Source organism: Rousettus aegyptiacus, unplaced genomic scaffold (assembly GCF_014176215.1).
Source record: "Rousettus aegyptiacus isolate mRouAeg1 unplaced genomic scaffold, mRouAeg1.p scaffold_m13_p_2, whole genome shotgun sequence".
In the NCBI taxonomy this organism is placed as follows: Eukaryota; Metazoa; Chordata; class Mammalia; order Chiroptera; family Pteropodidae; genus Rousettus; species Rousettus aegyptiacus.
This window is the reverse complement of record NW_023416295.1, coordinates 82328839-82390429: the sequence shown is the minus strand read 5'-3', so window position 1 is coordinate 82390429 and position 61591 is coordinate 82328839. Positions and strand designations below refer to the sequence as shown.

Sequence of the window (61591 nt, the reverse complement as noted above, 5' to 3'; positions counted from 1 at the left end):
AATCCAGTGGCCATTTGTCTTTGCCCTACTTGACTCCACCACAGTATTCAAGTTTCAACTACTCAGTGCGTGCATGCATGTGCACACTCTCACTCTCTTATCTTTATCCCTTATTTTAAAATGTCAGTAATAAAGATATTTAGCTGAATATCATTGCATTTCTTAAAACCAACTCATTTATTGTATGATTACTTACCATAATAATTACCATTCATCTTTAGTGCTGTATATTTTCATGAGTTACTTTATGTCTACTTTATATTTCAATTAAGATCTTAAATTGATGTTTAAAAAATATACACACAGGTAGGTTATAATATTTTTGAATTTTGTTTTAGGTTAGTTTCAACATGTGAGGGAGTTTCAACATGTTTGCTAGAAAAGGTTGGTGCTGGTCTGTGGGACTGACTTTCTGCACTCTTTGTAAAGAGTTCAAAGAAGAGACCCAGTGTAAGAGAGCATCTGTACTTCCAAGGGCCCATTTCATTGCTTTTGGGAAAGGTTCAGCTTGTCAAATAGCTGAAAGATAATTCATCTCTTTAACTAATACGAGTTATTTTAGTTGTTCTTTAGTTTGTATGTGAGCTACCTGAATAATTATTTTTCATCTATTTTATCTCTTTTAAAACTTAACTCTCCCAGTGTTGTGTAGGAAGACACAGAGTCAAAAAACAAACTTCCAAGCACAATATATATATTTTTCCTGTTGACAATTATTTGTATCAAAGTTTTCTGGCTGTGGTTCTTTCTTTGGAAAACTGTAATCATGGGCTCAAAATGGCAAAGCCAGTTTTTGGTTACTTTTTTCAAGAAATGATTTTTAGCGATTAGACTGCTTTTTGCACATGGGTTTCTTTTTTTCCTCCCTGCACAGGAAGACAGTTCTGGTTGCTTCAGTGGAAAAGCTGGACTGCATGAATGGTGGGTAGTCTCTGAAGGGAGTTGTTTTCCTAATGAATCCAGGGCAGATGTGTGGAACCACCAGGGGGCATCCTGCACGGAGCGCAGAGTAGATGGCCTTGGCTATGGTAGAGTCTTTCCTTCCTCTGACCTTAAGAGAATGAGGGGGTTGCAACAAAAGGGTAGTATGGGGAAGCATGGCTTGCCAGGACAGCCAGGGCACCAGGGTCTTGGGGAAGATTCATGAGGCAGAGAAATCTGGGTGCACTGGTTTCTGGACTGTAGACTACAGCACAGGAGACACAAAGGCATCCATCTAAGCTCTTGTTACTCATCCATGTCACTTGGAAACTTATCAGAAATGCACAGTCTCAGGCCTCATTTCAGACCAAAGAATCAGAACCTGTATGTGAACAAGATTCCTATGTGACTCTCAAGCACATTATAGTTCCAGAAGCACTGCTGCTCTAACCTACATTCACGGCCGCAGCCTTCAGACCACAGTGCAGATGCTGCTTCCTCCAGGAAGCTTCCCCTGGCCCACTGCGGGCCTTGGATACTCCTTTCACATCCCCCTGCACTTTGTCATTTGGATCTCAGAGGTTTCCTTACTGGCCTGAGGCTGTAGGTCTGCAAGTCTGCCCTTCCTCAGAGTTGAGCTCTAGCCCAGATCATTCTGCGCCCACCTCGCACAATGCCTAACTCAGAGTAAGCTCCAGTCAGACAGAAGGCTCATCAAGCCAATGTTGGCAGGTGATCAACATGACAGAAATAAAAGCCTGAAATTCACAGGTTAGGTGTTTATTTTCATTGCTTCTTAGACAAGTTCTACAAGGTAAAAACAAAACAGAGACTCTTTCGATGGCATACATTTTAAATGTCAACCTCTGATAGTGGCATTTAGGATTCCCACAGAACGTTGGTGCAGGCACTTTTGTACCTGGAGGCACACAGAATTCCCCAGGCTCTAAAGGAGTGACACACTCTCTTGGAGGTGCTGTTGCCAGCTTCCTGGTGAGGTAGGGAAGAGCAGCAGCAGACACGAGGTCAAGGCCAAGACCATTGCCCACCCTGCCTTTCCTGAGCTGGTTATTCGGTTGGCAGATAGGCAAGCCCTCTGCTGTATCTGTTCCTTTCTGCCACCCACCTTGGCATCCTTTCCTTTCTGAAGAGCACCTGCAGCAGGAGGTAAGCAGGGAAGGGGAAGGAGCACACTAGACTTTGCTCTGTGTCAGCATCTTTGGTATAAGGACTCATCCCCGGAATCAGGGAGGATTGGACACGAAAGGCAGCCAATTCCAACTGGGGTTGGTGATCTTAGGCGGGTTCCAGTTGCCTGTGTTCTCCCTGTTATCTATGAGCAGGAAGCTGTTGGGTACTCATGTTGCCAAGTAAGTCCTGAAACCTTTGCTTTGTGTGCTTCCTTTGCAGCCAGCCTCTCTGAGAGCCATGCTGCTCCTTTGGGGCCAGTCTAGGGGACAAAGTCCTGCCTCTCAGCCTTGGAGCAGCAGATGGAAAACATCTGCAGGAAGGGACAGCTTTGCCTGTGCTGCCTTCCTCCATCAGTCACTGGCTTAATGAGATAGTCTTGCACTTGGCTTCTTTCCCTTTTTCACTAAAGGACCCTAATGTACTCCTCAGACAGGAGCTCATGAGCCTCCCTGGGAAGCAGGGGCATCCTCTCTCTCCCTGTAGCACTATCTGCTCAGTCTTTGACGTCTGGACTCTCTTTGTTCCATCCTAAGATGCCCTCAGGCCCAGGAGACCTAAGAAATATGAATGTCCCTTCCCCCCATTTAGAGATTGGTACCTGTCTTATTGATGTCTTTCATCAAGACCTCACCCCCTTTGTGTACAAAGGTACTTTTTTTTTATGACAAATCACCCTGGCTCTGAGAGAAGCTGGGTGGGGGTGTTCGGCAGAGAACAACTGTCCACAGGGGAAGTGAAAACAGTTTCAGTATGAATCAGTGAGAAATGGAAGATGATTCGAGGGCACATGTCCTGTATCCCTGGCTGCAGTCCAGACTTTTAGGCTTTGGGGCAGCTGCATTTCAAGTTTGTAGCTTTAGTGGAAAAGACCCTCCCAGCTCTTCTGAAACTTGACTTTCCATTAGGAGAAACTTGGAGCCAGTGGTTTTCTGGGTGCTTAGAAAGCAGCATCTTTGCCAGGCAGGCAGCAAAGGATATTTAAAGAGCTCCCCAGTGTTTTTCCACAGGACCAATTTAATGAAGACAATTAGTCCTCCAGCCCCCTGGGTGGGGTCCCCAGAAAGGTTCAGCTGTGACGCTGAGCCCTCTGCCTTGTGTTCCCCTCCCCCATAGATTGTCAGAGGGTTGGATTTAGGCCTTCCTGGAGATATTCAAACTAATGATCTAAAAGGTGAAAAGTCACAACAATCGAAAGGAAAGAACGGCTGGGTATCAGCAACTTAAAGGGGGGAAAGAGATTACACTTACTCTCAAGATGGGGTTCATTAGTGGCTCCAGGAAAAAGGTGATTTCACACTTCCGCAGGAAGATCAATTTGCAGTCCTCAGTGTTGACTTCTGATTTTAAGTGAAAAAAAAAAAAATCCCTCCAGCTTAGGGAGGATTAGGGGGAGCAGCTTCAGCCACAATCTCCCTCCCTGCCTGGCCCCCACCTGGGCACCGACACCAGGTTCCCCCACCCCTCCAGCTGAAGGCAGACAGGTGAGTGAGGAGCCTCACCTCCTGCCCATTGGCAACTCTTCAGCCTAGTGCAGCCAGCTGAAGTTGGACTCCAGGCAGAGCCCCCGTCCGCCCTGCCACTTTAGAGCCCCAGCTCTGCAAAAGCCTTGGAAAGTAGCAAAACAGGGGTGGGAGGCACAAGTGTATTGACTCCACCGAGGTACAAGCCCCTCACTGCCTTTTCCACACAAAAAGCTTGTGTATATCTGCAAATGTCACAATAATGTGAGTTGCTGTTCTCCTGGCACCTGACACTTGCTTTTAAATCTACATGTTGAAACTCAGGGATTCAACATTTTAGCTAAGTAAGTATAATTGCAAATCCTGTTATATGAAGTATATATGAACATATATCACACACATGTGTGTCATACTGAATATTACTGAATACATTTGTGTTCCAGGAATTCGGACCTCAAACCACCAATTTGTGCACAATTACACCATACTGCATGATCAAGAAAAGAAACCCTGACAGGTTCGGGGCACCGTCCTGCCTGCGTCTGGTTTCCGGAGCCAGGTACGAGTCCTCACACGTGGCTTGTCTTCTGAGCCAGGGCGTGGTCCATCGGCAGTGTGAACTTGACCGCGCTGTCCTTCTCCCACCCCCTCCGGATCTTAGAAAGTCTGTGGCGTAAGCAGGGCAGGAGGAAGAGACCTTTGACCAGGATGACAACGCAGGGCACCAGCAGCGTGAGCGTGAAGGTGGGGGGCAGGTAGAACTTGTAGCGGCTCTCCTCGAAGGCGCGGGTCCAGCCGTAGGTGAGTGTGTGCAGGGTGCTCAGCACCAGGGCCACAAAACCCAGAGTGGACTGTGGGGGAAAAGAAGGCTGGAGTGAGGGCCAAGGGACAATAGACACAGTGGTTCCCTCAGTGGCTCATTTGCTTGCCTGCAGAGGGGAAGGAAGGAGTGTGGCTTTAGCATTTAGGGCTCTGGGTTCCAGTCCCAACCCTATCACTCACTGTCTGCGTGATCTTATTAGTACCTAAATTCTTTGAGCCTCAATTTCCCCAACCAACCAACCAACCAACCAACCAAACAAAACCCAGGAATAATGCTTTTACCCTGAATGTGTATAAGGATTCATTGATTCATGAGGATTTGATAAAAATAACTGTTATTCATACCTTTGGTGGCAGCCAGAGGATTTTAGATGTTCAAAGGAGTTTAAACACCTTTTATTGATTTTGTGTATATTTTAATGTATATTAGAGTAACAAGTGTCTGTCTTCATACCACCATCATAATTTCACAGATAATCTTTGGCTTAAGGCCAGATAAAAAAGGTGAATTGATTGTAAGTTGATTTAAAGATAAACACAAAGTAAAAAAAAAATGTACTTGCCACATGGATTTGGCATCAATAAGCGGCTCACCAGGGCCTGCGGGTTGGGTGACCTGACGCTGTATATAAAGCCCAGAACACCAGGCAGATGCTGTCTATGGGTGCTGATCCCTCACCTCCTGCCCACGTACTGAGTCATGAACACCAGGCAGAGAGCTCACCAGGATTACTCTCCCACCTGGAAGAAGGTTAACGACCATGGGAAGATCAAGATCATCACAAATACAAATAGTAACAGTCCAGGCCATCTCACAATGGAGCACCCCACCCCTTAGGCCACGTACAGGTCACTTGCAGCCAAGATGACCTCCTTGTGCACTGCCCCCCCACACACACATGACTTTCTGTGGGGACTGTACAAGAGAATAGATGGGGAGTGCTGATCCATACCTCCAGCCTCGGGGAAGCTTTTGCATGTCAGGTTTCTTGTGGACTGCAAATGAGGCACTCTAGATTCTACTGTTAGTGCTGGTCTCAACTGGTCTTGACCCTGAGTGAGTCATTTAATCAGCTTCAGTGAGGATAAGTGAGTCCAAAAGCTAAAGTCAGAGATGTGGGTGCAGCGCTGTGTGGGCAGGGCATTCTCCAGCCCCCAGACAGAGAGCAGAAGACGCCAAAGGTTAGGCTTTATGGGGAACAGGGAGGAGAGGCACAGGGCAGGTCTGACTGATTCCATAAGCACTGAGGAACCGCTGAGAGACTTGGGGCAGGATAAAACTGTTTTATTACATAAGAAATGAAAACAGCAGTGACCCAACGAATAATGAACACATATGCATTTTCTCTGAGGACACAATGCAATGGTTTCATTGAAATGTGGCAGCATGGCGGTACTTCAGGGTGCTCTTTCACAGGCTGGTTTTGAGCTTTCCAAAGAAGCTGAAATTGAGCCTCCTGAATTTCCTTCCAGCCCAGCTTGTCGGCACCGATACACGGCTGGGTAAGAGAAGCTGTCTTGTTTGCATTCCCCTGACGCTTTTCTAATTGGGTCTGATTCTGCTACTGTGCCTAGTATTGGGGGAGCTTTGCTTGTACCTGTTCCAGTACAAACATTAGGACAGTGAACCTCAGTAAGTAGGAGAACATGGTTTGGAAGAATTGCTTGTAATGCTTTTATGAAAAATAATACTAGACATTTTCCCATTCACTATTAGTTCATAGGCAGGTTCCCAAATACAACATTTTTGACCCCAAATAAAATACTAGCTGTCAAAGATCCCCAGTCTCTACCCTTCTTAGCCATCCCTGGCTGTTCTTGGTTTTGTGACCACATCAAGGATCTTTTTATTCCATCCTCAACAACTTCCTGGTTTAACACAGCCCACTGGGAAAGGCCATGATTGGCTCTGCACCATTACCCAGTTACTTCGTATAGCATATTAAAATGGTCAGCCCCCAAATGGGGATCTCCTTGACTGTGAGTCACATGTAACCAAATTTTCGTCCCTTCCAGATGTGTCTATCAAGAATTCCAAATCTCCCAGCAAGTTCTGAACCACATCAACATTCTCTAAGTTCTGATCTAGTGATGCTGAAGACTGAGGTTAAATATGTTCCCAGCACTGAGAAAATACTTGCAAATAATATATCAGGTAAGGGATTAATATCCAGAATGTATAGAAATCTCCTAAACTGAATGAGAAAAACAAACAAACAGAAAAACAAAAACAACCCAATTCAAAAGGCAAAGGACTTGAATAGAAACTTCTCCAAAGAAGAGAGATGAACGGCCAATAAGCACATGAATAGACAGATGTTCAACATCACTAATCATCAGAGAGATACAAATCAAAACCAGTGGGATAGTAGACTATCAAAAGCACAGACAATAACAAGTGTTGGTGAGGATGTGGACAAATTGGAAATGTGCAGTCAGTTAAATGGTGCAGCCACTATGGAAAACGATATGGAAGTTCCTCAAATGATTAAAAATAGAACTACCATAGGATCCAGCAATTCCACTTCTGGGTAGTTACTCAAAATAATTGAAATCAGGGTCTTGAAGAGATATGTGTACACCCATGTTTATAGCAGCATTATTCATAGTAGCTAAAATGTAGAAGCAACCCAAGTGTCCAGTAACAAATGAAGAGATTAAAAAAAAAAAAAACTGGCATATATGTGTGTGGGTATACACATAAATATATATATATATATATATATATATATATGTATGTGTGTGTGTGTATATATATATATATAATGAAATATATTTAAGCCTTAAAAAGGAAGGAAATTCTGACACATGCTATGACACGGGTAAACCCTGTGGACATTATGTTAAGTGAAATAAACAGTCACAAAAAGACAAATACTGTATGATTCCACTCTTATGAGGCATCTGTGCAGACAAATTCAGAGACAGAAAGCAGAAAGGTGGTTGCCAGGGGTAGGAAGATGGGTAATGGAGATTTATTATTTAATGGGCACAGGGTTTCAGTTTTGCAAGAGCTCTGGAGAAGGATGATGGTGATAGTTGTACATTATGATTGTACTCGATGCAACTGAACTGTATACTTAGAAATGGTTAAGATGGTATATTTTATGTTTTATGTATTTTACCTCACATGCACGCCAACACACACACACACACACACACACACACACACAAACCCCGAAAGTGGGGGCAGAATAAGGTACCAGCACTGACCATCAGAAATAAATCTTGAACAAGCCTGATGACCATCCTGATGTTCCCCAGCCAGCTGCCCGGCCACAGACCCTTGCTCGGCCTATTTTCGTGGATTTATGGAGTTTGCTAAGATGGCTACAAAGTTCCTTTTACCTCTGAGAGCTTATCAGTTTGAGAATGTTGTTTTCAAATCTAGCTACATATTAAAATAACCTGAGGAGCTGGGAAAAAATATTAATGCCTAAATTCCAATCCCAGAAATATGGATTAAATTGGTTTGGATTAGGGCTCAGATATCAGTAGCTTCTAGAAATTCAGCAATGATGAACTACAGTACAACCAGGACTAAGAATCGCTAATTTAAAGGCTATCACAACCTAAGAACTTCTGACTTCAGGTTAAGAAGTCCTCATGGCCCCTCCGCCCAGGCCATTTGTTGGGGACAGACTGTACTTTTCTGTTCCTTCGACAAATATCCACTGTGAGACTCAGTGTGCCCCCACTCTACATCATGGGACTTCCCATACGCTGTGGCAATGAGAACCCACCCAGGCTTAGGATCCTCACCCTGGTGTCCCTAGTGAGGCCTCAGTACCTCCCTCAGTGATATGTTCTGGGGCCACCATCCCCAACCCTGAATATGGAGAGTGATGGATCGTGCTGGGCATGTGGGACATACACTGGGAGTATGGAGATGCTGCTCGCATCGATACATCTTCATCCTTTTGCCACCCCAAATTCCATGGTGACAGGTGGCAGGAAGCCCCAGCCTGAGGCAGTGGTTCACAGAGTGCTGCCAGCCAAAGCCAGACAGTAACAAAGGGCCTTGTAACTTTCTAATCCCAGTGGGAGCCTGGAGGATTCCAGCAAGTTTATTGTCCTAAACTCTCTCCTTGAGAATAATTTTAAAATCCCAGAGCAGCCAAAGGGGGCCAAAAAGAAGGGAGGCATTGTCATAGGTCAATTAATATCCACCCAAGTTAGGGCCGTTTTTATTATACGTAACCTCGTTAGCAAAAAAGAAGCAGCCAAGTCCCTCATGCTCGATTAATGTGGCATGAAGAGGCTTTGGATAATTGCTCACGAGGCTGGGTCAGAGCTCTCATTATTTCAGGCCAGTGGTTGAGTGGGCAAGGTCATAGGAATTTCCTCTTACTTTGGGGCAGAACCGAGGTGCCACGAACTGAACCCTAATGTCTCTGTCCAGATGAGCTGTACAACCAACCTGGGTATTTCACAATCTAATGATGTTCATTGGCTTAATTAGGAGCAGTTACCTCAGCTAAAACCTAACCGAAATAATAACACCACTGCCCAAATAAACAAAAACCCAAATGAAAAACTTTGAAAACAGCCTCAGGAACAAAAGGATGAACATAAGTACAAGTCACCTCTATGGAACGGACACACTGTTTCTATAGCTCTTAGCTAAATAAATCTTTAAAGACCCAGGGGTCAGGCAAGACCCACTGCAAACCATGCATCTCCAAAGACAGTTTCCAAGACTTGCTGCAGTCCTGTGTGGTAGGGGAAAGAAATGGGATCCAGGTTGCTCCTTACTGGCAGTGCTAACTTTACAGAAGAAGACTTCAGCTTAGGTCAGAAACCACACTATTGGGTACACGTATTGTACATTTTACATGTCCTCAACTCGGATCCTTCCGATGACCACAGGAGGTGGACACAGATATAAGTGAGGACACAGATGCTCTGAGAGGCAAAAAAATCTGTCTGAAGGGCTGGAAAATGGTGGTCTTGGGACTGAAACCTATGTCTGCTGGCTCCAAACCCGGTCCCCTCCCCCAGAAGTTGCCACACTGCGTCATGTATACCCGAGTCACTCGAGGAGCTGGCAAAAACGGACTTTCAGAGCCATGCTGGGCCAACCCCCGGCATCTGACTCCGTGGGTTGGGAATGGGCCTGTGTATCTCTATTTCTCTGAGAGAGTTCTGTGACTTCAAACTTTTTTGATGGCGGCTCACAGTAAGAATCACATTTTACATCATTGCCCAGTACACAACCGGGAATACTACATATGTATATATCCCTACTGAATTAACACAGCTGAATTAATATCTATTCTTAAAACATACAGAGCGCTCTGATGTTTTCTTTGCCATTCTATCTTATTTCATGTTTTAAAAAGCTGGCTGTGACCCACTAAAATGATTTCATGACCCACCAATGAGTGTCAACCACAGTTTGCAAACACTGATCCAAACCATTCTCGTACCCAGGGTCAGACTCCCTTAGCCCCTCTCTCACTGCCTCCTGTGGAACTCAGAAGTGACTAAATGGTAGAGCTTAGTCAGGGATAATGGAAATGTGGCCACATACCCTAAAAATGATAGCAAAATGCCTTTTATCTTTCTTTCATACATAATCTCTCCCAGTGGCTCATAGCATCCTCGCAAGGCACTAACTCCATTTTACAAGAGGCTCCGGAAGCGGATGTGATCTACCCACAGGGGCAGAGCCAGGACTGGGCTCCTGGGCACTCACAGCTGGTCTTCTGCGTCAGTGCTCCTGGGGGAGACGGAACATTTGTTTTTGTGGACAGAATGAGGAAATTTGATTTCCACAAGTAAAACCCTGCCTTTCTCCTCATCTCTCAGCCTTCTAAAACCCCTGCTCTTGCAGTGGCAGGAGGACTTTCACGTTTGTCTTTCGACTCTTCAATATGTAAAGCAGGGTGCTGCCGGCTGCCGCTGAGGTCCCTGTCAGCTTGACTAACACAACCAAATCCTCTGGTTTTCCCAGGCAGCCGCAGCTCGGCTTGAAATCTGCGGCTGCTTAAGGGAGCAACTTTTTGGTGAGGGGAGCAACCTGCAGTCTGTTTTAATTGTGGATAAACCATGTACCCTGGGATACTCCAGGCAGGAACAGGAAAATCCTAGATTTGGATGTGTGACACATGAGGATTAGCAGCCAATACATAAAATTCTTTTTTCGCTCTCTAATCCCAGCATGTGTCGGCCCTGAGCACTTCTCCAGAGACCTTCTGAGATGAGCAGGGACAGTGAGATTCAGAAACAGACACACGCACACACACACACACACACACACACACACACACATACACACACACACATACACACACACACAAGCACAGCTCGGTTTTATTCTAGGGTATGGAAGCCGTCCCAATCAGGGACAATTAATTTGGATTACATAAGAGCATTGTACCATCAGTATCCCTCTTTGAATCCTGTGCTGTGTCCTTGCTGCTCAGAGAAGAGTTGCAACAGATTTTTGTTGACAGTGGAGGTGGATGTGATAGCTGTTCTCTGCCCTGACACAACAGTGGTGGCAGAATCCAGCATTAGTCAGCACCCATCTATGGGAGGGATGAGTTAATCCGCCAACACTGGGGAGCTGACCACATACTCCGTGTGGGGAACAGTAGCAGATGCCAAAGAAATGTAAACAATGTCCCTGTCCTGGTTGTCCTTATAATTGAAATGTGGCTATGCCTGTCTTGTCCCTATCGCATCCCAGGCCTAGCACGATGCCTGGCGTGCAGTAAGTCTCAATAAATAGCTACTGAATGAATAAATGCGCAAAGAACCTTATGTCTCCAGTAGCACTTCTCAAAGTATGTTTTGTGGCCTGTAGATAGCTGTTACCTGAAAGAGGCGGGTGGAGGATGTTAACGCTCAAATAAGCCTAGTTAACAAGGTCTGTTGTTATAGATGTTATTAGAATCTCTGATGTGCCAATGTGCATTATGACTCTCTTGGGGGAAACAAATCTTTACTCAGGTTCATTTGACTACAGACCTCCTTTTCTCTGAATTTTTTTTTTACAGCAACGATGTCCTTTGGGAAATGCTGTGTTTCATCCCCCATAAACTGATGATCTCCATGCTCACCTCCTTCCTGTCTGCCCTGCCTGAATCAACGGGTTAAAGGGACCAACAGGACCAGGATGAGAGTAGGGTGCTCGATGATGCACCAGGCTCACCTACCAGCTCATGGATCCCGGCTAGGACAGCAAGCTGTTTAATGACTGCATATCATGAGATTTTGTTTGGGAAGCTCAAGAATTGTAGGAACTGATAGATACTGTTTAATTCAGGATTCAGCATTCTATTGTCTAATATTTTCTCATGCTTATATCTGGCTTCCTCAGATGTCAGGAAGATGAGTTTATCCCAGGTAGCCCCTTTATCAGGAGATTTGGATGGGCTCTCAGGGCTTGGAAGTGGTCCTGCGATACAGATTATCAAACTGAAGGCAGTCTGCAAAGCGGAAGGCGCTTGCACGTGAGGCGAGGCCAGAGCCAAGCTGGGCTCATTAGCAGAGGCAGACTTGCTTTACCTGAACAAAGTTAAACTCCCTCCAGTTGAGCGAGTTGGCAATGGACGGCAGCGAGGTGACAGCCAGCAGGGACAGCACGCCCAGGGCCAGCACTCCCAGGGACAGATATATCTCCATTCGCCAGACGTTTTCTTCAACCCAGAGGTGACTCTTGTTGGTCAAGACCTGATGTGCAGAGGAGAAAAACCATGAACATTGTGGCAGTGGTTGGTGCCCTAGGCTGCGGGTGAGTGAATACCTTAGGATGCAAGACACAGAGACACGGCTAACATTTCCATCGCACATAACATCTGCCTAACTCCGTACTAAGCTCTTTAGGTGATCATCTAATCCTCACAACCACCCCACGAGGTAGAGGCTGCTCTTATCTCCATTTTACAGAACAAGGAAACAAGGCAAAAAGATCAAGTACCTTCCCTGTGGTCTCATTCAGCTAAGAGATGGTTAGAAGTGGGACCAGGACCCAGGCAGCCTGCCTCCAAAGGCATGGGCTCCCTCCTCATAGCTTTCACAGATATGCCTGGGGCCAATCAACCAGATGGTCACATGAGCCAGGTAAGAGTCAAAGAAGTCAACAAGACATACAGACCCTTCAAACATGAATATATCACTCAGTTTTCTGGTCCCCAAATCCCTAAAAGGAGGGGAGGGGATTTCTCTTAGCTCCGATTCCCTTCAGCCAGATGGGCTCATGCTTCTTTTGCCTGCTTTTTATCTCAGATCCTTTGCCCTCCTGATTCCCCCAGTTGCCCCCGTCACTTCCTCGCACTCAGGGCACGTGAAGACATACACAGACACTAAACCTGTTAATATTTCCTGACTCAAAGCTCCCAGCTTCCATCTTCCCACCCAGCTCCCCATTCCTGTCTGAAGCACGCAGCTTTGGCTTACCACTGCCACTCAACACACTGACATCCACTCAGCAAGCAGACTAGTGGGCACTTATAAAGCACCTACTGTGTGCTGGGACCATGCTGCAGAGAGCAAGGATACCTGTCCTCAGAGAGCTCCGGAATCCCCCACTGAGCTCTGAGGACACATTAAGAGGGATCCCCCTGGGTCCAGAGATTTCTGGAGTGTCCTTGCAGCTGAATTTCCTCCCAGCCCAGCCGACATTCACACGTACAGCGCACACACAAGAACTTTATCAAGATCCTTCCATTAGAACCATTTCCCAACTACACCAGGAAGCAGAGTTCCTGGATGTCAAGGTGTTCTCTGGGAAATGCCATGAAACGCTGGTGCTTTCATTCTACCGGTGAAACAAGGAAGAGTATTTCCATTAGGAAATGTGACAGTGCTTTAGCAGGCAGGCCTCTCTGCTTTGCAAAACAGAATGATGCATACAGGTTTTTGAGAAAGTATTTCCTCAGGGAAAAAAAACCCCAAGCCTGGTTAGCAGATATAATATTAAAAACGAATCTAGTGGGCTGAGCAAAAATGTTTGAAAAGCTTATGAGAGAAAGTTTAAAGAAACCGAGAAAATGCCGTCCATTGGGTACTTTTCCTGCAATTGGAGAAAAATGATCGCCTCTGTTCTATTTTAGGGCAGGCTGGCTCGCTTTGGTGTTTTCAAGCCTCAAAAGAACCAGGAGACTGGGGACGCGGAGTCTCAACCTGACCATGAGTCGTGTGTGACTCTGGGCTTCCATTTCTCTGCCTGAGAGAGCTGGGTGAGGTCATGTCTACCATCCCAAGACTCTGGTAGTGTACAAACGAATGTCAGTATTAGCTACAAGGCTGTGGTGGATGACACCCTGCAAAGGGCAGAGAGGGCTCCTGTGTAACCGAGCCCAAACAAGTCTTACACCTTCACAGTGTCAGCAGCTGCTGCTCACTACGTCACCTCCTCCCTGCAAGTCATTTGTTCTTCAAGTATACTTCATTAGTCACTGCTTTCTGCATTTCGGTAAGATCAGGCAGTTAATGTCACAAGTCAGAGTTTGGATTACACACATACCACATTTGCTTGCAGAATGTCTTGTTTTTTTCCTCTAACATTTCCACTCCACAGGGATGCTGGGGAGGGGTGGAGAGAGGAGGTGAGGGCATAATGGGTGGTGAGGAGCCTGTAGGAGGTTCTGGATCCAGCCGCCTTCAATAGCCTGTGAGGTTCTTACCCACCCTGAACCCCAGTGCTGTACGCAGGGCTCCCCAGTGACCAATGTCACACATGGCTGCCTGGAACATACATAACTCTCCACTCTCCTAGCAATTCTCCCATGTTTAAAGCTAGCCAAGGTGGCCATTCAGAATGACAAGGAGCGTTTGTCAACAGGGAAGAAACGAGGGCATTCATGTGGGATTTCCTGTCCCTGTAGGTTATAGGTTAGAAGCTGAAGGACCCAGGGCCAGGAGGACAGGGGGCCTGCAGCATTAGTCCTGCTCCATTTCCCAAGGGTGGATGGTGGGTGGGAAGAGGGTGGTACCTACTACCAGCCAGACCCAGAGAAAGGGAGGGCAGGATATGGATGAGGCAGCCTGTGGTGAGGGAGGGTAGAATGGCCTTGCAGTTCCAAGGTCTGGATTTCAATGCCAACGCTGCCCTGGGGACAGTCATGGGACTGTTCCCTGGCTAACAGCACCACTGTCTCTTGCTGTGTTATTGCCAGGACCAAGAAGAGGATGTTTGTGGAATGAGTAGCATGTGACTGGCAATTTGTAGGCGACTAATGTAAGTGGCTGAAGCTGTTGTTCCTAATGGCAACTGGACAGTTAGACTAGTCCTTGCCCCAATTTCTACACGTACTCCTTTTACGTGATGCCTGGTATTGGCTCCGTGGTGGCCAAGTTAACAACGAGCCACTCGGGGAACATGTGCTGGGAATCTGTATAGGAATCATGGGCCTCAAGCCGCAGAGGCTCCAGTCACAGAACCCTTGAGTCAGGCAGTAGATATGCAAATGAGTGATTACAAAGTGATGCAAAAGAAAAATCACAGAAGTGTGGACAAAATACATTTTACAGAGATGAGCATGGGGAATGAAGGAGATAGGTTGAGAGAGCTTAACAGAAGTAGGGTTTTCTTGAGGGAGAAATAGGAGTTTGTCAGGCTGTCAAGGTGTCCCAGCGTGGGGAGCCCAGGGCAGGAGGAATGAGCTTCGCCCGTTCAGAGGATAATATGGGACCAGAGTGTGATGTGTCACAGGAGCAGCGGGACACGAGGCTGGGAAGAGAGTGCTGCTGCACTGCCAATGGTCTGGTATTTCCCCGGGGCACTGGGGTGTCATGCAGCGACACGGTCAAACATGACTGTTAGACAATTCTCTGAGAGCCCAGACTAGATCTTGGACAAGGGGGAGAAGAAAACGGTGTGTGGGTTAAACATTTTCTTTGATCTTGATCTTGAAATGCTTTTCTTGTAAGAACAAGAAATTTAGCAAATCAGAAAGTGCTATACAAATGTTCGTTATTATCTCTGATAATGCCATAGGTAAACGTGGTCAGAAAAATTTTCTCTACAGCTGGTATATAGCTCTGCCTCCAAATCTGCAGACGCAGGGTCTTGAAGGAAATCTTGCAGAAAGTCTCCCGTGCCTTTGCTAACATGGTTGCTTTCCCCAAAGGTTAGGAGGCCCCGAGAGGGCAGTCCAGGGGACAGCTGGGAAAGTCACACATCAGACTTCCTGGAGGCCCTGCTATGAGCAGGTGACTGCATAACAGCCTCTGATGTACATTCTCAGAGCCTGAGAACATGGATGACCCACAGACTATCCAGTATCTGCTTGAACACCTCCAGGTTTAGGCAACTCACGACTTCTGGGCTGCTCTGCTCTGTGTTAACTACATCTTCCTCTAACCATCCCCCCTCCCTGACATGCCCACATCCACCCTCGCTCTGCCCTCCAGAATTCTGCAGAACAAGGTTAAGCCCTTTTGTGTGACGGGTCTTCACTATCTCTGAAAGTGATCCTGTCCTGCGGGAGTGATGATAACCTGGCAACCTCTACTAGAGGGAGGAGGGTGGAGCGGGAAGGGGGAGCCTACAGCCCTAAAGGACTTTGGAACTCCAGGAAACTACCTGGCATGCACCTCTCTGTGTCTGGTATTTGCATCATCACAAAACTTGGTTAACTTACTCTCAAAGAGAGCCTCATCAGGGCATAGAATTTAGTCAAAGGCTGGAGGAGGGTGGTGGTGTGGAGCAGGGTTTGCCTTGGACTCTAGGGGGAGGGGCGTTTCTTTCTTCCCCACCCACACCTAAACTACAAACCACCCAGCTCTGCCACCTCCTGGGCAACCAACACTGTGCCGGTCCCTGAGGAACCGCACAGAGCCTCCCGCCTTGCAGGCTGGCTCTTTTTAGAAATAAATATCAAAGGGTATCAAGAAAATTCACACTGGAAGAGACCTGGATCTACATACACATCAAGGCCCTGAGAACAAAAGAGGTCAAGGTCAAGGTCAAGGTCTTTGTTCCCATCAGTGTTGCTGGAGGATAAGAACCCAGGGTTTTGGCCTTCAGCCCGTCATACCTCCCTACGCCTCCCTACAGCTGTCTGTCTTATTCTCCTCTGTGACCCCAGGGCCTGGTAGAATTGGTACTCAGTGAATGAATGAGTGATCTGAGTTCTGGGATCATTTACTCAACTGTTTACCTGGACTTGCTTCCTCTGTAGAAAGCAATATAAAAAGGAGCATGGATCTGGAGAATGGCTGAATTTGAATCCTGGCCCTATCACTTACTGGCTGTGTGACTTTGGCCAAGCTACTTAACCTCTATGGCTCAGTCTTCTCACCTGTAAAATAAGGGTAGCACAGCACCTGGCTTATAGGGATAAGTTTCAAATGAATTCTTGCTGATTATAAAGCCCTTAGAATGGTAGCTGGGACATAGCAAGCTTTTTTTTTAAGGGTTCATAACTATTAACTTTTTCAATTCCTCTAATTTCCAGCAAACATCTTGCTTCTCTGCCTGAGTCTGGGGTTCTCCCCCTTTTTTTAATGAAAGCTAAAGGCCACAGATACATGATGCCAGGCGTCCGTGGGTGGGGAAGGATGAGGGCATTTGAGAAGCTGCCAGCAAGGAAGAAGGGGACTTGAGAGAGAGTAGGGACAGAGATCTGTGGTTCCCAGGCAGCACCCCAACCTTGCCTCCTGGTCTTGCTCTGGGAGGTAGTCTGATTTCAGAGGGGCTGTCTGCATGGTGGGTGTATCTGGGTGGGGGGTTGGGGGATGGGGGAGGGGGACCCGGCCCCATCAGGATCCCTGTATCTCCCAAGCAGGAACAGGAACTGTAGGGTCCATCTGGGCTGAAAAGAGGGGTAGATGAGAAATGTCTCGCTGGCACCTAGGACAAACTCTTTTGGATGACTAGTATCCTGGAGTAGGCAGGACCCACATACCAGGCTCGAAGGTGGGGACTGGAGGTGGAATAAAGCAGGTTGGGGAAACTAAAGAAAGGCAGTGTTGCTTGCAGACCTGAGCTTGGGACTCAGAATCGGGTCCTATAAACCAGGAGCGAGCATCACGGGGCCCGTTTCTGTGGGTACAGGTACCAGCTGATGCTGCCTGTGCTGCTACCTGGCTTGGCATAAAGGCCCATTTCCCAGGAATCCTGCTGGGTTTCCTAAATGAATAATTACTCCCTCGTCCCCCAAAATCTTGCTCCTGCAGCCTTCCCCATCTCAGCTGACGGCAACTCCATTCTCTAAGTGCTCAGACAAAAACTCAGAGTCACCCTTGACCACCCTCAAGTCCTTCAGCAACTCTGTGTACTCTGGCTTTAATACCATCTCACTCCTCTGCTGCTCCCTCCCCACTCTAAACCTCCTTCACCTCTCAGCCAGGTTCCTGCACAGCCCCCTTACTGGTCTCCCAGCATCTGCTTTTGACCCCCTAATGTCTATTCTCCACCAGCAGTCAGAGCGAGCCAGTTGAAATATCAGATGATGGACCATCCCTCCTCTACTCAAGAGCCTTCACTGCCTCCCTATTTTACCATGTCTAAGGCCAAAGCTCGTCTTCAGCCTTCAAGGCTTCCCTGGTCTGGCTTCGCCCTGTCAGGCCTCACCTACCACCCCCTTGCTTTGCTCTAGCCACAAGGGCCTCCTGGCTGTTCCTCACTTGTGCCAGACATCAGTGCCCTTGGCTCCACCCGAGGACCTCTGCTTTTGCTTTTTTCCCACTAGCCACGGGCTCACTTTAGACTCCTTCCTGCCTTTGCTCACAGATCACCTCTCAGCAAGCGCCCCTCCCCACAACTACCCTTTAAAACTGTACCCCACCCCTTTCCCCTGCTTGATTTCTCACCTTAGTACTCATAATCTTCTAAAAACCCTCTATAACTAACTGCTCTATTTGGTTAAGGCTCGCCCGCCAGGGCTGTGCCCACGAGCATAGGGACTGTCATGTTTTGTTCACTGATACTCCAAATCTTGGACAGCAGGACGTGGGCACTGCTCATTTGGGGCAGAATCCACAACTAGTGACACATACGACACCGTGACTGGCGGGCTGCACCCATGGCATGGCTCGTCCTGGAAGCCGGGTGACTGGCGTGGGCTGTACCTGCTTGACGGCGAGGTTGACCAGGTTGTAGCGGTAGGAGATGCGCACCGGCAGGCAGACGCTGTAGACCGCATGCAGGGCGGCGCAGAAGAAGCTGAGCAGGCCGATCTGCTTGCGGTGCTGCAGCCAGTGGTCCAGCCAGTCGGGGAAGCGGCGGTACTTGGTGCCACGCCACAGCTGCAGGGCGGCCGCAAGCACACCAGGCAGGTAGACTAGTGACAGCAGCACGTAGGCCACGCACGGCAGCGTCGTGTTGACCACAGACAAGGGGAGCTTGTAGAACTCATTCCTGTTCTCTTGCACGTAGGGCTGCAGCACATCCCGGATGAAGTTGTAGGTGTAGAAGAAGATAAAGAGCCCCAGGGCCAGAATGGTGGGCACCTTCCAGCCCGGGAGCAGGCGCAGAGGCATAGCTTCTATCTCCCGGGCCGAGGCCAGGGACCCCATGTCCACAGGCGTGAAGCCCATGGCATGTGCCAGCTCTGAGACGGTGCGCTTAGCTTCTGGCAGGTCACTGCAGATGGGCACCTGTGGGAGGAAGGAGGGGACTCAGACAGATCCGCAGGCCACGTGAATGAGCAGGGCCTCAGAGAGCGTCAGGGCCAGACTCCTCACTGAGCAGGTGAGAAAACCAAGGCCCAGGGAGTTGGCAGTTAAGAATACAGCTGGTACCAGAGGTGGCTCTGACTCTCACACCAGAAATCTTTCCGTGGCTCTGTGTGGCCTCCCGGCTAGCTAAGCGATGCCCACTACTCAGGGAGAGTGCCCAGTGCTCATCTGGCAGGGAGCGTTTTGCCTTGTTCATTACCACCAGCCTCCACAAGCAAATGCCCACCTAGGTAGCCCCTATGGACCCTTGGAATAGGTGATTTGAGGATAGTGGTCTGCCCTGTGGCTCTCTCAGCAATAGGGCTTTGCATATGGCCCAGAAAGGTGCAGCTCTACCCCTTAGTTCAGAAGTGTTCCCTTAGATCATGTCCCTTGGTCCCTTATGGCCCGCTATGGCCCTCAACCAACACATAAGGTCTTCCACAAGCCAGCCCTGCCTCATAGCCCACCAGTCCCCACCATGAGCTCTCATGTAGGCACACTGACATCCTCAAGTCCCCAAACACTCTGTGGGCCTTACTGACCCTGCTATGGTCAGTTGGGTCTACCAACATTGACTCAGCACGTACTGTGTACTGGGCTCTTCACTTTGCAGTCCCTCAGCCTTGCCACAAACCTTTAGGTAGGCACTATTGTCCCCATTTTTCAGGTGAAGAAACTGAGGTCTGTGTCTTTGAGTGTTGCCCCTCAGCCTGGAATGCCCTGCTGCTCCCTGTGCTTAACAGCATGAGGTGAGCCAAGGCCAAGGTCAACTTCAACATCTTTCCCAGCCAGCCACTAGCTCTGTTCTCTCTAGTCCCTGCCACCTACTCTCACCCACTGTTCCTAGCCTGTTCACATGTGGGAGTCCCTACAGACAGCACTGGCTAGGCACCCATGTGCTCTCTCCCAGCCTGGCACGGAGCTGTGCAGAGGGAGAATCTGGGTTGGACTCACTGGCAGAAGTTGTTACACACTTGTGGAGCCTGGCTTCTTCCTCCAGGAAAATGCTTGGCCTCTTGGCATTAAAAACCACCTTGTTTTGAGAGAGCTTCTCTTGCCAAGAACTGTATGCAGCTCTGGCCATTTTTTTGCAACCATTTTTCATTTCCCAAAAAATCTGCTGTTGACTATTCTGAGAAATCCATTCAGTTCTTAGAAGACTTTCGAATAAATGACATAAATTTTGAGACATACATGCTTCCTCTGGACTTGGCACATAAATGTGTTACTTTTCTCCTGAGTCCAATTCTAAAAGTGACTCTAAATATGAAAATGAAAGCCATCAACCATTTCCTCTTTGCCCCCTAGGTATTCAAGTTACCATAGAAGAAAAAATACAGATTTCAGATTTATGAGAACTGCGTTCAAATCCCAGCTCGCCAGCTGTGGGACTGAGTATAAGTTCATCCACATCTCTGAGGCTCAGCTTCCACCTCTGTATAATGCAACTTGGCAGTGATATGAGATGAGCTGAGACAATGAACATCAAGAGCCTGTCACCTTGCGGGTCCTCAAGGAAAGTCAGCCATTTATAGCTATGGTTATGATGGTTGTTATTCCCCAGCACCTACCTGCCTGTTCCCATCCCTCGGGCCAGCCTGCAGGGTCCAGGCAGAGATGACATTGAAGGCCTTGACCACTGCGCAGGTGGGGAAGAGGGAAGCCAGGTACTCAGCATTGGACTCACGGTGCTGAAGGTGCTCCTGCTCTGTGGGATTGCTCACGTCCACCAGGATCTTGCCAGCTAGCTGGTCGCTGAGACTGCACAGCGAGGAGTAATGCTCCCGGAATACGGCCACAAAAATGACCTCAGGGGAGCCTACTGCCTCCGCCTGGAAAGTCACTTTTGCTGCAGAGGGGAACAGCCCGACCATGCGTTTGGGGTGGCGGCTTCCAACCACCACGCTGAGGCCGGAGCCCACCAGGCGTGTGGCCAGAGAGCGGGCGAAGTCTCCACTGCCCAAGATGCCCACTTTGGGAGCCTCGCTGGGAACCTCTGCAAGGCTGCTGTCACTGTCCACCAGGCGGCGGCTGATCAGTGGTTTATCCATCTCTCCTGACAGTTTGGTGACTGGAAGAGAAAACAGAAACCTGGTCAGGGGAGGGCCCCTGGATTTCCCTTCCTACTACCTCTGTTTCTTGTTCATTGTAACTTCATGGTGGTCAGACATTCACCCAACAGCCCTTCGAGACTGCTAATTAGTGCCGTCATAGGGAGAAAAGCTGAATGAGGCCCAGCCCTTTCCCAAGGAGGGCACAGATTCAGGAAGAGCAGGGGGAAGGACCTCTGCCATCCATCCTGTCTTTCCTGCTAGATTACTTCTTCAGGACAAATTCACAAGAGTAAGAGTGCTCAGACAGAAGGGTATGGAATTTCTATAATCAATGCTAAGCAATGCCATACTTATTTTCAAAAAGATTATGTGGTAGGCAGTGTTACTAGCCAGTAATGACTGTTTAACTCCAACCTCATCATCCCTGGGCATTATCTTTGATTACCAGGAAGGGCAGGCGTTTTCCTCTGCTTGTTTACATTTTGCATTTTGCAACAGTACCTCTGATGCTCTTCCTTAAGAAGATGTTGAGCAACTTGAAGGAAGAGAATATCACCTTATTTGACTTTGGATCTCACCATTTATCACAGAGCCCGGCAAAGAGCTGATGTTTAATATTTGCTGAATGAATGAGTAAATACTGAAATCCCACTCTCTGAGGGTAGTAGGATTGGGGTAGGTCATGACATTGAATGGGACCCTGAGGTTGAATGAGTCCCCTGAGATCTCCTTTACTGAGCCTGAGGTATAAAAGGACAGGGAGGAAACCCCGGACTCAGGCCAGCAATTTACAGTAAAGTTATTGGGTTGGGAAAAATGATATTTTAATTGTCACTAAATTCTAACTAAAATGTGCTATTTCCTTTATGCATGAATGTAAGCAACAAATCACATTTGTATTAGCAGTACCTGTGAATTTGTCACCCACACCTACCAATGTCATATCACAAATTTAATTATGAAAGAGTTCTCCAAGTACTGTTCAAACTCATCACTAATTTAAAATCATGATAGATAGGAGCACTTAAATACATAACACAAATATTAGCATATCTAAAGGGAGAAATGGACAGTAATACAACGACAGTGGGGGATGTCAACACTCCACTTTCAACAATGAATAGATCATCCAGACAGAAAATTAATATGGAAACATTGGACTTGAACTATATACGTCAGACAAAATGGTCCTAAAAGATACACATGCACACACAATATTGTATATAACATTAAAAATAAACAAGCATAAACATATAATATGTAACTCCCATTAATTTTAAGTATTTGATAACGGGAATTTCTTTCTTTACTAATATTTATTTAAGTGTTTCTTTTTCTTTAAACTTTATGTGGTGGCATTTTTAACCTTTTGGAGAGGACAGGAAACACATGAAAGTGCCCAGAAGAACAAGATTTCTGATGGAGAGGTTGCCAGTGACAGGAATGGCAATGGGTCCAATCTGGAATTAATTTGATTCAATGCAAATTCTTTTCCCTTGAAATTATTATGACTAAAGAGCCTAAAGGCTCCCCCCCCACCACCATTTCCCAGGGATCCTGCTAGCAAAAGAGCACCATATGGGTTTCCTAAATGAATAATTACTCCCTCGTCCCCCAAAATCTTGCTCCTGCAGCCTTCCCCACCTCAGTTGATGGTAAGTAACTCCATTCTCTAGGTGCTCAGACAAAAACTCAGAGTCACCCTTGACCACCCCCAAGTCCTTCAGCAACTCTGTGTACTCTGGCTTTAATACCATCTCGCTCCTCTGCTGCTCCCTCCCCACTCTAAACCTCCTTCACCTCTCAGCCAGGTTCCTGCACAGCCCCCTAACTGGTCTCCCAGCATCTGCCTTTTGACCACCTTTTGTCTATTCTCCACTGACAGCCAGAGTGAGCTCAAAACGATCACTATTAAAATTTCAATGGCATTTTTCATTTAAGATCATAGGTAAAATAATCCTAAAATTTGTATGGAACTACAAAAGACCCCAAATAGCTAAAGCAATCTTGAGCAAGAACAAAGCTAGAGTCAGCACTTCCTGATTTTAAACTATTTTACAAAGCTATGGTAAACAGAATAAAATGTTACCGGTGTACAGACACATAGACTAATAGAACAAAATAGAGAGCCCAGAAATAACAACCCACATATAAGGTCAACTAATCTTTGACAAAGGTGCCAAGAATACACAAAGGGGGAAAGGATGGTCTCTTCAATAAATGGTGTAGGGAAAACAATATTCTCATGCAAAAAAAAAGAAAAGAAAAGAAAAAAATGGACCTTTTTTTATACCATATAGGAAAATCAACTCAAAATGAATTAAAGACTTAAATGTAAGACTTGAATTGTATAAGTCCTAGAAGAAAACATAAAGATGTAGGGAAAAGCTCCTTGACATTGGTCTTGACAATAATCTTTTGGACTTGACACCGAAAACACAGGCAACAGCTAAAAAATAAATGAGTAGGATTACATCAACCTAAGAAGGTTTTGCATAGCAAAGGAAACAATCAACAAAATGAAAAAGGAGCCTACCGAATGGGAGAAAATATTTGTAAACCATATGTCTGATAGGGTATATGTGATGTACCCACGTATATATACCTGATAATATCCAAAAAATAGGAGCTCATACAACTCAATAGTAAAAAAAGACAAATAATACAATTTGAAAATGGGCAAAGGACCTTAACGGACATTTTTGCAAAGACTTTTTTTTTTCAAAGAACACATACAAATGGCTAACAAGTACATGAAAAGATGCTCAACATCACTAATCATTAGGTAAATATAAATCAAAACCACTGCGAGATAACATCTCACCCTAGTTAGAATGACTATTATCAAAGAGTCAAATTAAGTGTTGGCAAGGATGTGGAAAAAGGGAACCCCTGTTCACTATTGATGGAAATGTAAATTGGTGTATCCACTATGGAAAACAGTATGGAGGCTCCTTGAGAAATTAAAAATAGAACTACCATATGATTCAGCAATTCCTCTTCTGGTATTTATCCAAAATCACTTATTTTGAAGATCATTCTTCATCCTATGTTCATTGCAGCATTATTAGCAATGGTCAAGAACTAAGAACAACCCAAGTATCTATTGATGAATGAATAGATAAAAGAAAATGTGGTACGTCTATACAGCAGAACATTATGCAGTCTTTGAAAAGGAGTTTGGAGAAACATGCCAAGTGAGAGATGCCTCAGATCTCTCCCCTTGGAAAAACAATAAGCTGAACATCTAAAACTGAACAAAAAACACCCAAACTGCACACCAGTATGTCTGAGCGTGGGATCTGCACACAAGAGCTACCACAGGACATCCATTAAAGTATTAACCCAAGTTGTACCATATTGTATGATGCTTTAGGATATTTAGTTACAAAACTGATATCTAAACAATTAACATAAGCAACTTGGAAATAATTATTATGAAATGTATATTTATTTATTGCTATCATCTATTGCTGTCACTGTTTTATACTATATTCTCATTATTTTAATTTAACTGAGATAAAAATGTTTTAAAGCACAAAAAAAAAAAAAGAAGAAGAAGAAGAAGAAGGAAATCCTGGGGGACATTATGCTACATGAAATAAGAAAGACAAAGACAGGTATTGCATGATCTCACTTAAATGTGAAATCTAAAATAGTCAATCTCATAGAAGCATGGTCACCAGGGACTAAGGGGTGGGGGAAATGGGGAGATGTTAGTCAAAGGGTACAAACTTCCACTTCTTAGATGAATAAGTTCTAGAGTTCTAATATATAGTATAGTGATTATAGTTAATAACACTGTACTACATACTTGAAATTTGCTAAGAGAGTAGCTCTCCACTGTTCCAAACACACAAAATGTTAACTATATGACATTATGGATATGCTCATTAGTTTGATTGTGGTAATCATTTCATAATGCATATGCACATAAAATCATCACATTGTACACCTTACATGTGCAATTTTTATTGGTCAATCATATCTCATTAAAGATGGGGGGAAGGGAATAAAAACATAGTAGATATTAGACCTGCCACTAGATCTTGCTATTTAATGCAGTAATAAAGAAGCATGCATATTACCACAGCACATCTTTTTTTTAAAACAAACAAAAAAAACATTTTAGAAACTACGTTTCAGGTATAATTGGTTTTCTTTTTAACCCTATGTTATTTTATTGTATGAATGTAAGAGCATGATTCTGAGCAGAAGTCCAGGGGCTTCTTCAGCCTGTGGGTCCACAGGGGTCCTCAGCATAGGATTAAGAACCTGGCTTTTAACACCCTGCACGGGGGTCTGCATCTTTCTGCTTTCCACGGCAGTCTCCTGGGACCCACTCAACACCAGAAGTAGGGGAGGGAGGATTACAGGGTCTAATGCAAGGGGGAGCAAGGGGACCAGGAGGCTGAGGCATGGCTCTGCCATGGACCAACTGTGTGTCCTCAGACAAGTCCCTGTGCCTCTCTGGGCATTCCACCTTTGTGAATGGAAATCAGTCTCTGGTGGGCGATGAAAGACAATACATCTTTAAATAGCTTTGAAAACTGTGACATGGACACTTTACAGGGCAGCAGCAGCAGCAGCAGCAGCAGCAGCTATTTATGAGATGCCCACTATGTGCCAGACACAGCTGTAACGTCTTCCCATGAGTGATGGTCATCTAGGACTCACAAGAACTCCACGAAGTAGGTACCATTAGTATCCCCAACTCAAAGAGGAGTAAACCGAGGCTCAGAGAGGCTGAGGAACTTGCTCCAGATGGCACAGAAGGTAAGCAGGGGAAGGAGGAGCAGGATACAGGTCTGTTGGCCACTGAAGTCTGAGCTTTATCAAGAGGCTTATTGCCCAGAAAGAGGACAATGACCTATCCAGAGATACTCCAGTGAGTGGCAGAGCTAGGGCCACACTGGCTGAGAAGAGGAGGTCAGCATGGAAGGGGATGCACTGACCACACATTCGGAGAATCTGGGGACACATGATGCCATCCTGCCATCTAGCCTCTGCCATGTCAGGGTGACTCCCTCAGCCTCTCACACCTTTAAAGTGGGTTCGAAGCATTGCCCTGCCTCTCTCACAGCATATCAGGGACCGGCTGAGCTAAGCCTCTTCAGGTTTATTTTTGTGGGGACTCACAGATGAAGGGACCATGCTCACACAGACATGCATGTATGTACCAGCCTGGACCCCCACCCTGCTCAAGCCAGACTCGACTTTGGGCATTGAACGGGACAGCCCATCCCTGCAAAATGGGAGAGGGTGTTTTCTGCCTGGTTCTGGGATGTTTTTCTGAGTGGTAATGAGCTGCCCTGGCAGACGCAGAGGGGCATCCTGACTTTCTCCAGTGCGCTGGCTGGGAGCTATGGTCCACAAGTGTGAAGGGGGAGGCCAGCCCTAGGCTCCCACCTTAAGGTTGCCTAGGCCAAGAGCCAGGCTCTAGAGCCTCACTGCCCGGGTTCTAATTCTGACTCTGCCACCTGCTGGCTGTATGACCTTGGGCTTGCCAGTACCTCAGTTTCCCCAGGTATAAAAGGAGACAATCATAGTACCTTCCTTATGAGGAAGTTGTGGGAATAAATAAGTTAATACATGTAAAGCACTTAGAACGGTGCTTGCTCAGCACACAGTAAACATTCAGTAATGTCGGTCAGTAATTATGAAGCAAATACTGGTTGCCAGCACTGTACCAGCAGCGGTGACAGGCAAAGGAAGGACGCAAAGGCCCTGTCCTGTCAGCACCTCTTCAGCCATGGGGAAGAGGGGCACAGCATGACAGGGGCTTTGCAGGGGGCCTCCGAATCCTGGGCCAGCATCAGAGATTGGGTCAAGGTGAATGTAAAAGCTGATCCTAAGGGACTCTGGTGTTCCCTGTGGTCACTCAAGGCTGGGATAGATACACCTGCGCCTCAGCCACCTGGAGACATCAGCCCTGGGGTAAGCTTTGCCCTCATGGAAAGGAAAACACACTGAGGCCTTCAGACCATCTTCTCTATGTTTGCTAGCAAATTTGGAGGAGCCCAAGAAGGTCCCTTCTGGACAGAAGCCTTTCCACTCTCCCTTCCATCTCCTGAGTAACTATCATGTGCTGAACACTCTTAAGAGTATAATGGTGAGTAAGACGTGTTCCCCACCTCAGCTGCTTTCCAATCTGGTTAACAATGGAGTCTGTGTAGGGGGTAGTGAGCGCATTAGATAAGATGCACCCATCCAGGACTGGACACAGGGCAGCAAGGGATGGAGCCCAGGCACACTGGGGCTCTTGCCCAGGAGGCAGACATCACTTCTGGAATGAGCCAGGGAAGGCTTCATGATATGTATGCCATCTGCAGGTCCTCGAAGAATCCCAAATGGTTTACAGCCTCAAAACCAAACTGAACCAACCAAAAGAAAATAAGGCAGCAAGACCCAGACTGAATGCTGTCTGCATTTAACCCCGGACTCAGCAGTGCAAGGTGACTGGCTCTTGAGGCTCATTACTCAGAACCTGACTTAGTATTTGCTTCCTTTCAGGGACTTCACAGGAGGAAACCCTGGACAGGGGCTGGGGGGAGCTGGGACTAGTCCCAGCTTTTCCCTGAAGTGGCCCTGGGACACAGGAGAGTCACTGAGCCTCTCAGAGGCCCACCCAGCCCAGCAGCCTGGGGAATCTATAAAAAGTCCTAAGGGGCCCTGTTTTCAGCTGCAGTATGGATAGAAATGAAACATAAAGCACCTCTAAAGTGCTCTTGCCACCAAAATTCAGTCCTTGGGACAAGAATCTGCCAGGTCGTAACGTCTCCTGGTGAGGCCTCCGCCCCACAGGGGCAGCTTCCTCTGCAGCGCTGATGCAGGGACAGCCACTGTGGCCTGCGCCGATCATTGCCATGCCCATCGCTTACTAACTGGGTGCCTTTGAGCCTTAGACCCCTCACCTTTAAAATGGGGACACTAATTGTACCTTTCTCTAATGGTCGTTGTGAGGATGAAATGAATTAATAATGTGCAAGGGCTCAGAGCCACCTTTTCTAACCAGTGTGTATATGAGTGTGCATGTGTGCATGTGTGCATGTGTACTCTTTTCTGAGGTGCTTCACGGGCAGTGGTCAAGTGTCAAAATTCTTCTGCCTTCCCAGTGCCCAGCACAAGGCCTGCTGCTGGTGTGAAGGTCGGCAAGGGCAGGACAGGTGGTAGGAGTCCCGGAGGCCTCAGAAGTCCAGCAGAGCCCCTGTTGCAGGTCTGTGTGGCTGAAGGTAAGAGAATAATCCTGGCTGGGCCCTGGCTCCCCTGTTGTTCTATTTACAGATCTGGGGGAGGGAGGGAGGAGGGGATCAAATTGCAGCTGGGTGGGCTGTGGCTTGCATCCTGCACACAGACCTGCCCACCTCCCTCTCCCAAACTTCTGGCAAAACACCCTGAGACTCAGGGCATGCAGGAGTGGGCACAAACCACAGGTCCCAGCCCCTCTGGGTCTCTGCCCCCTCCCACTTCTTAGCAGAGCCATACATAAGCCGTTTGTGGCCGGGAGCCACACCTGCCCATGGGCCTGCCCGCCAGCTCTTTCTTGCTCTCAGGCAGGCCACCAATGGTAGGAAGTCATGACATGGACAACCCTATAGCCTCTTCTGCATAGGCAGCAGACAGCCCTTCAGACTCAAATGGCTGCGGCAGACCATGGCCACAAAGGGGTCACCACAGGGTCAGATGTGGGTGGAGGCAGAGGATGGCTGGCTGTGGCACCCTGCAGCTGGGTGGAGGAGGGGTGGTGGCCTGGAGGCCAACTGGGTTGCCTTCTACCCTCTCTCAGGCAGAGGCTGAGCTAACATTTCTGGCCTAAGCTGGCCTCAGGGACTTAGAGAAATATGGCACAGTTCTTGTCCTCACCCGACCCACAGTTATCTTTGAACTTTATTTAAAAATTTTATCAGGTCCATTAAATTAAATTTGGGGGTGGGGAGGACACATCCCTATTTCTGCTGTATTTATTTATAAGCTAAATATATTTAAAATGTTATAATTTATGTACTATCTTACATACAGAATAAATCATATGTAAATAAATATAAATGTAAAGGTTAAAGTCTAAATACAAATAGAAGCTCTAAGTTTTCTTAGTCTCTGGGGAGTCCCCTCCCAGAGACCTACACCCAAAGGGAGAGCCAGACATAAGATGAAATTGAACAAGGTCTCCTGAGAAAAAGGCACTGAATTCAGACAGGGGGAGCCGAGAAGCTTCCTACAGGGTATGGGCCTGAGCTGAGCCTTGAGGGATGTGAGTGAACCTAGAAAAAGCATTCCAGAAAGAGCGGCCTGGGGTCAGGAAACTGCAGTGTGCAGGGACCCACTGGCACTCACGCCCCTGTACCAGAGACTTAGCAAGTCATGAAGACACAAATCTTTGTACGGAACTCTATTTTTAAGCCTGAAAAGTCTGGGGATTGGAAGGAGGACAAATCTGAGAGGCTGAAACTCTGGGTTCCATCCTGATAATTTCCTCACCTGGAGACACCACCAATCCTGTCCTCTCTCTAGTCTCAGTTTTCTCATCTGTAAAATGAGAGTGCCAATACCTGTCCAGCTGCCCTCAGTAGGCACAAGGTAGTTGAGGACTGTATACACAGGGGCACTGCTCTGTGGTTGGGGACTTCTCTGGAAGTCCTTGTCTGGTGGCTCCCGCACTCGTCTGCCTTCCCCACTCTCTTGCTAGCTTTGGGAGAGCAGAGGTCACCATGTTCTGTTCCATGGCTGTCCCCTGTGGCACCCAGTACCACCTTGGCACACTGTAGGGCTCCACACATATTTTGACTGAAGGCACACATCCCTGGAACGAACAGCTTCAAAACTTACTCTATCCTTTGGGGACAGAAATCCTTCCAAAATGCAGTATATATTTGAAGAGAAGGCAGTCAGATCCTCACCCAGAACCCAGGGATCACCCCAAGCTGCAAGAGGGGGATGCTCTTGGGTTTCTTCTGCTGTTTTTAATAGACCTCATTTATAAGTTACAGCCTCCCTTGTCAGGACATCTTTCACATCTGTCTGTCTACCTGCCTCTTAAAAATCCCCCCTCCCAGGTGCTGCTAATTTTCTGTGGAAAAGACATACAGACAACATGCCATGGAGAAAGTGAGAAAGGGAAGATACAATCCACAGAATGGGAGAAAAACCTGGCAGATTGTGTTCCTGATAATGGACTCTTTTCTAAATATATAAAGAACTCTTACAATTCAATATTTAAAAAGACAAATAGCCTATATAAAAATGGGCAAAGGACTTGAATAGGCATTTCTCCAAAGACATACGCATTGCCAATAAGCATGCGAAGAGATGCTCAACATTAGCCCCTAGGGAAATGCAAATTAAAACCATGAGAGACCAGTTTATACCCACTAGGATGCTATAATCAAAAAGACAGATAATAACGAGTGTTAGTGAGGATGTAGAGAAATTGGTAACCTCATCCATTGCTAGTGGAAACATGAAATGGTGCAGCCACTGTGGAAAGGAGTCTGGATGTCTCAAAGGGTTAAACAGTTTCTACGTGACCCAGCGATTCCACTCCCAGGTGTTTACCCAAAAGAAAGAAAAACATATACCTACACAAAAATGTGTACGTCAATATTCCTAGCAGCATTGTTCATAATACGTGAAAGTAGAAACAACCCAATGTCCATCAGCTCGTGAGCAAATAAAACAAAATGTGGTGTTTCCATACAATGGATTAATATTCAGCAATAAAAAGAAATGAAGTGCTTATACATGTTGCAACATAGATGAACCTTGAAAACATTATGTTAAGTGAAAAAGAGCCAGTCACAAAAGGCCGCTTATTGTATGAATCCATTTATATGAAATGTCCAGAATAGGCAAATCCATAGAGACAAAAAGTAGATTCCAGGGAATGGGGGAGTTTGGGGGAAATGGAGAGTGATGAAAATGTTCTAAAATTGATTGTGGTGATGGCTGCACAACTTTGTGAATATATAAAAACCACTGGATTGTATAGTTTAAGAGAGTGAATTACACGGTATATGCTCTGAGACAATGGCCTGGAGGTATGCACACATTCCCACCAAGACAATTGGGATTTAGGAGTGGGAAGAGCGAGGCAGTGGAGCAGGTAGGGGGTAGAGCAGGGGTAAAGCACCGGGCTGGTTTGTGATTGGGCCATTGGCTGCCTGAGCCTTCAAGGGGCTGCTAGTCCCTTTCCAAGTACAGTCCCCATGTCATTAGGGTGGCAAGGCCACCTTTCACCAGCAGGGTCCCCAGCTCCTGGATCAAACCCATACCAGCTGCCTCTCAGCTTCCACACCCAACAGCAGCCAGCCCCTTTCCCACTGACACTATTTCTCTCTTCCCTGTCTTCTCCCTGGACTCCAAGCTTCTCCAGGGCAAGAACTAAGTCGAACTCACTTCTGCAACCCCAGTACTTAAGCCCATCAAACTTGAGCAGCAGTGGAGCCATCTGGAGGGCTTGTTAAATGTGCTGTTGGGCTCCACCCTCCAGAATCTGATGCTGCTGGTCTTGTGACCTCACTTTGAAAACCACTGCAGCAGATGTTCGATAAAGGTCTGTATGAGGAGGGAATGAATTAACGTATCACTTGCATGTAAGAACCACTCCAGATTCTACTACTTTCCTGGATTCTTACTCTCAGGCCCCTCCCAGTGCACCTCCTCCTAAAGCCCACCCTGACCACCAGCACCCCAGCATTGGTGCTCTCTCCCTATGCTTCTCTAGGTCTTGAGGGTAAGAGCTGGGTCTTTCTGGTGAAGAGAAGGCTGTCAGGGCCACGGCAGCCTTGTTCGCTGGACCAATGAAACAAACTCCATGGGGGTACCCCCACAGACCCTCCCTTCCCGTGCATGGATCACTAAGCTCACTGTAGGCTGAGAGAGAAGAGAAGTGGTACTTGGGAGACCATACATTTCCTGGGGACCCAGGATCCCCTAACACCCCAAAGAGAAATACCAAGTTTCCTGGATGACCAAGAATTCAGATGGCCTGACTCTGCATCCAAGACTCTCTTTCACCACCAATTTGACAGCTGGGCCTGGAAGAACTAGTCACTAGAACAGGTCATTATTACCCACTGCCAGCACATAGCAGAATGGCAGTCAGTGCCAGTTGGGAGGGAGGAGGAAGGCCAGTGGCCAGCACCACAGTCAGGGGCTCAAAGTGGAGATGCTCAAGGCCCACGGTCCTCATGTGTGCAACCCTGGGGGCACCATTTACATTGTTATCCATGTGAATAGTACCCCCTGGAGTTGTGCAGCACACAGTCTGTGCAGTTTTATGCAATCCTCAGTCCAGACAATCCTCATTCATTGTTCCCTGCACCCTGCATACCTACTATGTACCTAGCATGGAGCAAGTCACTGGGGCTATGCGGGTGGCCAGAAGATGGCCTGTCCTCTTGTAGCTCTTAGGGGAAAGGCTGGCTACACCCTGCATCAAGGAGAAAAGTGCTTGAATGAGGCATGCCCAGAGAGGTCTGGGAGCTGGCATGTGGGGGCAGCCTGCTCTCTCTGGCCTGGTTAATCCAGCCAGGCTTGAAGCTATCAGGCAGCAGCAGCTGAATCTGCAGCCTCAGCATCTGGGGTTGGGTGACTTCTTGCTTTCCAGGGATACTTGCAGCTGGGACAGATGGGTCTTGTGGGCTGTGGCTGCCCCCTACCCGCTCCTCTTTGCCATGGTATAGGTCTGTAGAACCGGGGATGGATGCCCTGCTGCTGGGCAGGGGGAAGCATGAGGGAAAGGGGAAGAAGCAGCCGCACACAGGGGCAGCTCCAGGGGCTTCTGCCAAGGAGCTCAGCTTGCTTCACAGGGTCCTATTCTCAGGCTTGGGGAGGTATGCTTCCCCTGCTTTGCCCAGCTCATGGGCCACCTTTTCCAAGAAGCCTCTAGGGGAGGGGGAAGAGCGTCCTCCCCTGACCCACAGTGGCTTCTGGACTCCTCAGGTCACTGGACGCCACTCTACTCTCTAACTGATGTGTGGAGAGAGTCATGTAACTACTTTCCGGTCATGACCAGTGCTGTCACGGGCCATCTCCATGCAAAACTCCAACTTTATAGGTCTCTGAGAGCTCAAAAGTCCAGTCCAGGTCCCGGGAGCACCTCCTGGCTTCCTCTTGGGCCCTCCCTCCCACTCTGGGATTCACTCTGCACTCTGTCACATATAACCACTGATTACATACATACACTGGGTCATGTATCTGTCACCCCACCAGACTAGAGGCCACTTCTTACTCATTTCCATGTCCCTAGCACCTAGAACCTAGCTTGGGCCCTCCTGTCCCCAATGGTGATTAAATACCATTAGTTCTTAACCCCTATTGCAGCCTGCCCATATTATTAGACCTGGGCAGGCATTTCCCTATTTGATAAACTTAATAACACAGAAGATTAACGTACAGATGTGTTTAAATGCTGTAAACAAACAAACAAACAAACAAAAAACACACAGATTCATGTATCTCTGGCCAGAGTGGAAAATCAAACACCACATCTGAAGCACATCAGGGCACAAGGTGGTATGTGGGTACACATGGAAGGAGGCTTCAGGGATGCTGGGTCGATGGCTCTAGGGCCCGTGGGTGTCTGAGCCAGGGGGTAGTAGCCATTGGGAGGGGTTTGCCCACTTACCATTAGGCAGGGGGATCCACAGTTAGGTGAGGCCTATCTATGGCCACTGCCAGATGGTCTCATTAGTCTTTCCCAACTGAGATCTGCTTGGTCTAAGGGCTCATCTGTGGCCATCCCACCCCTGTGCTTTTTCATGGGTCATAGACAATCTTTTTGCCTGGAATGTCCCTTCACTCTAATTGATGAAATTCAAGACCCAGCAGAAAAGCTACCTCCTCTGTGAGGCCCTCGCCCCCACCTTGTCTTTGAAGCAGGATTAATCTCCCCTCCTCTGGTCCCCTTGGCTCTCTGCAGCACAAGGTAACAGAAGGGACTAGCATACAGTGGTAGGTACTTTCCATTAGAAGTCTAAGGGGCGGATGACGGGGAGAGGGGTCCCCTAGCCCTCATAATCTCTAACACCCCTCTCCATGTGCTAGTGTTAATATTAAAGCTAATCTTTTGCTATGAGAAATTCATATTGCCCAATCAAGTAAAATGAGTTACAGCTTCTGTAAAATCTTTCCCATTTTATGGATCTGAAATAGACAATCTGAGTAAAAATTGGGCCATTTGCTATGCAAATAGAAGCCAAGCTCCTTTCAGAGAAGTCCCTAGTTCCTCATTCCATGTAGAAATTCTGGGCCTCCCCATGGCTGTGAAGGTTTGTTTTTCCCTACAGAGAGGTAGCTGCCAAGTCATACCCCAGCACGTGTCTGGGACGGGGCACATCTGCAATGATCAGGCATCACATGGAGAGAAGTTACTGGGAGTTGAGGCCAGATCCACACTGTGGAGAGATCCTGACCATGGATTTATACATTAAGTTTTGATGTATAGAAAAGTATCATTACTTCCATTTTGCAGATGAGAAAACTGAGGCCCAGTTAGGACTTCTTTAAGGCCCCAAAGTTGGCTCTTGCCCTAGTCCCAACCAGTCCTCACATTTGAGATGCTTCCAGAGTGGTGAAGGCAGGCAGCTCACTTCCCTGGGCATGAGTTACAGCAGGTCACCTGGTCCCCATGGCGCTCCCTCAGCCTTGCTGAGCTGTTGTCAGCCTCTCGTTCTCAGGCTGTTTTTGCATATCCAGGGCTGCCCTCTAACCTAGATCCCTGGCTATGGTAGCATAGGCCCCAGACCCCTTCTCCCTCTCAGGCTATGGGGTCCAGGAGGCAAGCAGGAGGCTCCATCTGAGTCCTCTTCTCCAGCCCAGTCCCCACAACTGACCTGAGGAGAGACAGGATAGAGGATGCCATTTTCAAATCTGGGCTTAAAAGCTGGGTTACAGCCACACATCTTAATTGGTGCATTTCTATTTTCTCTCTGGGCATGTTTCTTTTCTGATGGACTCTCACAAACGTTTTACTGTTATATTTCTTGTAATACTGCCTGGAATCATTATTTAGACATCATAAAAAAATCATTATATTTTTAAAAGGAAGGCTGAGAAGTTCCTACAGAACAGAATACAAAAAGCTTGGACACACACACAAACCCACACATATAAGCCGATCCACACACAATACACATACATGCAAGTTTGGTATGACAAAAAAGAGAAGTTTATTATCACACTATTTTGCGAAATAGAAGTGAATGAATAATTTATAGGGCTTTTAACAAACATCTAGATTTTCTAATCATTCTAGAAAAATCCAGTTTGATTACTTACAGCAGCAGTTCTGTGATAAGCCAACCCAGAAATGGTTACCAATAAATAAAATTTACAATTCCCAATGGGCCTTCCTTCCACAGAAATGCATCATAAACATTCATATCTTTTTTCTTAAACACACCAGACCCACAACGCTAGGGCTCTCACTGACTGAACGTACTGTTTGTGGAAAAATCCATTTTATTTTGGCAAGAATTTCATTATATTGCGCCCTTTGCCACCAGTCCCAAAACAACGGCGCCTGAATTGAGGTCATGCAGCTCTGGTCCTTGGGTCCCCCAAATGAAGGGGCACATGTAAGCAGGGCAGGGAATGGTGGGCTGCTGGCAGACTTACCAACAACAGGCTGGCACATCTGGCTGATGCAAGGCTTGGAAGCACCAGTCTTCGACATCCCACTGTGATCCAGGCCACCCTTCTTGCCCAGGTCTCCCTCCAACCTGTGGGCAGTCTGACTTAGATTTTGAAGGCAGGACTCTGATTGACCTTCAGAAGGTAAGGGACCTGCCAGGGGGCTGGACAGCTGGGTGGCTCCCCCCTCAGACTGCACTCCAGCTCCTGGCCATAGGACTGGCCCGGGAGACGTGACTGATGATCGGTTACAGAGTACACTGTGAGAGCACAGTTCTGGCTTGATACTTCCTGTTTGGGGAAGAAACCTCACTGGTGATCATTAGTGGCTCAGACTCAAGTCTCTCTGCTACAGGAACTAAGGTAGGACAGCCAGCAGAACCCAGGATGCATACAATGAATAAATGTCATCCAAAGCAGGGCAGACTGCCTCACCACAGTGAGTGTGTGTGTGTGTGTGTGGAGCGGCAGGGGGGTGGGGTGGGGGTGGAGGGGTGGAAGAGGTGCATTTATGCTTCAGGATACAAAGCTAAGCATAATGGCTGCAGAAAGTGGCAATTTATCAATTGCTGTGGGAGTAATTTATTGCAATCATCGTGGCTGTCATTGGCTTAGTAATAATTTTCTGCATTTTGTGCCAACAAAGGCTTCCTAGTCATCTTTACTTGCTAGTCAGTGCCCACAGTGTGGAGAAAGACAGACAGAAGAACCCACAGACAGAATACAGCAATGTCAGAGGGAAAAGCAGGGGCGGGAGTGTGCCTGCTGCTGCTGAGGGCGTTCCCCATTGACTGGAGGCCACACTGACAGCACAAAGGGAGGCCGGAGATTTGGAGGCTTCTGTATCACTGAAGTCAATTATGCCAAGTCCAATCTTAAGCCAAGTCTATTTGATTATTTTCATCTTGTCTGAAAACTTGTGATCTTGGAAAATGGTGGCTCTATATAACTCTGGGCATTTTATAATCAGAACATACACACTCCAGGCAGCTTTACTCTATTATTACCACAATAAAACAGGGCCTGCATGGTTCTTTGACTGCTGTGGCCTCTATGCCTTGACTCTTCTGCTAGAGAAAAACCTTCTATGGACAAGGGTATTCTTGAATCTGCCTGAAGTCCAGGACTGTCCAGCATGCACAGACTGCCTCTCCCCTTAGCTCATCTTCCACTCTTCCTCCTTCCAGTCCCTGCTGCTCCCCACTGTTCCCTCCTCCTAAAGTCTTGATATCATCCTGCCATCCAAATCCCCCTTCCCTGAAGAGCCAGCCTGAACTCTTGGGTACTTAGGCACCTCCCAACCCCTCGTAGCCCCACACCACCTCACCCTGCTTTAAATTCAGAGAAGCAGCTGTGTTCTTTGGCGGATCTAGTTAGAAAGACCTGGGTGTGAATTCAGATTCAACCATGTACCAGCAGTATGACCTTGGACAGGTTACTTTCCTTCTCTATTGTGATGATTAAATAAAATGGTGAACTAAAAGCTCCCAAATCTGCACCGTAGAACTGCTCTTGTTTACATATTTCCTGTGTTCTGCTCTGGGCCTGGACTCTTCTTTGTGCTGCCTGGTGGCATTTTGTATCTCCACTCAGTCTCCCAATCTCCTAGAGGACAGGGACCTGGGTGCTTTCCATCCCTGTGTATCCATATAGTCCCACAGTGTACTCTGCTTACTGGGAGGTTGGTAGATGCCTGTTGGGCCGACAGGACTCAGGCAGTAAAAACCAGATCACTCTCAGTTCCTACCAAAGCTCCTGGATGGTCTGATCCCCTTGGAGAAGTTGTGGTGTCAGAAAACCACATTTCCTTCTGAAAGCAAACCTTCCAGGTGTGAGCAGGCAGGAGGTGCAGGACTACTCTCATGGTTCCTGGAGGGGCCCTGGTCAGCTGTGATATTCTGTCCCCTGGGGTTCTCACTGAGCCTTTGGGTGTGGCTTGAGTGCCCCCCAGTCTTGGGAACCCCCTTCCCCTAGCTGCACACACAGCCATGCCAGATCAGAATGTTCAAGAAGAGTTGAAAGGTTATGGGAGGACAAAAAGCAGCATGCTGGAACTCACAAGAGCAGAGAGCATCAGCAGGTCTTCAACCTACAGCCTTCCAATCCAGCAAGGCCAAGAGGGCGGGGTTTTCCCAATGGAAGCACCTCGATCCCCATCACAACTCATGGCTGCCGGAGCCCAGCACCATCTTATTTCCTCCCCTTCCAGTTCAGGGTGCCACCATATTTCTGGCCAGCCTGGAGCCATCTCCACAGATCAGCCTCATAGAGCCTGGTCGTACCTCCTTCAGCTGCTCAATCCCACATCCAGGTTGTGGTTGATTTGCTGGACAGTGGTGACCGACCCCTCTCACTGTGTCCAATTCACTACTAACCCATGTACAGGCCTGGCTGGTCATTCAGAAAGCCTCGGCGAAGGCCCCTCAGTGACCCTGCAGACTCTACATTTAGTCATCCTGCCTTTAAAGGCAGACTTGGAGGGCCCACCTCACAGCCACCTGAAGCTTCCTCGACATCCTCCAGCTATGTGCCCTGAGTGATTTACCTTCAGAGAGACCCTTACTCTGACTGCAGGACATGCTGTCACCCTCCCAAACCAACAGTAAAAGCACAAGTCCACAGCCTGACGGCCACACAAATGACAGATGCTATAGTAACAGGAAGGGACCTCCCGTTACAGACACCACCAGCACACAGGCTTTGGGAAACCTGCTGTCTACACATGAACCGAGGAAGAGGGACAGGTGCTGCCTTGGGTTGTAGTGACAATCTAGGAATTCATGGTCCCACATGAGTTGGCTGCCAGCCCTGACAGTAGGCACAGTGGTTAGTACTTTAAGTTCTGCAGGGAGCGGTCTCTTGTTTTGAACCCTAGCTTGCATTAGCTATAGGAACTGGGCCTCAGTAAAGCCGAGTTCCCTCATTTGTATTCAGAAATAAGCAAAAGGTGCAGATTTTTTGCAAGAATATAAATGACAACCAATACTCATCCTACCAGAAGTAGGACTTGACCAGGTCTTGAGTGCCTGGCAGCAAGTTGGTGCTCAGTAAATGTTTGTTGAATGAATAAATGATGAGGCAAAATTCAGATAAGCATATATAGTTAGTGGTTAGGAGCTTCAAGTTTGTAGCTGTCAGAATGGATTGGTGTCTCATGTGTTCTTGGGAAAGTTACATGGTTAGGAGACCATTATCTACCTCTTACGAGTCAGAAAGTTCAACATGCTTGGTCCAGGGATTAGCATGTGGGAAGCTGAGTGTTCGGTGTCATTTCAGGTGTGATGGGAGTGGTGCCCATGGCATACGGAGGATATGAAGGGCTGACATGCAGAGGCCTGGGGTCAGTAGGAGGTCAGTTTGGACAGGGAGGTGGGCTCAGATGCAAGGAGCAGACAGGAAGAAGAGAGACTTCTGTAGCCAAACGTATGAAAATCTCTTAGAGTGACCCATCTCCAGCCCGGCCCTCTCCGAGTTCTATAATCCCCACAGCCTCCTCAAATGGGATGGGGTTGGCAAGGGTAGGATAAGAATGAAAAAAGAGCCACTCAATCCTTCCAAATCCCAAGAGGGAGGAAAAGAGCAAGCTTGGCCTTAGGTTTTAATAACTGCTTAAACTAGCTTTCTTGTTTTAAATCGAGAGGCCTATTCCTGGTCCAGATGCTAGAAAGCAAATTTCATGGAGTGCTTAATTTATGCAGCTCGGACTGCCCAGCTTACGAAGACCTGGCCACTATCTTTGCTGAGGAGGGCAGGAAGGGGTGTATCCAGCCTCAGCTAGGGCCCAGAGAGCCTGGATATCACTGCGTGCAGCCAGCCCAACCCTTAGCCCCACCCCGACCCCATCAGCGTACTTAAACATCACCCCAGCCTGCTGAGGTTTTATGAAGCAGGAGGCACAGACTTCTCCCAGTGTGGAAACCAAGGGCCAGGGAGTCCTGAGGCTGGGCCTGAGGCCTGTTCTGTAATGGAGAAGGGGACCATAGAGGCTGCTCTCTGGCCTTGGTTACCTTCTCTAGTGAACTGAGGGGTATGTACTAGGAAAGCAATGAGCCTGGATGGTCCCTAGCTAATTAACATTCATACCTGGGGGAAGGGAGAAGAATCTGATATTTATTGCACTTCTAAAAACTCAGCCCTTCACACACTTAAGTGCTCCAGGCAGGCATTACTGCCCTTGTTTTATAGGGATGTCAGGTGCAAGGCCCTTAGCAAGGTTTTACAGATAAAGAAATAGGTTCAGAGAGCTGAGGACTCAGCCAAGGTCACAGGGCAAAGATCTGCAGGGATAGACTTGGAATCACTTGACTCCAAAACTAGGCATTCTTCCCTACAGTCAATCAATTCAGCTGTCTCCCCCTCCACTACTCTGCTGTGCAGTTTTGGACTTCAGTCATTCACTTTCACTTTTTAACTACCTGAAGCTCTGCACATTACTCCGATAAGTTCAAGGAGGGAAGAGCCATGGGGCAAGGACAAGAAACATGAACGAGAGAGGAATTCACCTGTTTGGAATCTCCAAGCTGGAGAGATGTGGTACCAGAGTGACCAGGCCAGGTCTTGGGGAGCTCAGCAGGTTTAGGGGTGGTTGTCTAACCCCCTAGCTTCCTGACAGCTCTGAGGTCAGCATTATCCCATGCCAACTCCAGGCCTTCCTCCCAAGCTGCCTGGCTGAGGCCAACTGTCCACCATTCAAGGCCTTCTTTAGGAAACATTCTCTAGGGATGTCCCTGCCTCCCAAAGACCACTCATCCATCACATACTGATAAAGCACATGCTCCATTCCAACCTTTCTACAGGCCACTGGGGATAGAGAGAAGCCCAGAGACGAGTGAGACAGGTCCCAGCCCTTCAGGTGCTCCTGGGTAGGGAAGGTCAGGGGATTCACTCTGCAGACTTGATTCCCTCAGCTGTAGGTGGGACATAGGCATGTGTATTTTTAACAAACCATGCAGGTGATTGCTTTTGTGGATGTTCTGGCCCCCAGCACTTTCATTCTTTGGGTTGCCACACCCTCTAAGAACATGGCCTCTTTCCCATTAGGAGGGTCCTCTGGGCTGCCAAGGCAGATAAATCTGTACAAATCTTCTGCAGCTTGCTACCTGTGTACCCTTGCAAAATGCCCGTGCTATCTGAGGTTTGATTTCCTCATCTTTATCTAGATAATAATTGTGCCTTCCTGTCTTGAGGGTTAACTGGGATATTGTATGCAAAGCAAGTTGCCTGGCACAGATAAATGCATAATAAATGACTGCTCTTAATTATATCATCACCATACTCTGACAGAAATACTTCCCCAGGGGGTATTTGTTTAACCCCTATTTCTGGAGCCTGTCTCAGAGGTGGCCCTGGACAACTTTGGAGGCCTCTCGGTGCCCTCTGCCAGGGCTCAGCAAGACATGCCTTCGTTTTCTCCACAGATTCTACCTCCTAGCCCCTGAACAACATATTAGCTTAGCGTACCTTTCCTTTCATCTACCCAGAGAGATTAAGGTTACAACTACACTTCTTTGGGCAGCCTGCCCCAATTTCGGGGAAATGGGCAGAGGTGGACACTGGTCAGCCCTGTCTCTTGCCGACCAAGGCCACCGCCCCCGTCCCCGCCCCTGCCGGGCGGGGTCTACGAAGGGGCTGAGAGGCCAAGTGCGAGAAGACCCAGCCCACTGCTCCCCGCAATCCCCGAGACTGTCTGGCCAGAACAGCAGGTACAGGGAACCTGTGAACTCCGCAGGTCTGCGAGAGAGGCGCTCAGCGTGAGTCGCGGGGTCCCAACGCCGGGTCCCCTCAGTGCCCCCGCCCCCCGCAGGGAGAACACCGCCTGCCGCGGCGCACGCGGCTCGTGTCTCTAGGGAAGGAAGACGCGCGGAGTGGGGACCGAGGACCTGGGCTCTCTGCCGTCGGGCGCACGTGGCTGGGTCCCAGCGGTCGCCTGCAGACGTGTGGCGGCCCCTGGACTCCGCGGGCGTTGGCGCAAGGGGGCAACCCAGCAGCTAACGGGTCGCGGGTCCCGAGGCAGGGCGCAGCTGACAACCCGGCGGTGACTCAGAGGAGGGGTCACTCACCTCTCCGGCCCTCAGCTCGGAGCACCCGCGGTGGCTGAAGGTGCCGCTGGCGGAAGCGGCAGCCGGGCCCCAAGGCTCCTCCTCCTGCTCCCGCGCCCCGCCTGCCCGCCAGCCTGCCCGCCGGCCCGGCCCAGCCCGGGAGGTGGCCGCCCGCCAACCCGCTGCTGCTTATCCAGCTCCGCCACCTCCCGGGGGGCGGCAGTCGGGGAGCCACAGGGTCATCGGTCCCCCGGGACCCTGTAGCGCCAGCGGCGGCGGCAAACAATGACCCTCTAACCCTAATCCAAGATTCAGAGCCAGTCCAGTAGCTTCCTGATCTGCTCCCTCCCCGTTCACCCGCCTATACACACCTTCACGGTTAAAGTGTGCAGGTCGCCTCTTAACCAGGACAAGGAGAGCATGCAGGCCACGGTGACTTAGGAGACCTGCCCCTTAATCTGAGACACACTTCAAATCCACGTCCCTTTTATAATCGACGACGTTTAGTGGCAGGCACAGATGGTAAGAGGCCAAGGCCTCAGATTGGATCAGGCTTCCTTCTTTGGTGTATGGAAGCCCGGCCCTCAACAAGGCTGCATCCAGGCCTTTGTGGTGCTATCATATTTCTGTCCCTTGCCCACCCTTAGGGCAGACCTTTGACCCTTCCCAGTAGTTCTCAGGTTTCCAGAAGCTGCTGAGGATGCTGAAACTTGCTTCCCCATCTAGACTTCCTGGACTGCAAACCAGCACCCTGGCCCAGAAAGATAGCTTCCAGCACTGCTGGCTGCCCTCCCTTCTCCCATGCTGATGGCATCACAGCACCGCAGTGAGGAGAGAATATCTTGGGTAGTTTTCTAGAAGTGTGGGGGTTCATCTGCAGCCCCAGCTCACCCACGATGTCACCTCACCTGCTACTGACAGTTATTCCCCTCCTTTTACAGCTGAGGACATGGGGGCTCTGATGGTTAAGTTAGACACCAACGTCATTCATCTGGGAGGCTGACTGGGGGTTACCTAGAATATTCCTGGGGGGGGGGGCATATTCACAAACCGCTGATAAAGAGTGTCAAATTACTCCAGGAAGCCAACTTGTACTGCAGAGATAAACCCTGACAGAGGTTATCTGAACCCTGAGGCCAGAGGCGGGTGGGCTGTGCCTCAGGTCTGGATCCACAACTGGACCCCAAAAAGCACAGTGAGTGAAGAGTCAGAGTTCTGACAGCCCTGTGGTAGGAATACTGCTGTGAGGGGCCTCTCCTCCACCACCCCACTGAGACCCACGCATGAACATCTCGTACTTTCTCACTTCCACGGGTTTCCTCCTGTCTAAAATATCCATCCTCCCCAGCTCTCTGTTCTGCCAAGGCCCAGATCCTCTCCTGCCTCCTTCAGGTACCCTCCTTTCCTAGGGCAACACCTTCTCTGAGCCCATGTAGCAGTTCTCAGAGGTCCTTTATCTGTTCAACACTCGAAGAGCCAGCCACGCCTTTCCATGCACTGTTTGAAGGGCTAGAGACATGGTGTTCATTGCCGGGCCCCTGCCCTTGGATGGTGAGTTGCCTCTGCAGTGGGTTGTAAACTTTAGGAAAATAGGAAACAGTTGCTTGCCCCTTCAGCACCCCTGGCATGGTGCCCTATATATCGTTAGAGCTCTCTAGCTAATGGAGATCTCTAAGCGTCCTTCCTGCAACTGCGGTGGGCGGCGCAAAGATACCAGTCTTGTGAAATGGAGGTGCTAAGAAGTCTTCTAACATTCTTGGAAGGATCCTTGGATCTATCCAACATTCTTCCAAAGAGACCTGGGGGACATCTTTGTGGGGTTCCCCATGAGCTGGAGAGATCAGACAGTTTGACTGGCAGAGGTCTGTTAAAAAAGGAGTTCTATGAAAAGTAACCTAACAGGATGAGCTGATCATAAATTCCTAACTGGGCGGGTCAGAATGCATAGTCACACCCCAGGTTTATAACTTTTTAGTAAAACATTTATCTTTGCCTTAAGCAAGCCCTATCCATTGTTTCTGTGCATCTAGGTTAATATACCTTTGAAATAAGCCCTAACCACCCTCAAGAGAGCACATAATCTTATTAACGGCCCTGTAATCCAATCCCCATGTTGCTTTCTCCCACCTGCATGTAATCTTCCTTTCGTTCATAATCTCAAATGCATAAAAGAAGCTGCAAACCTTTATTCTCCAGAGCATATGAGATCTTGCTCCTCAGCATATGTCATTAGTTGGGCCTACAGGTTTGGATGTTTCTTATGTCAGCAGTGTTAATTAACTGTCTTCTCCCACAGAAATGCGAGCTCCTACAGGGCCAGGGGTTTTAGCTGTCTCAGCCACTTCCGTATTCCCAGTGCCTAGCACATGTTAGGTGCTCAGTAAATAGTTGTTGAATGAATGCACTCCCTTTTTCGCCGTTTTTTTTTTTTTTTTTTTTTTTAACCTCTTTCAGAATCTCTAGGGAGTTTCCCTCAGGGTTTCTGCCCACCTCTGGTTTCCTCCCTTTCCTGCCCTAGAGCTAGAAGGACTATATTATAGAGGAGGTCCTCACTGCACACACTGATGGATGTCTGCACCTGGAGTCACTGAATGTTCTCTTTACAAACCTCATGGGTATCAGCCTCCTGAGATTGCCCTTTTCCCTAAAGATAAGGCTAACTCTTTGTTTAAGAGGACAGAAGAATCCAGAATGAGAATCTAGAGTCATCCATCTACTTGCATCAGAGAGGAGAGGGCCATTGTTCTCTCTCAGCTTCTCTCATTGATGTGACATTTATAGGCCGGGACAGAGCACATCCATTTCACAAAATAAATACTCTAATTGATTATTAAAACAAGATAGCTAGGAGAAGCTATGTGTCCTGATGTACTCTGACATCCCTGACTAGGAACCAGAGTACTCGGATCTAGTGCTGCCAGGGCTGAGCAGAGGCTCCGGGAAAGGTGCTCTCCACCTGTGCTTGCCCCTGCACCCAGGTGCAGTGAGACTCCACCAAACTTGGGCACAAGGAGCTGCTCCCCCATGTGAGAGAGAGAGTGTGGCTGCAATTTGTAAGAAACATCCAAACCTGTAGGAAATTTTTATAAGTTTATTTTAGCCAAACTGACAGTTGCCAGGAAGCAAAACCTCCACAGGTTGAGAAAATGCTCTTTAGAATGGGAATTTTGGTGCTTATTTTATACACTGGAATAAAAGCAGGAGATGGAAGGAGGGTTACACGAAATTTGTTGGTAGTAGATTAAGCGGGCAGGAGAAAGCAAAACAGGGAAATCTCTGGGATTGGATAAAAAGTAAAATGGAGAGCTACATACTTCTTTTACATTGGTGGTACAGGATAATCAACAGTGAACATTTATAGCACATAGAGATGGTATTTGGGGAACAGGATAAAAAATAAGGGGTTCTGTGGTCTCATGCTGTGATGCCGTGGGTGTGCCCTGCTAGGTCTGGAAAAGGAGATTAACATTTCAAAGGTATGTTATCTTAGTTGCAAAAAGATAAGACAGGCTCAGGTAGGTAAAGACTGACCTTTGTCAAGGAAACTACAGGCTTAGGATGTGACTATCTGCCATGACCTGCTTTTAGTTATGGATTTTTATGTTTAGAACATCCTTGTGGTTACTTTCAGTTTGAGTTTTTAAGGGCCATCATGCAGACCTCCCCTGACCTTGTAAGGTTTAGTATGTGGCCCTTTTTTATCTACAGATTCAAGGTGGGGGTTCCTGAGGGTGATTCAGGCAAATGGAGGGATTGCGTCTGCCACTGTGATGACCCAACAGGTAAAGCCAAATCAGAGCCACCCAGAGCTGAGGCAGCACAGTAGAAGGGAATGGCCTGTCAGGGAGGGGCGCTGAATGGGGAGGCGGGCTGGCAACAAACAGTGTGCTTCGGGGGGGCCTGCAGATTTCAGCTTACAGACTCTTTTCACATGGTGCCTTATTTCGAGACATGGTACTGGGACCCTTCACGCTTGCACCCCAGAGCTTGATACTCTACTTTGGCATAAGGCTGCTCTCCTTCTGCTTTTCTGTTGAAACATGAACTCTCCTGAGAGGAAAAGTTCTTTGAGCTCAGTGGAATGAGAAGCTGTATATCTTCAGGAGAGTTAACTGTGGCCAGCACAGGAGCGTGGAGAAGCTTCAACAGGCAGCTGCTAAAAGGAGAGGGTGAATGAAGAACTCAGGGTGGGGTAGGTAGAAGCAAACTTTCTTCCAAGGGAGCTCCTTGGCACATAGTAGGTACTGCCAATGTAAGAATATACAAACCTGTCGAGAATTTCTGTAAAAATGTATTTGAGCCAAACAGAGGATACACCTGGAAGCAAGATCTAAACAGACTGAGAAAAAAAGCTTTCTAGAATGACAGTTTGCAGCTTCTTTTATGCATTTGGAATTAAGGAGGGAACCTAAGGACCAATACCGAAGGCGGGAAGAAAGCAAGGCGAGGACTGGAAGTACAGGACAGTTAACCAGATTCTGTGCTCTCTTCAGGGTGATTTTACTTGAGGAGTCTGGAAAGAGGCATTTCAAAGGTGTATGTTAGTCTAGATGCATAAAACAACGGACAGGGTTTGCTTAAGGCAAGAATAACATTTTACTAAGGAAGTTGTAAACCTGAGGTTTGACTACACAGTGTGACATGCTTAATTATGAATTTATGATCAGATTACTCTGTAAGATTACTTTCCATAGAACCCCCTTTCTGTCCGTAGTACTTATTAAGTCTTTGTGTAGGGTCAAGTGTCTTGGTTTGTGACTAGGCCATCGGTTGCCAACGGAAATGTAGGAAGCTGGCCCAGCAACCTCCAAGGAGCATTTATCAAGCCCAGGAGCAGGTCCTTTTTGTCTGTCTCTGGTAACGTTGCATTGTCTTTCAGTTGGGGGAGATTGCAAAGGCACAGAACTAGAGAAGTCTGGGCTTTAGCCCCTTGCTTCAAATGTGGTGCACATGATGGCCTGGGAGGTTTTTGTTTTGTTTTGTTTTGTTTTGTTTTGTTTTGTTTTTAACACCTGCAGCATCTGATATTCCTAGGTGGTCTCCTATCCAAGTACTAACCAGGCCTGACCCTGCTTAGTTTCCGAGATCAGACGAAATCAGGCACATTCAGGGTGGCATGGCTGTGGACTCTAGGTTTTTAAATTGCAGAGTTGCAGGCCTTCCCCAGCCCTTCTTAATCAGAATCACATTTTAATAAGACCTACCACAGATGTATGCACTTTAAAGTTTGAGAGACACTGGTGTATAGTACAAATGAGGAAACACACAACTCCTTGAACGCCTGGGCCAAAGCAGATGACCTATTCTGGACTATACGACTCCTCACTGGGTTGTACTTTAATATTGTGCATGTCATTTGCTTTCTCAAAGGTTCTTATAAGCCAAATGGCTTGTTTAATCTGCTTCCGAATTTTTATGACTCTATAAATGACTGTCCTTCACAACACTCAATGGCTATTATGCAAAGCTCCAAGAAAAAAATATAAGACTAGTATGCTTACTCCTTTCCAATAACTGATCTTATTTTCCTTTTTACCATGGCTACTAGGACACTCAGACCTATATTCATGATTATATTACCCTTATCGAATACATTTAAATTCTACTTTATTTTTCCCTAGTCTATGATTTTTTGTGCCTAGTTTACTATTAGGCTTCTTAATAAGCTTTTTGTTATAAGCCATCTGCAGTTGTTTTTGGAAAAAGCCAATTGTGTGAGAAAAAAAAGGGAAACGTCTGTGTGCTGCAGCAGCAAACCCTCTTCCCCTTGGTGGCTATCACGCTTTCATGGCAAGAGCCAGATCATGGAACGTCCTCTGCTGGATTTTTTTTTTTTTTTTTTTTTTTAGAAGAGGGTGAGGGGTTTAGAGAAGGATGTGTCCTTGGACTTCTACCCAGAGTTACTGAGAAAAGAAAATCCAACAGCTAGGGGTCACGGCTACATGGAAATCGTGACAGAATGCCCACAGTGTCCTTCTCGGCTTCCTCCCCGCATCTCAGTGCCCATCTTACCTGACTGGGAGTCCTCTGTGTTGGGAGACTCTCCACAGCCCAGGGCAGGGCACTGTTCACCAGGGCCTTCAGCTGCCATCTCTCAATGTGCTGCTCCTGCCACCAGCACCAAAGGCTAAATGGCCGGCGCTCACTCAGCACAGTGTGGGCTGTGGAGTCAGCTGAGGCCATTCGAGGGCAGGAGGGTCACAGAATGGCTCAACAAGGGTGGGGTCACTGGCCTCAAGGTTATGAGCAAACACACTGTGTTTAGTACACATCCCTCCAGGCTTGGGGGTGTATTTTAACTTGCTCAATTCTGTTTCTGGGTCTTGGCACCCAAGGGGAGATAATTGGGAGCAGAGTTTGCCACTCCAAAATATGCCTCTTTGAGGATAGCAATTATTTTAGGCTTATTAATTTTAAGAAACAGCAAACGTGCAAGAAGATCTGAAAACCAATTAGAAATTACCCTTTGTAAAAGACGTTACATTTGTAAGGGAAATCTTCCTTCTTAAGGGTGTTTCCCTCACTGTACCTGGCTGCCTTCACTATCTCTGAGGAAGAGTGGGCCTTAAATCTGCATGACAACCTTATTTTTGTATACTGCACTTTTCCTGCTAACCACCCCTAACTGACTCCACTCCCAACATTGTCTTTTGTCTTTAGCTGAAGATGATATTTAAGGTGATAGCTTCTGCCATTTTGTCAAATTACTCAGTGTTTCTGGGCCTCTCTCATGTATATAGGAGATATACAATTTATTAAACTTTAATTTGTTTTTCTGCTAATCTGTCTCATGTTAATTCGATTTTAATCCAGCCAGAAGAACCTTGAAGGGTAGAGGACCATTTTTCCTTCCCAACGGAGGAGAAGGAAAGGAAGTGACATTTGTTAAAGTCCCACCTTGAGGCAAGCACCCCTTCCATGTTTACATCGCTGCCACCCAGACCCTGACAAGTGAATGGGATCAGCCCTATTTTTCAGAGGGGGGAAAGTGCTTGCTTAATATCGTAGGGCGTGGAAATGACAGACCTGGGATTCTAATCAGGTCCATCTGACTCCCAGATCTTTCCACTACCTCTGCCTCACTAGGTGGAAGGCTCCTCTAGGCAGTGGCTGAGACATCTTAGTGACCCTTCTCCCCTTGGTGCCAAGGACTGTAGCTACCTCAGTTGCTAAGGCAGAGTAGGGGCATTTTGTGTGTGTGTGACTAGATGAACTGGGGGGACAGTTTTCCCAAGCACTTCTCACAATGCACCTTTGCTCTGCCTAGGTGAGATCCTACCAGCTGTCTCATGGTGTATCTGCCTAATATTTTCACAGCCTGGAAGGGGGTCTATGGAATGTCAGGTAGGTCTTCAAGAGCCTGCTTTTATCTGCCGTGCTGCTTGATTTTAATGATACGAGCACGAGCTGGTCATCACCCTCAAAGCCATCTTCAGGCGTTTGCTGGTCATTGTCAGCATGCGAGAAGCCAAGCCCCCACAGGAAAAGATAAGGAAGATCATGGCCTAAGACCCGCTATATGTGCCAAGGGCCATGAACTATAGCCGGCCAAGTGTGGGGTCTCCAGGGAGGAGAGGAGGGCCAGGCCTTGGTTTCTGGAGGCAACTCTAGCGTAAAGCAATGCCTACCTGGTTCAAAGGTGGTCTCCCCACTAAACCTTAGTTCCTTCAGCTGCAAGATGAGAGTACATACCTCCTCGGGTAGATATGAGAATTAAGTGAGAAATTACCAGGAGAGTGTTGGGCACTTAGTAATGTGTTCATTAAAGGTCAGTTTACCAATTTGAGAGGAAAAGAGATGGTGTCAGGGGGAGGAAGCAGGCCACTGAAAAAGCTGGTTCCCCAGAAATCCACCTCCAGGCCCCTCTCCACTCCCTTGGAAAAGTTGCCTTCTTCATCCTGTGTCCCAACCAAAATAAACTCTCTGAGAAGCCCCCAGGGACAAGCTCTCCTCTGGCCTCCCCTTATCCCCATGGCAAGAAACCCCCAGAGGGTGAAGAATGCTAGCTGCCTCTCTGCCCTCTCCTTTGCCAGTGGTCGGCTGGCTCTATGGGCAGTCTGGTCTGGGAATCAGGAGACCTGGCCGCGCCCTGCCTCAGGATGAGAGTGAAATCTCTTCTTGCTGGCCCTCTGCTCCTGCCAGCTCAAGGGGTCTGAGATCTTAGTGTTTGAAACTTCCACCAATGCTTCAAGATCACTGGGAACAGGCCCTGCCCTGTGCATGATTTGGAGGAGCCCTGAAGGGCGCAATAGCACATGGGGCTGGGGAGGACGGGGACAGATGAAAAGAGGCCTAATTTGCCTTTGGGTAAGAAGCGAGGCTTTGTCTGCTGGCAGCGAGGGCCCAGGAAGATTTTAAGAGGCATGAGTGTGTGTGACAATAATAGCTAACAGTTTTTGAGAGCTTGCTATATACCAGGCACTATTCTAAGCTTTTTAACTGTATTAATTCATTTAATCCTCATACTACATTTTCCTCCATTTTTAAATAAGGAAACTGAGGTACCAGGAGATTAAGTCATCTCATTGATGTGACAGCTCAGAAAGTGGTACCGCCAGAACTGACACCCTACAGGTCAGTTTCAGTACACACCTCCACCTGTTACCTGAATGCTGTTCATTTCTGAAAAGCCTCTCTCTCTGGCAGTGGTGGGGGAGGTGGATCAAAAAGAAAACTGGGAGGCTAGGATGGGCTATTTTGAAGCCTACTTAGGGACACAGTATGTCTGTAAGTCTTGTGTGTTAGGAACCCCTTGTACAGGCCCAAGGGCTGCAGATTTAATCAGAGCTTAAAGCAATTGCCCCACAGCAGGCCTTTGGCCTATGGGTGAAAAGGCTGCAGAAAGGCCCATTAGCCAAGGTCAAAACTCTTGCCTGCAAATCCAAGGAGAAAAATGACCGCAGGACCCATGGCCTACCTACTGACTGACACTTGGAAAGAAGTTTTGGAGTTACAAGGACCTCGGCTTGATCCTGAGCCTCAGTTTTCTTATCTGTGAGACGAGGATGATGATAGCAGGAGGCATAAGCGAAGTGCTGATGGTACGCGCCACGGCGCCTCAAGCTCATGTTAACCCCACCTATACTCCCTTAGCTCCTTGTCCTCTGCCACAATCGGTCCCAGCGCATGGATTCCAGAAGCTTGAGGGGTTGAAAGGAGAGTGCTAGGACCCAGGATGCACTCTGCCCCTTGGGCCCAGCCCTAGCTTGGGGGCCCGATTTGGGTAGCTGCAAGGCCAAGTCTTCCTTCAGCTCTCTGCCTCACAACCTTTCTTGGAGTTCCAGAAACCCTCATCCTACCAGGGCGAGAAGGGGGAATGGGACCCCTCTTTCCTCTTTCTGCTCCAGATCCATCTGGCTACTCCAATTCTGGAATCTGCTCTTTGAGGCCTGGAGTCTCCTGGGTGTGTTCTCCACTCCTGCTGGGTACACAGTCGCACCCGAACCCAATCCTCTGGCTTCTGGTTTCCAGCTCTGCTGCAGCTACTGTGATCTTGGCTGAGACTCTTCCCCTCCTTTACCGAGGCCTCTATTACCTCGGATATAATATGAGGGGTTTCACATGCTCTAAGGAGCCTAAGGTTCCTACAGATGCCTTTGGGGGATGAGGAAATAGAGCAAGGGTGAGACTCCACATCGAACCCCTTTTCTAGAGCAGGCAGGCTGTTACCTTTCTATAGGGGATACCAGGTTGAATATCTCTGAGATAGACATCCTAAAAGTCCCCTCTACATCTAAGATTAAAATCTGGTTAGATTAGGGTGCTGATGAGTGGGAGAGGATTGGAATTGCCAAAACCCTGCCTCCCCCAGGTAACGAGAACTTCTGGTAGTTGCAGCCAAAGGCAGTGGGCGGGAGCTCCTGACAGGGATTTAGGGGCAGATGCTATGTGTGTGGTGGGGAAGGAGAGGTGCAGGCCCGGGGGAAATGGTTTCCTACTTGGGGTGGGGTAGTGGCTCTGGGTGCCCTTTTGACATGAAGCCCAGGGGGCTACATCTCTGCTGGTTCTTTATCCTGGATGCAGAGATGCCTGAATGAAATAATTAGCTATAAGACAGAGGAATATAGCGCTCATGCAAATTTATGCAAATATCATGCAAACGAAGCCGGCCCCAGGCTAAATGCCCAAGGATGGCAGCTGGTGGAAAATGGGGTGCCCCGCTTCTTTTAATTCTGACTTTCCCTTATGCCTCCACCTCCAAGGACTTTCACAGGGAGAAGCCTGCTGCCTTCCCTCTTGCACCGTCCTTCTCAGTAGGCTTAAGCAAGAGACAAGCAACTATGGAGGGCCCACTGCAGGAAGTTGTGTCTCATTCTGCAGGAAGGCACCATGGGCACCTCGGGCACCTCGGGGTTACCAGAGAGGAAGATTCCAGGCACAGACCCTCTGATTGAGCCAACGTCCTCATTCCATAGAAAAAGACAGACTTTGGAGAGGTGTGGTGAATTTCCCCATCACACAGCTAGAAATTTCATAACTGGAATTGAGTCTACAGGTGCCTGATTCTGATTCCATGCCCATTGTTCATGGCCACTGTCTACAGTGCTGTGCTATCTAAAACTAAGTACTGTGCCGTGTGTACATGTGGGCATAGAGTTGGTTAAAGCCTTTATCCAGACCCCTGCAGTGGCACTCGGGCCCCCCTAGTGTGGTTTCCCTGGGCCATCTCTCCATTTCCAGACCTGGGGCCTGGCACTTGAAGGTACTCAGTATATGTTTTCATGAATGCTAAATGGCACTTCTTAAAGAAAGATACTTAAAGTCTGTTTCAGCTCTTGGAAGTATTTCTTGCTCTTTCCCTAAGTGAGCCTTTTTAGGCTAGACCACACTCTGTGAGTAGCTGAAAGTAAGGTTTCCTTGTTTCAGGAAATGACTGTTCTAATAGCCAGTCAAGTCATGGGGAAAGACACTAATCCTGGGTGGGGAATTAGTGGGCCTTTGAACTGGGCAAGGAGGCAGCCTCCTGTGTCTAGTGTCTAAGGCCATACCACCCTGAACGCACCCGGTCTTGTCTGAACTGGGCAAGGAGGTCCCCTCTGGGCCTGACCGCTCAGGTGTGGAGGGGCAAGAGTTCCTGCTGGTGAGGGCTGACCTCCAATTTCCTTCCTCCTCCTCCCTGCCCCCACCCTCCACTTCCAGGAACCAGAGGGGCACAGGCAAGAACTGAATGGAGTTGTAAACAGGTTGAGCTAAGGTCTGTGTGAGCTAAGAGTGCTGGACTTGGATTAACTCCAAGCTCTGAGGAATATTTGCTCAGAGTTACAGTTGGGTTTGTTCATGCTATGGGCAGTCAGAGATCCCATTCCCTCTCCTGACCAAGTGGGGCATCCATGGTCTCCAGTGGCAAGAGCTTTGCCCACACAAGTAGGCAAGTAGCCATCTCATATGGTTATTGGTAACATAGTGGCCAGACCAGAGTCTGGAGGAAGTACCTTACTTGGGAGCCCTTGCAGAGTTTTCTGGGAAATACTCAGAAATAATGATGGGTGGTGGTGGTGGTAGGGGCTCAGGTATACTCTGAGGGGGGATAATTTTCTGGATAGATGGTGGTAAGGGCTTGTGTTATAATGGTCTCAGCCTAAAAAGCAAAGGCACTCTCTTTTAGGGTCACAGGTTTATGGGCTCAGAGACCCACATATCCCATCCTGGTCTCTGGACTGGGGACTGGCCAGGCATAGTATGGAGGGACAACAGCCACTAAGGCTGGCGTGGTGGGAAATGGCCAGAGACAGAGGTGGCCGGAGCATCCATGTGGCACTGGTGGCAGTGCAGGGTCTCCAGGCCCAGCAGCCAGTTTCCATCTACCCTCGACTTCAGAGAACTGGGATTTCTTCCCAAGCACCTTTTATTTCAGAATTTGACTGGTTCCACAGGTGAAATAAGACACAACTCTTCACTTCCCCAGTCTTATCATAACAGGGACCAAGAACAATTATGGGTGAAATAAGATGTCAAAGCCCACAGCAGAGGCGCAAGTCCTTGGCAGAGGGCAAACAGGGGCCAATGGTAGTGTATTGAGCCTGGCTGCAGGGGCAGGCCTGGGCTTCTCGCCCAAGCCAGGCAGAGGTGGGGCAGCCTGAGCACTTAAGCAAGGGTGGAGCCCCAGCCTGTTTTCCTGACCATTAGCGAGGCAAGCAGCTGCTGAAAAATTAACCACAGGCCTGGGTAATGCACTCCGGAGAGGAGCATCCCCTCGGGTGCTCAAACACGTGACATGGACCTGAGAGGTGGGTGGGAGGTGGGCAGGGCTCTCTGGTTTTTTTGGAAAAGGAGAGGGAGGAGAAAGATGTGTGAACCGCTCTGCGCGGCCTCCTCAAGAATGTATTTGAGGCAGTGACCCTGAGGATGGGGCGTCTCTTGCACTGTCAGTCCAGTGCCAACCAGCATCTCTGGAGAGCATCTCAGCGGGCATTCCAATCTTTACGCTCTGAGGCATCCCAAAGAGGCCAGGTCTAAAAAGAACTTCATTGGGAAAGAATGATGTGGCTGCAGAGTTGCCAGAGTCTCACTCTACCCGCAAACTCTGCAGTGAGCGACTGAGGACCTCAAGAATACAACGAGGCCTTGTGAGTCACACTTCTCTTGCTCAGGCCCACTTCTACATCTGGAAATGTACTTTCCCTTCTAATGTAACTTTTCTTTTCTATTGTAAAAAAAAAAAAAAAAAAAGAATACAAGGAGACCTGAACAACAGTGTAGTCTCCTCTCTCCCCTCTCCCTCCATAAGCTGCACTCAGTAAGTGACAATACAAAGCCATCCCCTCCCTTTCCTTTCTGTTAGGTAAGTCCATCACAAAGGGTAGCAAATGCTGCACACAGATATGCACCTTGCTTCCCCACTTAGCAAAGTATCCAGAGATTGCTCCACATTGGAACATGTAGAACTCTCATTCTTTATGATGGCTGCAGAATATGCCATATTAATTTATCTCCTTTCTATTGGAGAGTTCGATGCTATGCTTTTACAAACAGTGTTTGTGTTTTTCTTGTACATACATGTGACTGTATTTTCAGAATAAATTCTGCCTGGATCATATGGTGTGCCCATTTAAAATGTTACCCAATATTGCCAAATTGCTCTTCAGTAGAGGCTGTATGAGTGTGTACTCCCACAAGCAACAGTGGGAATGAGGGCACTTGCTCCACATGCCGGGGTACTCGGAACACGGCAGAGGAAGGAAAGTTTGCGTAAGTTGGCCAGTGCTGGTCATACCCACAAAAATGACCTGGTGCTTGGCTGGAGAGATATTTTCATGGTTCTCTGACTATGTTGTAAATGTTAATTTTCTGAATGCAAAGTATTTTGTCAGGGCTTTTCCTTCCTGATAGCAGAATTGGTCTGAAGGGCCTCTGTTAGCCCTCAGGGTGATAGCTGTCAGGGAGAAGAGAGAGCAGGAACTTTCCTTGGGCCATATACTCCCTTGCATTTAAAGCTGATTGGCCCTGTGGAGGCTCATTGCTCAGTCAACAGGAAGTGACTGTGGCCCAAATAGACAAATCACTCTGGAGCAAGCATTCCTTCACTTATTCACGGGCCCCATCTGTAAGTCCGTCCATCCATCCATCCATCCATCCATCCATCCATCCATCCATCCATCTGTCCATCCATCCATCCCTCCCTCCCTTCTTTCATGAAACATTTATGAGCAACTGCTCTGGGCTAAACACTGTCCTATGTGCTTGGAGAGCTGTGAGGTGATGAGAGAAGGGAGGGGATATCGAAATGCAAATGACTAACAACACTGTAATGTCTTGTGTGCTGTTGTAGAGGAAGGTTGGTTACAATAGGTCCCACTCCTTGCAGACCCCAGTGTGCCTGGCCCTTTCTAGGTACAGGGGATACAGAAATTATGAAAAAACCATCCCTCCCCTAGGGAGACCAGGGTTTCCTAGGGAGGAAGAACAGTCATGCAAAGAACCAATATTAGGGAAATGTACTCCACACTGTAGGTGCACCGAGGAAAGAGATTAGTTCTTGCTGGGGTGAAAGGATGTCATATTATTTTACTTGCCGTAAATCAAATGGCTGCGAGCCCCCATTTGTGAAGATAGATGAAAAATTCATATCTGTCATGTTTTGGGCATGCTTCACCCAGGCGAATGTTCAGGGGAAAGCCTTCTGGTCTTCTGCTCTCATTGGTTACTCTGATAAGGTATAGGCCCTCTGCTTTTGTCCCGGGCTGAAGCTGGGGAACTTTACTGAGATCAAAAGGCTCAGGATTTAAAGTCACCCTCCATAGGCACCTCTTGTGTGAAGTTTGCTATCTACTTGGGAAGATGATCAGATGAAGGCCTGGGATCCTGCCGTCTCAGAGACCCCACCCCCAGAATCTCTAAATTTCAATTTCTAGGCCTTGGGGAAGACGAAATCCCTTTTTCCTTCCTGGATTCCAACCTTTGCAAACACTGGTGTCCTTTCCTTCGAGAGAAATCTGCTCCACTAACTTCAGGAGCCCAGACTTTGAAAACAAAAGCCCTGTCTCTCTGTGGGCATGGGAAGCTTCTGATTTTAGCTGTCTGAGCAACACAAAATAGTTAATGAGCCAGGAACCATAGGCTTGTTACTGTCTCTGGAAAGGGGAGGCAAAAATACATACAGCAGTGTAGGGGACACTGCTCTGGTCCCCTTGATCCCCTTACTGTGTCTGTGCACCCAGGCCTTGGCTCCTGAGTGCCTGGTGTTTAATGGCCTATGCCTGTGACTTGCTTCATTTGGCTGCCTTCAGTCTTCACATCGCCACAGCACACTTGCACAGATGGCCCAGTGCCGTGGGGCAGGTGGCACCCTCCTGGGGCACCCCTTAGACAATGACTGACTACAGCTGGGACGGGAGACCCTGACTTGCTCTCAATGGCCTGGGCAGCTGGCTAACCACAGGTGCCCTAAGTTTGGATAATGGGAGGCTCCCGCCAGGGTTTGGGTCTAGAGGGAGGTACATCCAGAAGTAGGGCAGGTCAGAAGGCCTGTTGGCTGAGGTGGCATTGCTTTTCCCAGTAGCAGAAGCAGCACGGCCAGTGGTGGCATCTGGTATTTACACTGATGGCCACAGTGTCCTGTCACATGTCCTCAGCCCCATCTTCTTAGTTTCTTCTCTTTCTCTGTTCTCACATGCACTCATTTATTTCTCCTGGGATCACTTCCTTAATCATTCACAGCAACCCTCATCTCAGGGTCGGCTTCTGAGGAACCTGACCTATGACAACCACTGAGGACAAACCAAAAATTATGGCTTATTCCTGACATTTCCCTCATGGAAATGCAATGAATGTGTTGTTTCAAAGCTGGTTTTCACAGCAGAAGGAACCCCAGAGCCCATCTTGTCTCCTTTGTCTCAGTTGGGTAGACCAAACGACCAGCACAGGCCCAGGAGAGGCCTGTCCCTAGTGCAGCTCTGCTGCCTTACGTTAATGAATCTGGGAGTGAGCAAAGCCAGAGTCCAGAACAAGGAAAGTGAAATCCCACATAAACCAGCAAGGCAGCATGTCCCTGAAGTTGTGAATTCAGCTAGAGGCTGCAGTTTAAGAGAGACATTCACCATCTGGATAGAACTTCCCAGGTGACTTGTCCTGGAGAGTGAAGGGGCTAGAAACCAAAGTGGCCCAGGGGAGCTTGCTTTCTTGAGACCTGGTGGAAGGACTGATTTTCCTAAGAGGAATAAAGTGGTCTGGTTAGAGCAAGAGTTTTGACAGATGGAAGGGCAGCCATTGGAGGCAGAGAGGGCTGGCCTCAGACTTGCTCTGTGACCTTAGGCAAATCATTTTACCTCTCTATGCCTCACTTTCCTTTTATGTAAGATGAAGGCAATAACGGTATAGTAAGTCTTCACTTAATGTCCTTGATAGGTTTTTAGAACTGTGGCAAAGTGATGTATAATGAACCAATTTTATCATAGGCTAATTGATATAAACAAGTTAAGTTCCCTTGGCATCTCACCAGCATTATAACAAAACAACATTGAACTTTACAATGTTACTTGAGCACCTGCTGTACTTAATTCCTAGAGTATTGTAAAGATTAAATAAACTATACAAGTGAAAGTCTTAGCATAGGGCCTGGTGAATAGTAAATGCAGAGAAAACATTAGCCATTATTGTTATATTTATATAAGGAGCTGACAGAACTGAAGATGTTTGGATAATCTACTTGACTAACACCTATAGGTATATTTCAAGACTCGGATCAAATGGAAAGATCTCCTGATTATCCTTTTATTTCGTTTCCCTTTAACTAGGAATTGGCCAGCCCCTCTTTAGGCATCCCTGTATGTACCCTGGAGTGGATGATATGATGTGCTGCCCAAACCCTCTTTCTGAGTAGAATCACTCACGCCCCCAGCTGCCTACAGTATTGGCAGCAATGGTACAATGGCTGCAAGCCCTGTTTAGGAATCTCCTTCAGCTGAAAGCAGACGGTTTATCCAAGCCCACATCCTTAACTGGGAAGAGCTCACATTCTACAGGGCTGGAGAGGGGAAAGGCCAGTCTTCTTTCCTCAGTTTGAGATTACTCTGAAGGGCCATCCAGCTCAGAGCTCCTCATAGGGTTAGCCGGGGACTCTGTTGTGTGATTGCATCTCAGTTTATTTTGCCTTCAACCCATTCTCACTTCCATCATTCCCTTATGAGCATCAACCTCCTGCGTGCAAACCCAACGTAAGACACATCTTCTGCATTTGTTCCGTGTCTATTTGTTTCCTCCAATAAAACTAGGGAACTTTAGGAAGGTGGGGTCTATACGTTCTCCCTACCACCTAGCACAGAACAACACAGTGTACTAAGGTTAGTCCAGGTGCTGTCAGAGGCCAGAGGAGAAAGTGCCCAGATAAGAGGAGTGGCTTCCAGGTGGAGGTGGCCTCTGAGCTGAGTCCAATGCTAGCTCTGCGTGTGCCAACTTGGCTGGCCAGCAAAACACAGAGGGCTCAGCTCAGGTGATGGGCTTGAAGACTGGTACTCATCAGGGGGCTGCAGGTTCCTGAAGAGGGTGGCAATCACCAACTCCCAATGTTCTCTCGGGGACACATGGTATAGGCTGCAGTGCAAAGAATGAGAATTCACAGTGTGAGGAGTGTGGATAGCCGATTCCATCAGTGCAGAGCACAACCAGGTAGAAGGAGGCAAAGTTGACCCTGGAGTCTGCAGCCTGAGTAAGCAGAAGATTGGGGCACATTTATCTTCCGGTGGCGGGAGTTTGGGGAAGAGGAATAGAGCCTTTGCAAACACATATCTGGAGCTGAGGAGAAGTTTAGGGGGAGCTATACACATAGATTAGACAGGCACAGGGTTGGAGATAAGAGCTGGGACTCAGGAAGCCAGGTGAATAAAATGGAGTGAAAGAAGAAGGCTGAAGATCCCCTGAAGCAGAGGAGGCAGAGGGGTGGGCACTGATGGCCAAGATCAAGGTCAAGGGGAAGTTGGTCCTAGAGGTCAGAAGGGTCAAATGTTGTTTCAATGTCAAGGAGGCTGAGGCCAAGGGGAGTCATGGGCGTGGTTTGGGGATGCCCCTGGTAGCTTTTGGTGATTGAGATCATGGGTTTTAGAATCAGAGCTGGGTTCAGATTATAGCTCCTTTATTTGCTGCCTGTGTATCCTTGGGAAAATCACTTAACTTCTCTGGTCTTTATATCTAGATCTGTAAAACTAGGACTGTCACAGGGACTAAATGACACAGTAGTTGGGAAAGCACTTGGCACGGTGCCTTGCTGTGGGGGTGCCAGTCACTGGCAGCTGACATGACTGCCAGGCAGAGCAGCCTCTGTGGAGGGTGGGATTGGGAAGGTGAGGATACAGGGGGGGAAGCCAAGGTGAGGAAGGTTTGTAAGGCTAGGGCTGGAGTTCACTGCAAGGGAGAGGGTCAAGGAGTAGGCAGAACTGAAGATTTAAATATGGGAAGGGGTAGCTGATCTTGGAGATGTGGCAGGTGCACAGATGCAGAGAGGAGAGCCTGGACGCGTCCAAGGGTCCCTCCAGGCTTGGAGGAGGCAGGGCCCTCATTGGCAGTGGTGCGAAGCCATTTCCCCTCATCACAGGTCCGCTCATGGCCATAAAATATGAAATGACACTGGGTTTGGTCATTAAGTAAATGGGATAAGGAAATAATTGGAAAATGGATACCTGCTTGGAAAGAATAGAATTGTTCCCTGGGTTATTGTCTGCGCCCTGCTCCCTGAGTAATCTGCAAAGCCAAGCTAGCAAGGACATCAGGCTTAGGTGCTATGAGAAACTCTGCCTTGAAAAGAGCCTGAAATTACCCAGGACAGTGGAGGAGCATTTGTCTCCTAACAGGAGGGAGAAAAAACCCTGAGTATTCCCTGGGAGTGAGAGGAGAGGGAAGGAAGAGGCACAGACCCAGTGAGTCCCTAAATGTTAAATGGGAACCCAGTGCCTTCCCTAGTCAGGGCGGTGCTCACAGCCCACCGAGGAGTGGCCAAGGGCCTGGGATGGGGGCCCTCAGGCTGTGAGAGGGTGGAGGAGGTGGCCCATGATAGGAGCACAGGTTTTTGTGGGCAAGTCAATTCATCTGTCTCTTGGCTTCTGAAATTCTTTTCTTCATGCTGGATCCTCAGCACATCCACCAAACCAGAGCTCCTCCTTGGGCCCCAGTGTGCAGAAAGTTGGGGTACAGTTTCTAAGACACAGCCCTGGGGGGAAGAACTGGTTTTTCTGGTGCGGTATAGAAAGGATAGATGCGAACCATCCTCTTTCCCATATCGTTCCAATACCCAAAACCTTTACAAAGAAGTTAGTGTTTTATCAGAATGCCACTCTGACATGCCTCTCTGCTGCTTCAGATCTGGCCTGGGACTCTGGCCCCACCCCTCACTCAGGGGCTCACAGCCTAAAATCCCAGTCTGTACCCCTTTTGCTTTTGATCGTTAAATGTGCCAAAGCAGAAACTGTGCTCTTTCCTTCTGTTGTGCCTTCATGTCAACAAGCACTGTATCAGGCACCTATGGGTGTTAAAAATGTTTTCTTGACCTCCCTCTAAAAACGAGTTGGGGGCAGCCCCAAATGAAGCTTCCCAACTTCAATCAAACACGTGGGACTGTATGTCAGATTTTCTATCTCTAGATTTAGAAGAGCATGAGTGTCCCAAGGCTCTCAGACGTCTGTATGTCTCATTTCATGTTCTTGTTCAAAATACAGATTCCTGGGCCTCAACCCAGAGCCACAGGACCAGAACCCCAGCATCAGAACTGTATTTACATAACTAGATATTTGACTAAAAGGGAAAAGTCTCTGCTTAGAGTGCAGTGTTCTCACATAAGGACAGGTTTCCCTACATGAAATAGCTACATGCAAAAAAGTTAGAGAATGGTCTTTGGTTTTCCAAAAAGTAAAACCTTTGAAATTTATTCTCCAAATAAAGTATGCAAAATATGCAAGGATTTTTTTTTTATATATAAACATTGAGAACAAAAACAATTAACTAGGAAATAAAGATGGAAGTGGAATAAAGAGGGAGAAATGGAGAAAGGGAGAATTTTTACCAAATCAGTTTTTCCTTACTGCATGCGCATTTGATGTCCATGAAAACAAATCATTAGTTATGCAGCAAAAAGTAAATAAATGAAAATGCAAAATGCCTGTGCACATGCATTAGAGGCTTTCCGTACATTAGGGAAAGAGGATAGAGAAAACTACAGTAAAGTCATCAGGATGTGGTATACCCTTTCTGTCTGCTGCTGCAACACAGCAATGCCATGTGGTCCTCTGTGGACACCTGCGTAAGCTGTTTCTCTTTCACTGGCGTTATCCATCAAGTCTGAATCTGTGCTCACTAAAGGTTTTACTAATTAACACATCCCTCCTAATTAAAAACCTTACCATAGGACCATTCCGCCCTGCCCCTTTCACAATGT

The 61591-nt window shown here is 47.8% G+C and overlaps 1 protein-coding gene and 1 pseudogene across 2 annotated transcripts; both read right to left on the bottom strand.

The window, feature by feature from the left end:
• Positions 1 to 1680: 1680 nt before the first annotated feature.
• STEAP3 (STEAP3 metalloreductase) lies at positions 1681 to 47873 on the bottom strand. Of its 2 annotated transcripts, none has more exons than XM_036236944.1 (5): positions 47746 to 47873; positions 20582 to 21081; positions 18420 to 18947; positions 11910 to 12074; positions 1681 to 4423 (listed from the first exon to the last, which is right to left on the bottom strand). In XM_036236944.1, exons 1-5 carry the CDS (start codon positions 47822 to 47824, stop codon positions 4142 to 4144), a joined length of 1554 nt encoding a protein of 517 aa, XP_036092837.1. In that variant the 5' UTR covers positions 47825 to 47873; the 3' UTR covers positions 1681 to 4141. The 2 variants fall into 2 exon arrangements, with proteins under 2 accessions (XP_036092837.1, XP_036092838.1); XM_036236945.1 differs by lacking the exon at positions 47746 to 47873 and adding an exon at positions 35681 to 36145.
• On the bottom strand, positions 46743 to 46861 carry LOC118614094 (annotated as a pseudogene).
• Positions 47874 to 61591: the final 13718 nt, after the last annotated feature.

Excerpts from the sequence above, each read along its gene's own strand:
- STEAP3 (XM_036236944.1), bottom strand. The coding sequence starts at position 47,824 with ATGGCAGCTGAAGGCCCTGGTGAACAGTGCCCTGCCCTGGGCTGTGGA. Across the intron at positions 21,082-47,745 it reads CACAGAGGACTCCCAGTCAG|TCACCAAACTGTCAGGAGAG; the intron begins GTAAGATGGGCA and ends TTTCTCTTCCAG. Across the intron at positions 18,948-20,581 it reads CGAGGGATGGGAACAGGCAG|GTGCCCATCTGCAGTGACCT; the intron begins GTAGGTGCTGGG and ends TTCCTCCCACAG.